This window comes from Durio zibethinus, chromosome 24, assembly GCF_047325235.1.
Source record: "Durio zibethinus cultivar Kanyao isolate XHJ-2024 chromosome 24, ASM4732523v1, whole genome shotgun sequence".
NCBI lineage: Eukaryota > Viridiplantae > Streptophyta > Magnoliopsida > Malvales > Malvaceae > Durio > Durio zibethinus.
In genome coordinates, this window is record NC_143185.1 from 10,482,886 (window position 1) to 10,554,974 (window position 72,089).

Below are 72,089 nucleotides of genomic sequence, written 5' to 3' on the forward strand. Positions count from 1 at the left end.
GTATTTAAAGGAATGGAAGAAAAAGGACGTGTCTTTGAGCACTTTCCCAAAATCCATAGATTGACAAAATCACATCCCGAGTTCTGACAATACCTGCAAATTGCACGACAAATTTTAGAAAAGAAGGTAAAAGTCTCTTGGTCATTATTAAAATCGCTTATCCGATCAGATTGCTAAATTTTTGTGTTTCAGAATTGTTGTCATCCCATTTTCATTTCTTGAACCCAACCCACGTTCTCATAACTTGAAAAGTCTGCTATTGTGGAATAAAAATTAGCCAATGACTTCTTTCTTTTATGGTAAGATCCGCTAATATACATAAATATATATATATATAGCTCAAAAGTTACTTTAAATTATTCAATTCCTTAAGATCCATTAGCTGTCACTCCAAAAGCATCTCCCAAATTGATTGTCCTTCTCATAGTTCTCCTCCCAATACCTCCATTGCCCTTCCTCATCATTGCAGCAAATTCCCCGTAATCTATTTGTCCATCCTGTAGTAAAGTCTCTGTTAGCATTAATATCATTGGGAAATAGATTCATTACTTGAGGTTTAAATTTGACAACCCTAGCTCTAGCTCTTGGCTTTGAACATCGATGGGATAGGAGGGAGCATCATGATAACGTAGGTCAATCTTTACATTTGTTGTAACAAAAATATCTATATATCTAATATCCACCAGCTTGTTCAGTCGACATTGTATAGAAATCTTCGGATTAGTTTCGAAAAGGAACGATTGTGCTTTCAAACTGTTCCATTCTACATAAAGCCAAGGGATACCAGTATCCTAAAGTAAAATTCAGAAAGAAAACCAAACTTACATTATCTTGATCAATTTCTTTGATCATCTCATCAAGATGGACGTCGCTTAATCCAAACTCTTTGCAGGCTTGTTGAAGTTCATCGATGGTTATGTATCCACTACCATCTTTGTCAAAAAAGGAGAAGGCAGACACCAGATTCTCCTCCCTTTCCAGTTTATTCAGGTGCACTGTAGCAGCAAGGAATTCACCATAATCAATAGTTCCACTGTTGTCAATATCTGCCTACCAAAAGAACAAGAACATTTGTCCAATTAGTGAAGATCAAAATAACTACCAAAGCTGTAAAAATAGAAAGCCATAATTACAGATCATTGATTGAATTTCTTACTGCATCCATAAGATCTTTGATCTCAGATTCCATAAGTTCAGAACCCACTCGCTTCAGGCCATCTTTTAATTCTTCAAATGTTATTGTTCCACTGTTGTCAGTATCAATCATTTTGAATAACTCTTTGAGACCACCAATTTCTTCTTCTGAAAGCCTTTCTGCTATAACCTAAGATTGAGTACGAATGATAGTAGAAAATATGCACAAAATTCAGAATATGAGAAAGAACAAAAACGTTGACTTGAAAGCACAAATATTTACCAAAATGTTGACTTGAAGGCACAGATGATACACACAAGTAACAAGATAACATGAATGTGAATTTGCATGTAAGGTCTCTATGAAGCTATCAAGTCAAGATCTAGACACAGGTTGCAAAGGAGGTTATGGATTATAACATGGAAAATCAAAGATTCAACTGATCTCCTATTCCAGGCAGAAACTAAGCAATCTAAGACTGTCAATATGAAGCTTGGGTAACTTGAAGATACTTCGTTACGACTCAAGATGACAATCCATATTTGGATAACTTACGCAGAGATGATAGAAGGGGAAGGAAAGGGGGGAGGAATAGTTGAAGTCTGGCTCCTCTTTATTATGTTGCCTAACTGTCATAAGAACTTATGAAAAGGCAATACAAGATGGCACACAGTTCCACAAGATTGATGGTACCATCATATCAACAATATTTCACAAAGGTGCTCAACTTTAACAAACGGACTATGCCCATAAAACTGCTTTTCTTTTAATACATCAATCAAGGATAGACATTGTTTACATTCAAGTATAAGAGTTCAATACTAAATTTGAAGTTAAGGTTAATTGAGTGCTTGAAATCAAGTAGTTCAAATAAACCCAACAGCTTAATGTTTTCATTAAAGTGGCAACACAATTTTTTGAAGGTTCATGATCAAAGATCACACTTACAATCCATCCAAGGTACAAGGTACATGGTACTGGAAAAATTACTATCATGTTTGTAATCTTAAATTCATATATACATGCACACATACATGTTTTCATTTTCAAATGCAAGATGATCTGAATACAGACTCTTCTTTAAGGCTGTAAGCGAATAATTAAGTTTAGTTTTCCTTAACCATAACCAATGAGTTTGAGTCTCACATTTCAAATCAGCCAGCAAAACAAAAGAAACTTACGTATATTGTTAAACTCTAACTTGGTTAAAAAAACAGAACTTGCAAAGAGGCTCTTTAATCGGCATGTACAAGAGCTAGTTTATATACTCATTCCAGGGCAGTTAATACTAGCACTAAATCCCGGGAATTTTCATAAGCTTGGTTGAACTTGCTCATATAAACTTGTCAAACAAGCTTAAGAGTAATATATACAAACCTGAGAAGTTCAAGTTAAGAAATGCTTGTGTAATCAAGTTCAAGTACAAGCTCACAAAACATGGTAGAACTCAGTTTGTACGGACAATTTAACCAAACTCATTATGACACCAAAAATATTGGTATTTGAATCAAGAAAATTTCTGATATTTATGTATTGTAAGATGTTGACTCCCAGTCAAGTGACTTCTATGTTTGAGGAAAAGGGATACAGTAATGCTATCAGAAATTTACAGGTCACTCTGAAAATTTCTCTTCATAACTTTTCTAAGAAACAGTAGCAGACAAAGAAAGACGACAGAAAGTGGAGACAGTGTTGAGTGCATTAAATCTGCTGCTATCAAGCTCTCCTCTTTCTAGAAATTGAATTGTGAATGACAATGAAATTTAAAATGACAATTATTTGTCCCTCATCTAGTAGCAGCCATGCTGATTGGTGATCAAAGTGTGTATCTCTATTAATAGAAATAAGAAAAATTAAATGTGATATTTATCACACATCACACGTGCCTGGTTCCAGCTGCCTTAACACTAAATTTTCGATACCTTTTTTGCAAAATTTTCACCAGTTTCATGATAAAGATACAAGATTTCACAGAATCACACAAAAACAACTCACCTATATATTGCAACCTACAGTAAAAATTTTCAACAACTCAGAGTTGAGTGTCTGATTGAGCTGAATCTAAGCTTTAATATGCAATGCTCATGCTAACATTGGTTTGATCTCAAGATAAAGTGACCTTGGCTTAGCATGTTCTCAGACAGACTTTACTACTCCCATACTCAGAAGTACATGTAGTGTACTTTATGTGTACTATCAGAAAGGAATAATTTCTATCCAGCTTGATGCAATATACTTCACAGGCCTTGTTCATGAGTATGAACACCAAGTTTAAGATGTTGACAGCAAAATATGATATACAATGTGCTTATTCATCTTTGGGAGAACCAATCCTTTGAAATTTCTGAAAATAAATAATGTCATGCTAACAGGTAAGTGATTGTTAAAGAAAAATATTTTAAGATAAATGTTTTAGGAACATGGCCCGGTTTAACAGTTCAAGAGGATTTTTCTGTAGAGTCATCCTCCGGAGTTTCATGTAACTAAGAAGCAGGGACAGTATCTCCTGTTATTCTCATCTAGTTCAATGTAAAGAGGGCTACACATCTAAAGTGGATTTTCTTTTAAGAAAATATAACTCTAATCCTAAAGGCACATGATAGTAATTGCTTAGACATATATTAGATAGATAATATTCAAATGGATTTACTTGTGCCATTATAATAATGTTGCAATAGCTCCAAACTAAAACTAGAAAGGTCATACATACTGGTAAGAAGTTTGCTCATTTGTCAATAAATAAGAAAATAACAATTGCAAAACAGATAATCTCACACTGATCTTGCTTTAAGCCAGTTCTACAACAGAAACTGAGAAAGGTATCAACCAATCAGAACAAATAAGAAAATATGTCAGAAAACCAAATATCTATACTGCATACGGTTTTCCAAGTATGTAAACAAAACAGCGAAGCTAACAAGAGCCAGAAATATTACTCCAAAACCATTAGGACTTAATAACTGTGGGCTCTAAGTGCTTCCAACACAAGAAATCTGTACATCTCATTTTGGACCCAACTAATACCGATGCAATGCAAATTTTCCAAGTGTGGTCATGTGTAGAATAAATACTAGGAAGCTTTAGTAGTCCAAGAACTTATAAGCTATCTAATTAAAGTACATATTTTCCATTGACTTACTCGCAAAGCCATCTTCTTAAGCTTGTTCATTGCTGAGAACTGCTTCAGGCGTGACAATACTGCAGAATCAAGAGGTTTATCGGGCGCAATTGTGTCGTCTACAATCCATGGGTGGCCTGGTATAAAGGTTACCACCATGGGGTTGTGAGATACATCAGCAGTAAATTTCCTCGCAATTTTATTGCTACGTTAGAGAACATAAATTTGGGAAGTGAATTTGGATTTGGTTTGTGTATAAATGCTGAGGATTAATGCAAAGTTTATGGAAAAAACCAGTTACGATAAAACACACCTATATATTTGAGATGTCATAACAAGATGAATTTAAATTCCCTATTTCATTTAGGTATTTCAAATTTGCCATTATGTAAAGATCTAGTAAATGCAATAATTTAAAATAATCATGAAAGTCATGTGCTCATGAGTTCTATTAAACAATTCATAATAAAATTGAAATCGAAATATTCTCTTCCGATTCACGTTCCCAAATGCACTCGTAGTCTTATCTGACAAATCCTAAAGTTTTTCCCTCTTATGCTGCAAAAGAAACTTACATAAGACTTGATGAGCAGTTAGCCTTCTCTTTGGGTTACGGTCAAGCATTTTTCGTACGAGATCCTTAGCACTTTCAGAAATAGCAGGCCATGGTTCTGAATCAAAATCTATTTTCCCTTGTAAAATCTGCCGGAAGATCCCCATTTCAGTTTCTGAAGGTAAGAAGGAATGCAAGAACAGCACTGGTGATCAGATTTGGAAGCAAAAGAAAGAATTTATCTCTAAAACTGCTAAACATTTTTCTACCAGCAATATTGCACTCCAAAATCACTACCTGCCCAAAATGGAGGCACCCCACTTAATAATATGTAAAGAATAACACCAGCACTCCACACATCTGCTTCAAGTCCATAATGCTTCCGTAAAACCTCTGGTGCAACATAGTATGGACTCCCAACAACATCAGAAAAAGATTCACCTAGAAAGATAGGGGAAACTATAAGTTATTGTAAAAGTGATACATAGAACAATTTAATAAGACAAACCTAAATGTTTATGACAGTCATGGCAACTTGAAACAAGGTGAAGAAAACAAAATGCAAATCTCAAAAGTTTTCCCCCGTAACAAAAACATTAGACAGCCAAAGAATAAAAAAAGACCTTGCCCTTAAATCAAACAAGATATCATAAACGAATTTTCCCAGAATATTTTCTGCTGCTTATCATTGCAGTTACTGGCACAAAAACATTACCAACAGCATGGTAGGCATTTCCGCAGGTTGTCTGGTTGTGAAAGGTCCATGCAACATGCTATGCACTGCCAACCCCTTGTGTTCATTCGTGCATATGTGCAAGCCATCCCTCTTTCCTTTCACCCTAGCAAACAAAAGTAAGCCTCAACTGCAAACTAGTTTCACTCAGCCATGAAAACTATTTTCATCCCATTTGAACCATTAAAGGCCACATTCTCAACGAGTTAAATTATCTTACTTCAAGTACCTAAGTCTGCTGCATTCCAGTTGATAGCCCTTTCCTTTCCTCCTCTTTTAATTATTTAGCTCATTTGGTCTCTGCACTGTATGTATGTCTTGACATTTATTATGCACAACAGAAGCATCTAAGGCATTCTTCCCTTGACTACTTCTGCATCGTGCAAGTCAGTTCATTTGCTAGTTGCCACAATCCCTTTTCTCCTTCTTTAGGTTATTGCCACACCTTAATGCCGCTAACCCCATCTCCTTTTTCCCTCCCCTTCCCTTCCTAACTAACAAAAAGAACGGAAATTTAAACAGCTAAGCTTATCAAATGACAATCAAGATAATACTAAGCTGTGCAAAATCACAGTGCTCATATCACTGAAAACCAAATTGATGCATTTGATTATTCAGTGCATGGAACAGAGTTACCTGTATATCATGCCAAATCAGAGGGAGCATTCCAGCTGCAAATTTTTTTACTATGATCTTGCAATTGCCCAATCACAGCAAATAATTATGTAAGGGAAAGGGTCCACCACTTATAAGTGTGGGCTTCATACAAATTTTTTGTGGACTAGACAATTTAGGCTTCATACAAATTTTTTATTGACTGCATAATTTTAAATTATGATTGGTTAACGCTAATGCAAAATAATTGTAGGTGAAATGCCAACCCTTTTTTCCCAACCAAAGAAAACATAACATGCCATCAGTGAAAACTAATCTGAGGGGAAAAGATTCAAAAGAATAAACCTGGCTTGTAGAAAACAGACAACCCAAAATCAGTGGCCTTGAGGGCAGCATCTTCCTCAATAGTATCAAACAAGAAGTTCTCAGGCTTAAGATCTCTGTGCATGACCCCAAAAGAATGGCAAGTCTCAACAACTCCAACGATGGTTTTGATCAATTTGGCAGCCTCCCTCTCGCTATAATGACCTTTCTCGACTATCCTATCAAAAAGTTCACCACCCTCACAGAGCTCCATGACCAAGTGCACAGAAAGTTGGTCCTCATAGGTGCCCCTGATCCTGACCACATGTGGGTGCTCCGAGAGGTGGTGCATTATCTGGATTTCTCTCCAAACGTCCTCGTAGTCCTCTTGGCAAATCAGCTTCCGCTTTGGGATTGACTTACAGGCGTACTGCTGCCCTGTTGACTTGTGGATGCACAGGTATGTGGTCCCAAACTGGCCTTGCCCAAGCTTCTTTCCTGTGCTGTAATGGTCCGTCAGGCTTGGGGTCTGGTAGGGAAGGACCCGTGTGGGTTTTGTCCCAGAGCTTGTTTTGCTCATTGTTTTCTTGGTTTTCTTGCTTTGTTTCACTTCGATTAAGAGAGAGAAAGATTGTTGTCACTGTCAATGTCAAATAATCTTCCATTAATCTTATTTTATATAATATGCCATGGATGGATGTGGTGGAGGTACTCAAAGAAAAAAAGTAGAGCAAAGACCTTGACGATGATACAAATACAATGGGAAGACTTTTCCCAGAAAAGGACGAAATTAAATAAAATAGAGTACATAAAAAAAATAAAAAGAAAAAGAAATGTCCTTGAAAAAGAACAAAAGTCTTTACCATCGTCGGTGTATGATCAATGTCCCACCAATCTCTACCTATGTCCCTGTCTGAATGCGAATTGCTGATTTTTTTCCCACCGTCCTACCACTTCTTTATTCTTTCCTCTCTTTTTTTTATTAAATTTTGTTTCCGGCTCTCGAAGGCAAGATCTAAATTTTTTCTGTCTAAATTTCCCCGTCATTTTTTGTCGTTCTTTTTCTTTTCCAATGTGCTGCTTCTTTCCGGTTTCAACCATAGAATTGTTGAACACGAGTTGCATTTCCTGCCATTGCCCCTTTGTTTGAGTATTTTAACGAAAGATTAAAAACAAAAGTATCTTTTATCTTTTTTTTTTATCAATTTAGAATTTAAAAAATAAAGTTATATTTAAGTATATAGATCTTAATTTTGTTAAGCATTTTAGTATTTTAAACTAATATCATTGCTTAAGTTACTTACATTCCTTTAATATTAATACTTGATACAATCATGATATATAATTATTTAATCATTACCATATCAACATTTAAATAAAAATTTTAAAACATATATTTTTAATTCAAAATTAAAAAATAAGAAATAATAAAAAGAAGTGAAAAAAAAAAGGAAGAAAGGGGATAAAAGAAGGCTTGTAGGCACTGATAGATTGGCTTAGGCCAAGATCAAGGCCAATCGGATATGGTCTTGGTGGATTAGTACCGACTTAAATCGTTTGAGCCAAATCAATGTCAATTTGCTAAGTCATAAGCGAATCAGCCTCAATCTCGTCCTAAGTTCATCAATGACACCTCACCTTCCCTCTATTTCTTTCCCTTTCCCTCTCTCTCCTTCTCCCTCCCCCTTATCCTTTCTTTCCTTTTATTTTTTTAATTATATTTTTATTTTCTATTTTTTAAAAATTTTTTATTGATACGATAATAATTGAATATTTATAACATGTTATATGATTTTATTGAATATTCATCTTACATCATTTACTTAATTACAACAATACGAAATATCAAAATAATTAAAAAAATGAAAGTTCACGTACTTAAGTACGACTTTTATTTTTTTAGATATCAAACTAATATAACAATATATAGTACATGGGTATTTTATGTATTAACCTTTAATAAAAAAAGAAAAAATACACTAACAATAGAAAACACATTTTCTCTTTTTAATTAAAAAAATAATAAGGTAATGTTTTATTTATTTTAAATGAAAAGATAAGCATATATTTTGTTAATTATTAATTATTTATAGGAGCAATCAAAGTATATTGGTATAAATTAATTTGTTTTGCATTTTTTATAGTTAATATTTTTACAAATCAATGGTAGATTTAATAATTTTAATTGTGATATACACGTAAAATTTCAAATCAATCCAATATCTTTTGATCAAAAATAGTATTTTTTTAATATATATTAACAATTGAAATTTTATTGTTATCAAACAAATATTTAGATATTTTTAATTAACTTGAAATTTAACATATGATTTATAAACATAAAATCCAACAATTGTATTAATAAAATTATAAATAAATGTGTCAACATATACATGACATAATTAATTATCACAACACTATTAATTGATCGTGTCAAAATCCTTAACACGAACATAACTTGATATGATATACACATTTAAATATTGAATTAACCTATTTAGACATGGTTAGTATGTTTAAAAGAATACCATTAACATGTTGTGATACCGAACTAAGAGAATAAAGTGAAATGGTTCTCTTAACCATACTCATAAAGAAAATAAGTAATCTCATTGTCTTAACGATACGGATATCACCACCCCAAAAATAAGAAAAGATAACTCCAAATTCTAGGAATACAAAATTTCACCATCCTAAAGGAAAGATTTAAACAAGTTCACCACTTAAGGAAATCTATCTAAGATATACAAAACTTAAAAAATGATAAACACAATGTCTTTTACTCAAAATACTAACAATCAATTTATACTACATAAGGGGTATTTATATTTGAATTTGGAATATCTTTTCAAGAATAGAAAAAAGCTAAATGAAAAGGCAAACATACTTTTGTTGTTAGTAATTATTAAATAACAAAAACATTTATTATGTTAGAACACAATTATAATGTTAGGAATTATTAAGAACATAAATTCTAAAAGTTCTTAAGATTCTCTTTTAGGGCTGGAATTATATTATTATAAGGTTTTAATTCCAATAACCATGTTATTATCATCCAAAAGGTATCCAAGAGGCATCCAATAGTCAAATTATGGACAAGAACTTTGGTTAATTACTCCTCTTAATGTGTGGTTTACTTTTTCATAATTTTGACTTGTGAAAAATTATATTTGGGCTTTGTTTTATTTGGTTGAATTAGGTTAATTGCTAGCATATTTTTGTTCATTAAATTAGGCCATTGAATGGGTAATTTTAAATGGGTTGATATTTGAAAGCTTGTTCCTACATCATTTTCCCTCAGTTGAAACCTCGAGTCTATATGTCTTCATTTTCAAAGTATGTTAAGAGCTTGAAATGTTTATCATTTTGAAACCTATCTTTTTTGAAATAAATCCAATCCAAGTCACCTTCTTTAAATGTAGTTGATTTTCCATATTTGTTGATTTACACTCCTAATAATAAGGCATGACTTGCTTATTGTGTGTGTTTGCAAGTAGGTTCTAGTCCCATGAGAGCTAAAATAATCCTTACCTTATTTTTCACAAAGGTCTAGGTGTTTTTAAAACCATCATAAACAACCCTTTTATCATATTGTCGTGGTCTCCCCAACAAAATATAATAAGCATCTATAAGCATAATAAAACTAAATTAAACACTTATTTGTCACCTTTAATTCATTTATTTTTTGCAACTATTGAATCTTGTAAGGTTGTGGAATCTCTTTTTAGTTTAATTACAACTTTTCTACCATGGTTATTGCCAACACATTTTACAACTCTCTCTATCAATGATTACATCACACACTTTGTAATGATATTTGTATCAAGTGCAAATGATTATTGCTTTTTGTATAGCTTGCGAGTGCACAGATCAAGTAATAATAATGAAAGTATTTCAGTAACGTCTCTCAATGGATTATAGATTGTAATGTTGGATAGTTTACAATTACTAAAGGTGAAAGCCTAAAATCTTATATCTAAACAATTAAAATTTTGTTTGTAAAATAAAGAAAAAAAATATTAAAAGCAATTGTAAGCTTAAATCTTGACTTCACTAACTGTTACTTGGGAGGTAGAACAATATAGTCAAAAACTAGATCTAAAAGAAATAAGAATTGAAAGCTTGAAAATAAGAAAAATGGAGATTGTTGAATGCTTGTAGTAATCTTGAAATAAAATTGCATGAAAGTAAACTTGTAGATCATCAAAAAACTATGGCCAAAACTTTTAAAAAGTAAAAGAATGCTTGAATCATACTTGTAAAAAGAGAAGATTGCTTTGCCGAAAGAGAGAATAAAAACAATAATTGAGAATAATAAAAGAAAAGATCTTGAAAAAGATATTTTTTTGAATTGAGAGAGAACTTTAAAGAACAAAGCTTTGTTATTGACAAATATGTCACTTAAGCTAATAACTAAACTAAAAAAGGAAAAAAACTAAAAACTAAAAAAGAGAAGAGAGATAAGGAATGGGGTGAATGGTTTCCTTATTTTTAGAGTGGGATTCGGCCAAGGGGGTAGGGATGACAAAATGTGTTTTCATATTCAAACACTGAGTGATAAGTTTCATCTTTATCTTTTAAGGAGGCATGATCGAATAAGATTCTTCTTACTTAAAAATGCTTAGTTAAATGTGATCTTAAAGAAGTGATCTTGGCCATTCATCTTGTCATGATGCAATCTTGATCAAATCCCCTCCTTAAAGTCGGCTAAGATGGAATTCAAGATGAGATAAATTACTTTTTATTTAAATTCTTAAAATTCAAAAGGATAAAATCTTCCTCCAAACAAAAATCTTCAAGGCTAAGCAAAAGACTCATGATGGATTTCAATCTCTTCTTGCCTAAATGGTGTAGAGTCTTTTTAAGCTTGAAAGTCTTCAATTGATGATTATCTTCTTCTTGCATTTAAATTGGCCAAATGGATATAGATGAAAGTGTCTTTGTATACTTGAAATTCTTCCTTAAGAGTGAGCTAACCAAATGCAATGTAGATTCCTTATGCAAACATAATTCCTTCATGGCTAAACAAAGGAGTCACTTTTAGATCACTTTTCTTTTAGTCGAATACGTTAGAGTCCAAATAAGCTTGAACTTGCATGCAATCCTCCTTAGGATAGAGGTGGTTGAATATGGTGTATCATGTAAGAATCCATGTACAAGTAGAACTTGGCCTTAGCTACTTTGATGGATGAATGTGGATTAATGTGGTTTAATTATGAGCTTCCAAGATTAAGTCAAAAATGCTTATTGCATTTTTGCATGCATGGCTTGTATAAAAATAAAGCTATGAGCTTAAAAACTTAAAATCATGAAAACAATATAAAAAGTATAAAAATAATCCAAAATTTAAAATTTAACAGCATTTTTAGCATATAAAAACACTATATAATTAGGTGCTATTAGTAAAAAATATTTCACGTTACCATTCATCTTCATTTACAACAACAATGTTAAGGCTTTTTCGAATGACAAATGCTTGACCTTTATCTCCATATTCCACACATTCATCATGTACCAGTTTATCTTGTTGCATTGTCTTATTGAATGTGTCATTGCACTCTTATTTCACCAAAGTGATCATTTTATGATTAAGACATTCAGATGCAACATGTCCAAACCCTTGGCATTTTAAACATTTATGTCAATTGAAACTAGAAAAACTAGGTTGGTTTGAAAACTTTGATGATGAACTACTTGTAGAAGTGTTCAAGAAAGAGGTAAAAGCACCACTATGATTAATATAATTTGAATGAAAAGTTAGTTGAAAATTACTCTTTTATGCCTTTTGTTATTATTATTTTTTTTTTTGTGATCAAAGCAAGTTTTCTCACATCATTAAAACTCTAAAAAAGTTGTAAATGTAACATATTACTGATTTTCTCCCTTAATCCACCCAAATAATGAGCTAATTTTAGTTCATCAAGTTTTATCACATCATATTTGAGCATGAAATGCTCAATTTCCATGGTATATTCTTTTATTGATAACTCTTTTTACTTTATGAAGTTTGCGGTAGTTATCTTACCTATAGTTTTCAAGTAAGAATGTTCTTTTAAATTCCTCTTCATCTTGTCCCATGTCTTGATTTTGCTTCTTCCATCATGATCTCATTGCCTTTTCAAGTTTTCCAACCTAAAAAGCATATTTTCTAAATTTAATAGCACCCAACTTCATTTTGCAACTATTGAAATATTCTTTTAATTTAAAAACTTTTTTCACCTTGTAAAGCCAATTAAAGAACTCATTTAGTTGCATCTTGCTTTCAAATTCTGGAATGTCAAGTTTGACATGATGACAATGATAGTTACAAACTTTATTTTTTTCGATGATGATGGAAAGAATCATCACTAAAATCACACATTGTATATTTTTATAAAAATGGTTACAATCATCTACTTCATCATTGGATGAATCATTATGAAAACTTATTGAAGTATTATGACATTTATAACATTTAAAGACATTATTAGAGTTCTAGAATTATTTGCCTCATGAAATTAAATCATTGATCAACAATGGCCTTCTCACGTGCTTTTTTTTCTATAAGCATTCTTCCACAAATCTACTTCATTTTTTTAAATATGATTTTATAAAGCTTTGAACACACCAGGTTAAACATTTTTTAAAGCTTTTATACCAAGTTGATGCCGAACTAAGAGAATAAAATGAAATAATTCTCTTAATCACATACAAAGAAAATAGGTAATCTCATTCCCTTAGAAATAAAGATATCATTACCCCAAAGAAATAAGAAAAGTAACTTTAAACTCTTAGAATACAGAATTTCACCACCTTAAAGGAAAGAGCTACACAAGTTCACCATTTTAAAAAAATCTATCTGAAAGATACAGAACTTAAAGAATAATAAACATAAGGCTTTTTACCCAAAATATTAGCTACCAATTTACATTACATAAGGTGTATTTATATTTGAATTTGAAATATCTTTCCAAGAATAGAAAAAGTTAAGTCAAAAAACAAATGTATTTATGTTGCTATGAATTATTAAATAACAAAAACACTTATGATGTTAGAACACAATTATAATGTTATTAATTATTAACAACAGTCAAGGCTTTTAGTGATAACTTTTTGTGACCATGAACAAATTCGTCATGTATATTAGGTTTTTTGTGTGACAATATTGTTATAAGCAATTGTGATATAGCATTATTTAGTCACTATTATAATAATAATTGTGACTGTTTAAATTTCTTTACAATTAAATCATTGTTATAAAAGTATTATTGTGGCACAAAATAGTTTGTCACTATAAATTCATCACCAATAAAATACAAAAATCAATGCCAATTATTTTTTACAAAAAATGATATACTAGTGATGACATATATAGTGGTCACTACTTTTAAATATTTTTGTGGTGATAAAATTATTTATCACTTCATAATTTTTTTAAAAATTTTTGTTACAATAAAACATTACAAGTTAATGTCGACTACATGTTCTCACAATAATGAATTTAGCATTATGATAATTGAAATCATTACTCTTGTGAAATTTACAATTACTAGAAATTAATTTCTCACTATTTATATTAAATTTAAGAAATTATTTTTTAATGCAATAACAATTTGTATATCAACAATATTTTTATTGCAATAATAATTGTAAAATATTTTTTAATAAAAATATTTCAAATTGTTAATATTAAAAATTCCTTACAAATATTGGCATATCAATATATATTATAAAATATAACCTAATTGTGAGATAATATTAAAAGAAAACATAGAAAAAAAAGTAAAGATTTATATTAAAAAATGACTTTTAACAACCACAATTTACAACAACTCAAAATAATGTTGCACAATTTATTATATTTGCAATGACTTTTTACAGTTGTTGCTTAGTTGAATTTTTATTATTTTATACAACTATAATTTATGTTGTTGTGAATCTCTTATTATTTGAAACAATAAAAAATTATTGTTAGATCTTATAATATTTGCACAACTATTTATAGTTGTTACCTAAGTAAATTATTTTAATATTTTATCCAATGAAAAAAAAAAGTGTTACAAAATTTGTCCAAGTCCCTAACACTACCCAACCTTATTAGTTTTATATTCAAGTAGTATAAGGTACCTGAACTCTAGTAGATCCAACATTGCTAATAATCTAACATACATATTCATATATAGGATTCTCATAAAATATATTTTTTCTTATAAAATGTTATAATATATTATAACATAATATATAAATTTTTAGTTGAATCAAAACCAACAATCTCAAGTTCCAAAAAAGATAAGTGTTTCAAAAAACTCTTTTGAACATAAAGATTTTTTTTATGTAATTGAATGAGATTAAATACTATAAATTATATTAATTTTTTGCATAAATTATGACCTACGAAAATGAATTTCCAAATGACTTTGCAAGTTTTCAAATTTGCATTTACAAAAACCAAAAAAACTTTTGAATATGCAAATCCGAAAATTTTTAGATGTTTCTAGATCTATAAATCCTCTTTCAAAAAATGCAAATTCAAAAATTTTTATTTTGACAAATTAAAAAATGCAAATCCTTGGACATTCGACACTCTTCATCCTAATCGATTTTCTTTCTCATATAAGTATCAAATTTCACAATGTATAAAATAATAAGAATAGTTTTAATGATTTACTGTTTATGATAAAGACAGAACAAAGAAAAAGAAAAGAAGAAGAGGAAAAATAGATATGAGTATGTGGAATGGCCTAAAGGTAATTTGTTAAAGGTTAATTAAATAAATTTATTTAGGGTTAATTTTGTAATAAAAATGGGGTGCTTTTTAATGCACCCTAATTTTTGCTCTTCACACCCAAATTTTTTTCAAAATTTTTTATAAGTAAAATTTCTTAATTTCCTTTTCCTATAAGTTTTCGAATATCCATATTCAATAAATTTTATAACTTATCAAAAATGAATTTTCGAAAAGTTGTGTAATTAATTGAAAATAGATTTTCGAAAAATTATAAAACTTTCTAGAAATTGATTTTTTGAAAGCGATGTATTGAAATTTTAAAAACATTACAAAAAGAAAATCTCACTAGAAATTTTTATTAATTAGTGTAATGAAAAAATTATTATTAAAAAAATCATAAATTTTAAAATTAATAAAAAAAGTTAATTTTATTATTTTGACCTCAAAGAAAGAATAAAAAACTTATGAGATTTTAATTAAATTAAGGATAAAATAATAAATATAATTTTTTATAAATTTAAAATTTATCATTTTTTTAATAAATTTTTTTCTTTATTTCGATTATTAAAATTTTATAATAGCTCTAAATAAAATAAATTCCTTGAAGAAGTTTCTCTATTTACTTATCACAATAAATTTCTCCAATTAGCATATTAAAGTTTAAAAAAATTGTATAATATTTAGTAGTATTAGTTTATACAGCTTTCAAGAGTTTCAGTTCTTAGATATTGATCAAACCTAATAGTTCTTTCATTATCTCTCGTAACATCAAAAAATAAAATATTTAATTAAAATCTCATAAGATTTTATTCTTTCTCTAAAGTAAAAATCATAAAATCAACTTCGATTTTTTTAATTTTAAAATTATGACTTTTTAATAATAACTTTTTTATTACACCAATTAATAAAAATTTTTAGTAAAATTTTCTTTTTTATATTTTTTCTTAAAGCTTAAATCTCTAACTCTCCAAAAATCAATTTCTAGAAAGTTATATTACTTTTCAAAAATTCATTTTCGATAAGTTATAAAATTTATCGAATATGGATATTCAAAAATAGTGAAGAATGATAATTAAATAATTTCATTTACAAATTTTTTTTTTAAAAGAAAGCAAAATGTAAAGAACAAAAATTAGGATACATTTATAAGCATTAGGGATGATAACGAATCAAGTCGAGACAAGTTTTTACTCACCCTAAACTTGACCTGATAATTTTTTTTATTTTTTTCACATTTGAACCTGATCTAATCCAATATTATACAAAACCATATCCAACTCAACTCGAATTGAAATTAATAAAATATTATTTTTAAAATATAAAATATTATTTTTAATATAAATATAAAATTAAATATATATAATTAAAAAATAATTAAAAAATAAATTTTTATATATATCGAATCAAGTCAGGTCAAGCTTGCCTAAAATCCAACATCGATTGTCTCCTACTATTACTCGACCAACCCGATATTCGATTTAAAAAAAAAAATTATCCTAAAATGTTAGGTTTGTTGAAACCCATCAGATACAGGTTAAACTATTTTCCCTAATAAGCATACTAAAAATGAAATGTATAGAGTAAATTTGAGGCTGTAAATAAAAGGTCTCATCACCAAAAAATACCCTTGAAAACTATAGGCTATCAAAGAGCACTTTTTTAATAATTTTTTAGAGATGATACAATGATTTTTTCAATTTATGATATTAATTCGTGCACTTAATTCACAAAAATTAATTGAATTGATAAGGAGAGAGATTCTTTTTTCTATCAACCAAGATTCGATATTTGTGAAAGATATTTCAAAAGCAAAATCTGATATAAAAGGGTGACCTTAAAATCGTTTCATTAAGGGATTAGATTTAAAAAAAAAAAACGCAGCTTGAATATGCCTTTATCTTCCTAACCCATAAAAAAAAAAAAAAAAAAACAACACACACACACATACACGCGGACTCAATAATTAAGCTAACCTTTGGTTGTTACTTTAAATTATTTAAAAACACTTTAAATAAAAATAAAAGACAGAATCACATTTATTCACAAACTTAATTGTTTTATTTATAAATAAAATTATGCAATTTGTTAGTAAAAATTTTTAATTGTTCATTCATAAAATGGTATTATCTACTTTTGTATGAACGATCCCTAATTGGTTTGGTGAAACTGGGAATGTTTCTTCTTTCTTTCCTTCCTAAATTTTCTATTTTATCAGAATTATTATTCCTGAATGAGGGATACATCCAGATTGATTGGAGTAAGGAAAGCTTGATGTCTAGACTATAAACGTACCAGAATCTGAGTTTTTTACTATAATTTTCAAAATCACAACCTAGCCATTTCATAAAACAACACAGAATGCTAGACCTAGTAGTCAGCAGCCTGATATTACTTGAAATAATAATGATAAAATAATAATTAAAAAAAATGGCAACTACCTCAGCATCCGAGCACATTACATGCACTTGTAACAACCCACTGGAGCCATAGCAATCCACATTCATATAATTTAATATATGTCATTAGTAAAAGACAAGTCAAATATAATAAACAGATCCACAGGTCATGAACTAAATTAAGCATATTTCTACACAAAATCTGTACCTGGAAAAAAGGTTTCTACCCTGTGAGCATGATATTGACAACTTGCAGCTCACAATGTAAGTTCTTCTTTGTAGGTTAAGGTTAGATGTGGCGCCACGGATCCATTGTATTGGAAGTGGAGGAGCTAGGCTTCAGTGTTGTCCTATACAAGATCTAAATTATACTAATATAAATCTAATCTAAGTTATCCAACGAGGACAAAAAGGAGATAAAATGGAAGAGGCAGGCCTGGTAGGGAGGGGGCGTTGGGGGATTGAAACTGAATACTCCATTCATTTCCAAGGAAAAGAATAAGTTACTTCCTCGATGTCTGCATAGCACTAACTGCACTTGAAATCTCCATCAGCTGTTGCTCAATTTTAGCTTTCCATTTCACCAAATCCTTCAACATTTCCTGTCAAAGAGGGGATTGCAAATTGGTCCTTCATTGAGATAAATGCAGTGGTGAGTACACTCACATGACATTCACACATCCACAGACAGTTATCCACATGCACAACTATAAATATTTACATGTATCTGTTAGGGTACATATGCATCTCTTAATATTAAAAAAATAAATTAAATTCTTAGTTTGACATCACCTGAAACAGAAGCAATGAATTATCAAGATCTAACTTTGAATTGGCAGTAACAGAAGAATCAGGTGTCACATTTGCCTGATCTTTCTCTTGCCTCCTTGGTGCTAGCTCCTGCACATCACTGTTTATAAAACAAAAGAAAGCAGCTCCAATGTCAAATACAATAACCTTCCGATCAAAATTTGTCAGAAAGCCTCTGTTACCTCTTTATTTTAGCCGTTTCTTCGTTAAGTATATCCAGCTCTTGCGCAAAAATGGGGCCTTGAGAAGGGCTATGACCAGGTCTTGACCATGCTAGTGGGGCCAGATCTGTATCTTGAACTACATCCTGCCCAAAATTAATCAGCTCTGGGTTCTCTAACCAGGGTGTCAAGTTACCCCCTTGAAAATTGTCAAGGTTGGTGCTCTCCAACCAATCTTCCCACCTTTCAGAAGCTGATGGACTAAAGATAGTGCATTGCTTCGATGCCTGCAGACTGCTCAATGAATTTGAAATTTCCAGCATCTGCTGCTCAACTCTAGCTTTCCATGGCATTAGTTCCTTGCACATGTTCTACTCGAAAAAAGGTAAAATATAAGAGCTCTTTGCACTTAATTGATAATTTTAGATATAGGTGTGCACAAAATTAGTCTTGTAACAAAAATAAGTTTTAAATAACTCAAAAATAATACTTTCTATCTTATATTTAGCATCTGTCAGACTCTCAGAAATTCAATGATTAAAAGCAGAATATTGTTAATTTGTTATATTACCTGCACACCATTCAACGAACTTGAAAACTCCATCAGGCATTCATCTGTCTTCGCTTTCCATTTCACCATTTCTTTCTGCATCTCCTGTAGAACAACAAAGAATTCAATTGAAACATCAGCAACTTATCTTACTGATATAATTAATTTCATTTCAAACTGTTTCCACATTCACCTCAATCGAACTAGCTTGATCTTGCTCTTGCTGCTTGGATACCAGCTCCTGCATATCCCTATTTACAAAAAATAGAAGGCACCTGAGATGATAAAAACAAGACCATCAATGGCTTCACCTTTAAATAACAGCTACTCTAGTTTCTTCACCTCTTCATTTTGGCCATTTCTTCTTTAAGTAGTTGGAGTTCTATAGCACAAACAGAATCATGAAAGCGACCCCCATCAGGTTTCTGCCAAAATGGGGAGATCCCATCCTCTTTTCGTATGTTGGCAAGGTCAGCACTCTCTAGCCAATACTCCATCACCCCACTAGTGTTGTAACAGCGGCGAAACCGATCAGTACCACCAGGTGCCACCTTTCCATCAATCTGCTTCAGCAGATGGTCCAAGAGCCCAGTATCACCAATAAGTTTACGAGCTGCCATTCTCAAAGCAGGCCGAGATATTGGATTCTCAAACACAGCCCCTTCAGCCTTCATGATCTCTAACATGCTTTCTTCAGCCAGTTTATACCTTCAAAAAATGTACCATATATAATAAATTTCGGATGAACAGAAGGGGAAAATTTAACCCGTTGGTAATTAAAGTTTTCACCTTTCAGCAGACCATCTCTCTACAGAACTGTTGTGCTTCTTTTGCTTGCCCTTGTTAGGACTACTATGTAGCCTTTGTTCCCCACATCTTATAGCTTTTTCTTTTCTCAGTTGGTTGGAGGAAAGACACTTTCTCTTCCGTACTTCTGGGCATGAAATCAACTCAGCTTTCACGTGTTTTTTATCATCTTCATCATATTCTTCCTCGATTTTGCCAGACAACTGTTTGGAAGTGCTATCTCCTCGAGGGCCCAAGAATTTAACTTGCCGGTGGACACCCCACTCTGCCATCCCAGAGCGCTTCAGTTCAAACCAACAAAGCCCTTTCTTAGATGTTTCAGCTACCCCTTCAAAACTTCTGCACAGTTCTGAAGCACCTATATATACAAACAACACTAAGAAATTTGATCTGATGCAACCAAAACTTTCATAAACATGAATGGCCACAGAGAATATAGATCTACATAAAGTCCAAAACATCAACATCCTAATTGCCAAATGAGCTGGGGGAAAATTTTACTGCTTTTCCCAGTTTTTATTTCCTCATCACTTACTCACATCTTATCAAGAGGAGTTTGAGCCGTTTTAAGTTTAATCACATTGCAAAAAGAGTTCACATGTATTTTACCCAAAATCATAAGAATCTACTATTTGCAATATCAAATAACTACCATGTTCCCATCCAAGATCAATCCAAGTGACACAAAGAGTTCTCTTTCAACTTTCTACTATCTAATTCTAAAAGCAAGCTTAATAAACACTTAATCAGGCAGCACAAAAAGTACTCATTACCAAAAAATACCCAGCTTTATAAAATTTAGTACTGTATCTTTACTTCTCCATGCTAATAGATCTCCTGCCCCATATTTCCTAACTTTATAAATCATGGCTTAAGTTTCTCGTCCCCATATTTCAACCTAAAAATTTGATACTCACACTTTGACGCTGGAGCATTCCAGAAGCTATCTAATTTAGTTATTTTGAAATGTTATTTCAGGTCTGCTGTTTTGCTTTAGTTATGGTAAGTATGGTTTTTATTTTATAAAATGGTCAGGCGAATAGCATCTTATCTTTTAATGAGCTCGAATGCCTAGAATTAGATGGGGTTTATTTGTTTATAAGGGCTGAAATTAAAACTGCTGTAACCCTAGTATAAGTAGTCTTTTAGACTGCTTTAGCAGCCATATTATAGTTGGATATTACTCGTTTGAGGTTCAAACCTAAACCCTAGTTTTTGTATTCCAACTTTCACTGTTTTCATTTTCTTTTACTATTTTTACTCTGTATTGTATAAAACTTGGATTAATGCACTCACTACCTCTGAAAGCAAATCAAAAATTAAAACAAGAGTGGCAATATTTTCCAAACAAGGGATATACAATCAAGAAAAACCTGTAGAAACACTATAGAAGAACTGAATTAGACCTGGCAACATAACATTTGAATGGATTGGATTATTGCCTCCACCAAGCAAGGTCTATAGATCAAAAAGGAAACAAAAGCAGTATTGAAGACTACAGGCCGGTGAAACCCATAAAAGATCAAAAAACCTTTCACAATTTTCAAAACCAAATGGCAGTAGTAAAAGCCCCACTCTTCACCCCTGGAATTTGGATCATGATGATGTGAAATTAGAGCACCTAGTAAGCAATCTAAAGGGACTATTTATTTTTGCCAAAATCTACAGGGACTATAATGACTATGATTTTGATAAAAAATTGAACTATAAAGGTATTCCAAAAACAACAGGTGCCCCATTCAAATCCAACCCAACCCAAACCCCACCTCCCCCCCTCCCCCCCCAAAAAAAAAAAAAGATAGAGAGAGAAAACATGATTATACCTATGCCTCAAAAACCAGCATCAAATTTTCAATGTCACATACTTAACCTGGATATAACCAATAACACGATTCCTTAAATGGACATAACCAATGTCACACTTAACCTGGACATAACCAATAACATGATTCCTTAAATTTAAGCCACCTTTCCTGAGCAAGTACGTCAACTAACTATTACCCTACACATGCAGGATACAATGCTCTAATGATAGTAGTTGAATAATTGTTCAAAATACAGGGTTTGTGTCATTCTAGAATAAAAGGTTAAGGTTGTGGAGGTACATTTCTTCGCAAGCCAGCATTTGATTTGGAATGTTACATTCAAATAAAGAGGACATCATAAAAACATGGCACCTTAGTCTAGACTTCAAAGCCAGCAGCATGCACCATCACCATTTACAGGTTCAGTATCAATTCCCTAACTTTGGTTATCCACCATCTCAGCCACATGCTTCATTTTTTACCAGTAATTAAATTCAAAGATCTGCTAAGCCAACAAAGTTTTGTCTCACATCTAACCTGATCCCATTGCCATGGACAGTTTATATGGTCAACACTATACATTGTTTGACCAACCTATTGCACGACCCAATTAATCAACAGGATTCTAAAGTCAGCCTCTTCACTTAAACTAATTCTCTTCTGATATAACAACAAAAACAAAATCAAGGGTGCGCCTAAGTATTACAAGGAAGGTGATGGAAGAGAACCAGTACTCCCAAATAACCTTTTGTGACCACTAATATCAAGTCTTAGGCACCAGAAAAGTCGATGCTAAAAATCATACATGGTTAGAGCCCCTTAACACAGATGGCGTCCCTCATTATAACACCTTACAATGGGTTATGGGGAAAAGGATCAAACGTATAAGTTCCCCACAGCATTAAACCATTAAAAAGAAAATTGGAATAAAAACAAATGCAAAACAACGTCTAACCTATGATCCATAATCTTATTTTTTCTTCATTATTTTCCCTCTTTTGTATAGCAACCAAGCAGAACAAAGGATCAAACATTCACACATTTGAGGGAAAAAAAAAAAAGAAAAACAAGGGAGAGGAACCATCAAAAACGAGAAATGACGGCGTCGGCCAAAGAAGGGGTTTACCTTAAGAAACATTAAATCCATTCTAAAACCCTAACTACACTTACGAAGAAGAATCGTTAAGACATATGAAATAACACCAAAAGGCTCAAAAAGTAAAGAGAGGAGAAAATACCGTTGGGATTTTCGGATCGGAAACAGAGAAATCTTCCAAAAATACCATTCAAAAAAGCAAAAATAAACTGAAAGCCTGGGCACGCTCAGTTTTTAGTTTTTAGGCGAAAATTTCTATTGCTGAATGTATCAATCTTACTAAAACCCTAACCGCCAAAATTCCCTAAAACCCTTTTCTAATTATTTTAGTAGCTATTTTTCGTTTTTATAAACTTCACATACGCACCTACAATTTGTGACTTTTCACTGACATCCTTGATAGAATTTTTTTTTTTTTCACTTATAATCATAGGTGAGGGTTATTTTATAATTTTACTAAATTGTGCTTGACTTTTAATGTCATTATCTTTTTTTAACAGAAGTGAATCATGAGACTGTAAGTGAAAAAATATTTCTACTAAAGATGTCAGTGAAAAAGTTATAAATTATAGAGATGTTTGTAAATGTGCAAGTTTCAAACTATAAGGGGTGCATGTAAAGTTTTACCTTTCTTGACTTTTTTTCTTGAACTTTTTAATTACTCCCCATAACTTAATTTCTCTTTCAATCTCATATAGAGATAAGGCGAGAGCCGGACTCAACGTTTAATTTTTTTTTTCTTTTTAAGTTTTTATTGCATGAGAAATTATCTTTTACATAGTTTTATAATAAAATTTAAACTATGCTAGTAACTCATATAATAATAAGGGTAAATTTTATCAAAATCCTTAAAATTTGATCATAATTCGCCTTCAATCCATTAATTTTGAAATTAAATACTCCATTTCAAAAAAATTCAATTGACATAATAGGTTGGTCCTAGCGTTAGGGATCTGTTAATAATTTTATTGGCTCAACCATGTGACCTATTTGGTACTTGTAATACCACCTCTATAAGTATGAAAAATAAAAAAAAGTTGGGAAATTTTTTAATAGTGAGAAATATTAAAAGAGATGGCCACCGTATTCTTTTACCATAATTCGACATGCTACCGCCATTTTCACCACCTTCCACCATTATCAGCCACCTGTCATTGGCTTCAACACTGTACCAAAATTAACTCAAATACTCATATTGATATCCCCTTTTTTATATGGAATTAGATTTCCCATAAACACCCTATAAAATATTAGATCTAGTCTAAAAAGTCTTAATGTCTCCAACAAAAAGCCTTTTTCGTCCACTTGAGAAGCTATAATCTGCCTCAAACACATTTTCTAACCCTTCATTTCCCTTACGATTAAAACATCAAAACTCCTCTAAATCAACCTAAACCGAAACGCTAAAATCCTTCTTTAAACCAAAACTCTTTTGCCTCCCTTTCCTTTAGTTTTCCACTTACTACCCATATGAAATTCTAAATTCTCAAAATTTGAACTTTAAACACACGTATCTTTCTCTTTTTATTTTTTTGTTTCAACAATTGATTGTGTTATGTATTTTTTGTTTTTTCTGATGGAAAATTTTTGGGTAAAAAATGGGAATTTTGTTGTAATGATGGTGTTGGGTTGCAAATTAGGTAATGTTTTATTGTGAATGTGATGGTGGCTCTTGAATTGGATTTATGTATGCAGGTGAGGTAAAAAATGGGTATTTGACTTTGAGATTTTAGGATCGAAATTTGTATATGATTTTGATGGTTTAATTTTTGAGTTAACTACAAGTTTCCAAAAGAGTTAAAAAGGAAAAAAAATTAAGGAGTTATTGAAAAAATAAACAAATTTGAATAAAAACTATCTTCACTTTATTTTCTAATCATTAGTTTTGAAAGAAAATAAAAATAACTAGAGTAGTGCTTCTGCTTTGCTGTAGGAGCATAATTAGCTATGAAAGGAACTTAATTTGTGAATGTGATGACATTCAAAGAATGGCAATATAATGTCATGAATTTAGAGATAAATGAATGAATAAGGGAAAGAAGATAGCACATTGAATTATAATATTTATAGTATTTGAACGTTTATATCATTTGATCAAAATGATCATTGGATATCAAACTAATTCATTCATTAATAGTTAATGATTTTTATTTTACATAAAAAAAAAGAACTGAATCTGCGAATAACTTTCCAATACGTATAACATATATTGATTCACCAAAATAGTTTCACCTAAATACATAAAGCTAAATCTTCGTTAAAAAAATGATAAATTAATAAGGTAGAAATAAAATAAAATTCCAAAGTTTCATCATCACATTAAGTTTGATTTTTCTTGGTTCATATGAAAATATTCAACCTTCTAATGAGCTCTTAAGTGATTTAAGTATATTAACTAATTAAAAATACCCTTAAATGAATAAAAAAAATAAATTGTCTTGACAATTCGAAAACCCCAACATGAACTAATAGTTTAGTAAATCTAAATTACTCTTTTTAATATCAGTCGAAATCTTAAATTAATCCAAAAAAAATTAGTTAAGGTCTTAAATATTTCAACAAAAATTAGTTCAAAATCTAAATAGCCCCTAAAAAACTAAATGAACCAATTAACCCCAAACCATATATCATATGTTAAAAGTCAAAATCAACTCCAAATTATATAATCAAATGCCTTAAATAACCCCCAAATCATTCTTCATGACACATCTTTGTTGGCTTAAAATTATGATTCAATTTTGCAATGAGTGATTTTGAGATAACTTTAATATATTACTAGAATGTAAACCCATACTACACCATGGAGAGTCTACATAGATTCATAAAAATATATTTTTTTAATGTCAAATTTAAAAGATAATAGAATATAAAGAAATGCTGATACTTCAAGATTTAAGACTACATAATTTTAGATCATCAATTCAAAAAATTCTATAAACTTTATATCATACCATTCACCTACCCTACTTTACAAATTCTAGATCTATCTAGATTTAAGACTATATAACTCTAGATCTTTTCATTCAAGAGATTACACAACTCTAGATTTATCAATTCAAGAATTCTACAAATTCTAGATCAAACCATTCACTTGCACTACTCTACAAATTCTAGATCTATCTAGATTTGAAATGATACAACTCTAGATCTTTTCATTCAAGAACTATACATTACTTAAATAGCTCATCTTTTAGAATCCCTCCGTAATAATGGCTCATCTGGCTATGCTTTACACTACAAACCAATAACATGAAGAAGAGTCATTGACATTGTTTGAAAAGGTAAATCAAATAACTTGATACAGCCTATTTAACAATATTTAGCACTGGATAATAGTCTCTTTCAACAAACAGTTTAACCATACCTAAAATTTAACTATGTGAATGCAATAAAATCATATAAAGGCCCACTAGAAGCAATAAAAAAAAACCATTAAATTAAGTTTTTTAAAAATCCCATTAGAATTGAATAGTCAAGAAAGGAATAAAGAACCATATGAAGTAGCCAAGAGATAGCTAAAAAGAAATAAGAAAGCCAATAAGCCACCAAAAATAAAAGAATGTTTCATGTTTATGCATTGGAGTGTGTAAAATATAAAGTAACTGGAAAGGCATAATTATTGAACAAAACGTTGAAGCTTATATTATATACTATACAAAAAAGATATTCTCTTCAAAACAGTCTATAGAATAATAAAGATTTCATAAGAAGGAGAAAGAAAAGGGAGTGTACTTAAGGCTCGTGGTAAAGATCACAAGAAAATAGTGACAGGCTTTGAAAGCCGTTCTTTCGAGTAGATATTGAAATAGGGCAATTGCATTGCTTCAAATTTGATCAATTAAGATATCTGAAAGCAGTATAATATATATTTCATTCAAACATTCATAGTATAGTTATTTTTCATGGATCTTTAAACATTACATTGATGCAAGCAAAGAAGTAGTTTGGATTATGAAAGAAAAATCACTTCAAGTAAACTTAAAAAGTGGTAAACCTTCTGTCTAATATATATAATCATATGTCCATTATTCTTTCATTCTCTTTTCTAAAATATTCCCATACCATCGAAATTTGATGTAGCTTTTAACAATTATACTCATTATCTTAATATGTTACTTTTAACACTTACCAAAATCCTTCTAGGCATGAATTACCTTTTGTAGTTTTGTATGGCATGGTAACAGTGCCAAAAAGAACTATTACTTTCATAAAAAAAAAAGTTATATTAACACACATAAATTTATTTTAAGAAAAACCTCCATATGCCCTAGCATTATGGGAATATTATTATATTTTCCATGCATATTTCCATTGTCTTTAGATATCTTATTATATGTTAAGAAAAGGTATTCATACATATATTTTCTAGGCCCTACTAAGAATCAAATAATAGACTATCATGCAAAATTTATTAACACACACTTTGTCATTTTTTAATTTACTGACTCTAAAGGTTTCCATTACCTTTGACCTCTACTTCATTCTTGTAAATAGATTAAGGTATCCCACAACTAGATATTTCTTCTATATTATTCACCAACATTTATGACCACAAACAAAATAATACATAAAGACAATTTTTAATGCCCAACATATCATAGTAGTGAAATGTCCTGGAAGCAACAATGAGGCAAATAAAATGAAAGAGCTACACTCAAGAATTTTCTTACTATGAAATTCCTTATACTTGCTAAAAGTCCAAGTCATACAATAAAAGTAGTCATGCAAAAGAAACAACATAAAAAAAATAATATTTATCAAATGAAGCTTTCAAGAACAAACATAGTTGCAGCATCAACTTTAATCTTACCACAAGAAATTCTAATGATGAAAGTTTATCACGGTATCAAATGGCCTTGCAATTTACTGCAATTTGGTTCAACTCATCTTCTACTTTAGTTGACCTTTCCTAACTCCAAACTATTTAAGAAAGTGATAATAAAGCATCAAATGCCATATAGCTGTTTAAAAACCTCTTTTTGAGCCTTCTAGAGGTAGATAATATATATGATACTCTATAAATGACAATAGGACATTTAGGCACAAGCATAATAAAAAAAGCACAATAAGAAACATAAATAAATTAGACCATAACTTATTAGAAAAAGCTTTTCGATAATTTCTAGCAATGTATCTAAGCAAAAATACATAGGAAGTTATTGAAATTAGCTAGTTATAGGTAATTAAATATGAATTATACATCTGACATTTATGATTAGCAAACTATTAGCACAAGCCATCAATTCAAGAGAATCATACTTGTCTCATATAATATTTTTTAGTTAGAAAAGTATCAACAATAAACATATGAGAAATTTTAGTACATAACAAAATGGAAAGACCATCCATATCCAAACAACCTAGTTTCCATAATTATAATATATATTCAAATGAAATATTGTTTATATATTAACTATAATATGAATGCTTGAGTGAAATATAATATTCATAATCATATTATAATGTGAATGTTAGAATGAAATATTGTTCATATATATATATATATATATTCATATTAGAGACCATTCATATACATTTGAATTATATTAAAGCTTATATTGTATACTATATTATATGTCAATGAATTGGCAACTTGAAAGATACTATAAATCCCAATTATTGTCAATTTCATACCAAGTAAATTGTTTGAACCAAATGCCGATCCACTGAAAGCAACATATTTGTAAGAAGCTCTTCAGTAGATAGATCCTTCAAATTTAACATAAACACATTAGCACATAAATTTCATAATTGATTAATATTTTTACTAAAATCAAGACCCTTACTAAAATCAAGACCCTTACCTCTGGATTTTTCTGCAGTTTCAGGATTTGTTGGTCAACATACTTGTTCTTATCAAGAACCTTAATACAAAGATCAATAGGGCAAGGCTTTTCTCCAAGCTACAAACATTCCATAACTTTTATAAGAGATTTAACTTGAAATTAGTAATATTAAAAAAATCAAACAAAACGCCATTCTAATAAATCAAAACAAATTGATCAGATAGAGTATGAGACATCAAAAACTACATATTTATTTATTTTTTAACATAGAATCATTGTTGCACCCATGTCTAGTTCATGAATAAACTAATCCCAAATCTCTTTATCAGTGTACCATAAAAACATAGATCTTTCACACATACCATTTCAGTTTTTAAGGCTTTCATGAATAACTAGTTGGCTTTTTCTTTGTCACCTCAAGAACTCCTATCATAGTCTGTTGATCATCAAGATCATCCTTTTCCCTTTGAAATGATTCACTACTTTTTTTAATCTTCATTTAACTAAGAATGCAAGGATAGCTGATACTCACTGTATTCATTTCATCAAAGTAAAGCCACTTTAAAAATGCAAGATAAAAAAAAAATCACAATCTCAAATTTGTAGCCAACCAAGAAATCATTACTTATAGATAGCAAGTAATCGCTAAGCAACCATCAAAGTAAAGGTATAAAGAAAATGATGTTCTAAATAGTAAATTTATGCTACCGATTTGGTGCAGCATAGCATTGATTTCATTGCCAACTTTCATATTCAGCTAAAGCAATAGAAAAATGAAATTTCATCATGCATCATGTGCACATTAGTATAAGTGATTATGTGTGTAAGGGCTAGAAATAAAATGATACCTTATCAGGAGTTTGCTCACCTCTGAAATGATTCACCACCTTTATTAATCATTGGTTTCAAGTCTGATGAAATCTTCAATATCAATGTGTTAGAAACAATCAATCCAAAGTTATTTTCAGGTATTATTGCTAGAATTTTTAAGTGAGTTTTTTGAGTAAAGACAAATGAAAAAAAGTTAGAGAAAGGCCAATGTTGGTAAACAGTAGCCATAATAGTGAAAGAAGCAGTGGCAACACTGCTAACAGAGGAAGGAAGAAGATGATAAAATAGGGAGAGACGCATCAAAGAGAGAATGAGAGAAAAAAAAAGTCTTACGATTTTCAAACCTTTAAAACAAACAACTGGAGACAACAGATAATAACCTTCGCTCCGAATACAAATTATAATTTTTAAATATAAAAATTAAATTTTTATTATTAATTTTATTTTTGTTAGTAATTATTCTTTTATATTTTTAAATTAAAATTCTAAAGTTTTTGATTGATTACCAAGCTTAATGTATATATTATGCAACTCATTCATCTAAATTTAGATGAAATTATTTTTCAAGCAAACTTAAATAAACAACAAATGACAAAAATTCTATGACATTCAATTCTATTAAATTGAATGAATATTTCTTGTTAGGCTTCAAATTAACAATAAAAAATGTCTCATAGTGCTATAAAGTCACTTTTACATTTAAAAAATGTAATGCCTATAATATCAGTACCTCTTCGTTGCTAATTGGTAATTACATTTTAGCTTAATGACAATAGAGCCATTTTCAACACTTTTTTACAAGAATTGATAGGGTGATAAGTAGCCATTCTATTATTCTAGCTCTAATGAAGAAGAATATACAACAATGATTCCACAATTAGTAAAAAAGAATATATTCATTTACCTAAAAAAAAGAAAAAGAAAAAGAAAAAAAATTTGTATAGCATAGACACATAGATACTGTGTTATCTTTCATAAAGAAACCAAATAACCAAAGCTATAAGATGCAAATAATGAATCTATTTTTGCAATGATAGAACTTGTGATCTTATCGAGCAAAGAACATATGGAAAAAATTGAAAAGTGAATTGCATACCTAAGATCAATACCCGTAAATTGAGGATTTAGCTTTATTCCATACGGTTATACCTATAAAATGATATAAAAGCACAAATATGGAGATGACAGCTTAGTATTAGTTCTTGTTAATTTAGAAATGATAAAAAAAAAGAACAATTATCTTGGAATAAAGCAAAGAACAACAAAACTGAATCTATCATTTTTAACAATCAAATTAAACTTGAGATTACTGTAATGAAATAAAAGAATCACAAGGTTGACACTTGATATCAGATTAGCAAAGCATGTAATCACTTATTTGAAGTAATATGCATGCACTTAATTCAAATAGTCATATTTTACGGGTAGTATATAGAAAAAAACAAAGTATTAATGGTCATTTTTAGTAAGTTTGTGCTATGTGTAAGACTTTTTTTACCCAAAAGATCAACTATTTAATAATGAGTGTCACTATTAAAATATAATATTGGCTATGTATATGGTAATTGTCTGTACTTATCTTTTTTTTTAATGATTCATCAAAAATTTTAAAGAACAAAGTATACCAAAGTATTAAAAAATAATAATAATAAAGTAAAAATTATATATTGATCAATAAAATAAAAGAGTAAAGTTACACAGCAATGAAATAATGTAAATTAATAAGTCTTGGGTTCAAGTTCGAGTTACTATTTACATATGAATGTATTGATTCAACTTTGAATCAAAGATGGAAGCTTTTTATTCATGGTAAGGGATATTAATTATCCACTGTTTGTAGTTGTTATTTGAAAAAAACTCATGAATAAAATGGGACATGTGGCATGTAAGTTAAGTATTAGCTTCAACCACATTACAAAAAAGAAAAGAAAATTAAACCCATGAATTCAGATTTCATAAGCAAAAAAAAAAAAAAAATTATCCATGAAATTAATATTTTTATGATTCGATGTTAGATTTTATTTCAACATCTCTTTCACTGTTTCTACCATTATCTTTAAACAAACAAAACAATTCAAGTTTGCTTTTTTTATTTAAAAAAAATGTTAGGAATAATTTAAATTTAAAAAAATATTGAAAATGGAACCTGAAGAGAGAAGCGAACATCGGTGGCCAAGCTTTTGAGGTTAGAGTGACTCAGAGTAGCACAGAGTCATCGCGCTTAATTTGCAACTACAACACCAAGAATCCTTTATATTTTCAAGGATTAGTTTTGAGTATTCAAATTTCAATTATTATTATTATTATTATTATTATTATTACAAGTCAAACACATGCAAACTCATAACAAAAATAAAAAAATTCCTATAAAATGACTTAACTGTCGTCTAAGGGTCTTGATCTGTGTTAGGGCCATTGTAATTCCATTTGAGGAGTTTAGTAGGGTCTTTCACTAGTCCAGGCAAAGTTTGTAGAAGCCAATATTTTGTTACATGGTAAAAGCAAGAATTTTTTGAAAAACCCAGATCATAATTTTCAACAAAAAGAAAGTTTGAACAGTAAAACACACTCTTGTTTTGTTTTTCAAGTCCATACCAAATCCACTAATCTTGAAATAAAATCAAAGAAGTGTTTGAAGAAGAAGCAATTTTTCGCCTCAAAACTACCCACATAATTTATATTTTCAATTAAAGTGCCTAAAAAAATAAAATTTGAACAAATTACCAATCAATTTCTTCAAAAATAAACACAAGTTTTGTTTATATATACAAAAAAAAAAAGAATAATAAAAAAATAACTTAAAAGAAAAATAAAGATACGAGTCCTCTGCTTCCAAAGTTATCTTTAGTTTATCATTTATTGTGCTTTTTATGAGTTATTGTACTTGTTGTTTTGAAAAGTACAAAGGAGAAGTAATGTTGTGAAGATAGACAAAAGGTAAAGAGAAACAGAAAGATAGAGAAAACAAAGCACAGAGCAAGAGAGAAAGCTTCATTGCTTTGCCTTTTAACAAATTTATCTTCCAAATACATCGTTCAAATCATTTTTTTTTTACATTGCTAAGTGGTACGATTAATTTCAAATAGGGATTACTTTTATTTATAGTATAAATATAGATACAAAATTTTAAATGAAAAAATATATTTTTTAATTATTATTTAATATGTAATCAGAATAAATTCATTAAGATATTATTTTTTTAATCCAGTATACTTAATTTTAGGATAAATTATTTTAGCAACTTAATTATTTCTGATAGCACCATTTAACAACTCGAGGTTTGTTGTCCAATTATGAAACTAGTGAACTAGAGATGAATTACAAACAAACTTCAAGGATGTAAATGAAATTTACCCAAAGATAATAGATGAGTTTTGATTTGTTTGTCTTCACCTTTGATTATTTTAAGTTTGTAAACATTTTGAGTCAAATTAACTTGAATCTAACATACATTTATTTTTATTTGTAGTCTTTCTTAATTGACATATATCCAATTAAAAAGACTTTTTTAAAAGAAATGTTTGGTGTTTTTATTTGTTTTTAATGTTTTAGTTTATATATATATATATATAATGTTATATATATAAATATATATATATATTCACTTGCTGATATGTTTATTTAAACTATTATTAATTGGAAAGTGATCAACTTAAATTAGTATAAAATTAAAAAGTTTTATATTTTTTCTGATAATTGATTTCAATAAATCCAAATGATAAAATTACACTATTTTTTTCTTTTTGGCAAAAGATGGGATTAAGTCATTTTTCTCTTTTTGACTTGTTTCTCTCTCTTTGTCTTTCACGATTCTTCTTCTTTTTTAGTTTTCGACAACTTATTCAAATATTTTCTATTACTCTTTTTTTTTTTGTGCATATTACTCATCCTTTGTTCCAAATAACATTATAATTCATCTATTGTTAAACACAAAATTAACATCTCATGCATTCATTGAAGCAAATCAACTATTTTCTTATTTTTTTATTTTCTTTTTGTTCAATCTCCTTTAAAATTCATGGTTAAATATTATTTGAGCATCCAAGTAAAATATGATTCTTATATCGAATCAAATTTAAATTGCATGAATCTAACTATTCATGAACTTAGTCATTCATGAATCTATGGTATTCATGAATGACAATTAATTATGGATAAATGTACTTAGTGTTTAATGTAATTTAAGTTTAACATATCTATTTAATATATTTATTAATTATGACCCAAGCAAAACCGATAACTGTTCTAGTTCAAACTATTTTTAGGTTCACAAATTTTCAAGTTTGAACAATTTTAAGTTCGAATGAATTCAATTAATGGACATTTTAAAACATTTCAATGCAATAACATCATTAATTATTGTTAATTGGTTTATAGCAAGAGTACCTAAGTTTTAACCTAGTGACTGTTTCAACTTTTGAAAGAGATGAGATAAATCAGTATGAACAAGATCACTTATTATGCCTTGTTGTGAGTGTTCTTTTTCTAATGTATTGATTTGATTCATAAGTACTTAAACTATTTAATAGATATGTTAAACATTAGATACATTAAACACTAATGGATATAAAGGTAGGGTACGTAGGAGACTTTTTTATCGTTAGACAAAAAACACCAAAGATTACGAGGTGAGAATTTGAGAGCTTTATAATACCATGAGCCAATCCAAAAAGAGCCACAAAATTTTCTTTCATAGGGTAGAAGGTATAATGTAATTGTTTCTACTAGACATGGATTGGCTAAGTTTCAAAGATGTAGAATGTTTCCTATTCTTACCTTAAAAGACCTCAAATGCATAATCAATAGAATCCATTTCTTCTGTTGGCATAAAAGACTTACATGGCTTTAATTAAACTAATAGAATAAGGCTTTAAGCTTGAAAATCACATAAGTTTTTTCTAGCATTATGATGTGTTTTATATTATTATATTTTAAAATATATAGCAAAAGCTTTAAGGCAATATATTCTTTTTTATCAACCATAGGTATAGGTCTTGTACCAACTTAGCTCATTTCTTAAACTCCAAAAGCTAGAAAGTATGATCCTTCTTTTAAGAAGGTAGTAAAGGAATAACTTAAAAAGCAGACCAAACTTTTATTTCTTTTTAGTATCCGACTTAGATTTAAATCATAAAATCAGCTTTTTTTTTTTATAGTATTCATTAAGCATTAAGTTCAATCATCCATAGTTAATTGGTTTCATAAATACTATGAATTTATAAATGGTTAAGTTCATGATTAGTTACATTCATGCAATTTAGGTTTAATTCATGATTATTATACTACTTAGTACATATAAATCTAGACTCAAATTTAAATGACACGATAAATGAAGTAAATTCATCCACAATTAATAGAGGTTATGAATACTATAGATTCAAGAATGTCTAAGTTCATGTATAGTCTAAATACACTTATTGATTAATAAAATTCATGGATATCATAGATTCATGAATGATTAAGTCTTAAATAGTTAAATTCATACAATTTAGATTTGATTCATGTTATCTATACTATTTAAATATATATATATAAATCTGAACTTAAAATTTAAACGACAAGAAATAAAAAGTACATTCATCTATAATGAATTAAGTTAATGAATACCATATATTCATTTAAAAGATAAGAATATTAATTAATAATTATCTAAACATGTGTGCAAACGCATTTATGCATCTATATAAAAAAATGAAACATTTAAAATAAATAAGAAATATCAAATATTGTCATTTAGACAATCTTTCCAAAAGGACATATGTAAACAAAATAGAAGTCTATAGATAAAAATAATAATATGTCAAATTATTTTAGCACGCAACATTGTATTACCTCCAACATTTTTGGATTTAGATCATTTAAAGTTGGTCATTTTCAAGTTCAATTAGTCTTGAGTAAATTACAATTAGAGTTTTTTGGGTTTATATAGATGTCAAATTAAATTGATTTCAAGTTTGAATTATTATGAGTTTGAATTATTTCGAATCTAGATTACTTCAAGTTCAAGCTATTTTAAATTCGAGTAGCTTTGGATTCAAATTGTTTTGAGTTTAATTTTTTTTTAGATTTATAATTTTTTGGAATTTGAGATTTAATTTTTTTAATCAAATCAAATTTGGTCCTTTCTCTGATCAATATGAATGGGTTTTTGAGTTTGGTCAAGTTTTACAACCTTTAATCATAAACCTTTAATGGAGCGCTTCAAATGCGTTTATGAAACAGAATAATACATATTATTTCAAATTATTAAATTTTGGTCATTATGAGCTCGTTAAGGAGGTTTTAGGCGAACATAGAGATCTTGGTTTTCAACCAAGACTTTCTCTCTTTTTCAATAAGTTATGACCATCTTATGTACCAAAAAATATTTTTAAAATTTGGATAAAATAAAAGGATTCTCTTGATGTTTGATAAAATATATATTATTCAATTTAAAAAATGACTTATCCCTCTAAGATTTGGTAAAAAAATATATTATCTTTCTTAAAAAAGCAATAGTCTTAATTTTTAAGCTAAATTAAAATAAAAAATACCTTTTATTAATTATTAATAAATTATTTATCTACTTATTTTCTCTTTTCATTCTTTCGTTTTACCTACAAAATTATGAGAATTTAATTTGTTTTAATTTATGTTTAATTATGATCAAATTAAATTTTGATTAAGCTATATTCTAATCGAAATACATGTTAAATATTTTAAACTTATCTTTTATTCAGAGGTAAATTACATAAAAGCACCTTATAATATGAGGTAGAACAAATCTACCCTTAATGTTTAAAATTGATACTTAACCAACCCACTTTTCTTTTTTTTTCTCCTTTGGTATTAAGCTTTAAACAACTATTTCAGTCTCAAAGTTGCATGATAGATTAAGAGGTTTTTAAGGCTATTGAAATGCAGGTATCCAACGAAATGAATGAGACTTTTCTATAAGAATTCATTTCTGAGAAAGATCACCATAGCATTTAAATAGATGCATCCAACCAAAGCCTTAAGACCTGATGGTATAGCTCATTTGTTTTATAAAAAATTTTGGCATAATGTTGGAAATGATGCAATTAAAATTTCCTTGAATAGGAAAAGGAACCTTAGTGCAATAAATAACACTAATATTATCTTGATACTCAATACTAAGAAACTGAAAACCATAACCCAATTTATGCTTATTAGTCTGTGCAATGTGATTCACAAGATTATTACAAAAGTACTAGCTAATAACCTAAACTAATTCCTCCCATTTGTATTAGTAAAACACAAAGTGTCTTTGTTCTTGGAAGACTAATCACAAACAATGTTTTGGTAGCCTATGAACTTTTACATTCCTGAAAAAATAAAAAGAAAGGTCAAAAATGGTTCTTTGTGCTAAAACTAGATATCAATAAGGTATGATAGGGTGGAATGATCTTTCTTGAGAGATATGATGATTAAACTAGGGTTTCACTCTAGATGGATTTCCCTTATTATGAATTGTATTTTTTCTATTTCATATTCGATTGTGGTAAATGGATGTGTTACTAACAACTTTTATCTAAAGAAAAAGCTTAAACAAGGTGACCTTTTATTTCTTTCCCTTATTATGAATTACATTAGTTCTATTTCATAAAGATGGACTAATCTAAGGTGTCCAAGCTAATTGAGATAGATCTATAGTTACTTACCTATTTTTTGGTTAAAAAATATGAAGAAAGCTTAGGTCACATAATGAATTATGACAAATCAGCTTTATTTTTTAATAACAATTCAAAAGATGAGTAAAAATAAGAGCTAAAGTCTATGTTTACCATTTAAGACACCATAAGCTAAAAAAGTATCTCAATTTACTAGTTATGAGAGGGAGAAATAGAGCACTAGCTTTCAAGGAAATAAAAGAGAAAATGATAGCAAAATTAAAAAGCTAGAGTAATAGATGTCTATTACAAAAAAGTAAAGAAATTTTCATTTAGGAGGTCCTTCAAGCAATTCGTTTTTATGCCATGAATTATTTTTTGTTCCCAAAAACTACATCTAAAAATCTTAATGGGATTATAGGAGACTATTGCTGGAGGTATAATGAAGGGATGAAAATAATCCATTGGTTGAAATGGAAGACAATGTGCTAGCTAAAGGCCAAAAGTGGGTTAAAGTTTCAAGATATGCATGCTTTTAACAAAGCATAGCTTAAAAAGCAAGGATTGAAGTTCTTAATAAATCAAGACACTTTCGCTTATAAAGTTCTAAAGGCCAAATATTTTCCATGATGCTCTTTCATGGAAGCAAGATTAAGGATTAACCCATCTCTAACCAAAATAAGCATATGGAATGCAAGGGATATACTAGAAAATGGTGCAAGGTGGAGAGTTGGAAATGGACAAAAAATTTGAATTTATAAGGATAATGGGTGTTTTCACTAAGCTCTCTCATGATACAAACACCATGCACGAGATTGAATAAGAATAGTTTAGTAAAGGAGCTGATAGATGACCAGACAAAGGAATGAAAATGAAAGATGCTTTTCAACTTTTTTTCTAAAAAGAAAGCAAAAGCTATAGGTCAATTGCCAATAAGCAGGGTGGCTTAGCAAGATATGTTGGTGTGACACTTCGAATGAAAAAAAAAAGTATCATTATAAGAAATCTAACATATACTGATGCTAAAAAAATTATCGATAAAACAAAAAAATCCATTAGTGTAGCACAATAAATCTTATACCAATGGTCAAAATATGTATTCTGATAAATTTTTAACTGTCAATATATCCCTTGTCAATATAGACCTATACTGATGGTTTTTAAGGTGTCAGAATAGCTCACAAAGATATACCTATGGTTCAAAACCATCAGTAAATGTATATATGTTGAGATAGTATCTGTTATGTGTTTCACTATTATACTTTTTACTGACGGTTAACACCTGTCAATATAGACTTATATCTTTTAATTTTGCTTGCCTATACTAAAGGTTAACGCCCGTTAATATAGACTTATAATTTTTTTTTTACCTATACTGACGCTTAAAGTCAGTCAGTATAGATTTGTATGTTTTAATTTTCTTACCTATACCAATGACTAGTGCTCGTCAGTATAGACTTATATGTTTTAATTTTTTTTACTTACATCGACGGTTAATGCTTGTCAGTATAGACTTGTAATTTTTCTTACCTATACCGACACTTAGCATCCGTCAGTATAGATTTACATTTTTTAATTTTCTTACTTATACTGATAGTTAGAGACTGTCAATATAGAATTGTATGCTTTAATTTTTTTACTTCTACCGACGATTAAAGATTGTCAGTATAGACTTATATGTTTTAATTTTTTTATTATATTTATTAAAAATCGGTGATTGTTAGTATCGCCTGAAATATTTCAATGATCAAGTGCGTCAGTATAAATGTTAAGATGTTGGTAAATTTTCTTAAAAATTATATTTTTAATTATTAATATTAATTTATTTATAATCATAATGTGATATGTTTTCATATAAAAAAACACAATAAAATAAAAGATATTTAATAACATTAAAACTACAAGTAAATTATTTATAATCCACAAACTTAGTATGAGTGAAAAACTAAAGTTATTTTACCAAGTTTGATAAAACAAATATCGATAAAACAAACATAAATAAAGAATTATACCATCTCACCCTAAAAATACAATCATAAGTTTGCACCACCAGACACCTAAAAACCTTTTGATCACCTTAAAACTTCAATAGAACTCTGAACAAGATAATTTTAAAAAACCTGTAAATGAACAAACAATTGCAAAACCACCTCAATAAGAAAATAGATTTTGTTGTTTAAACAAAATAAAATTTTACTATATCATAATTTTTTTAAAAAAATAAAATTATTTTAAACATAAACTAATTTTACAAAAAAATAAAAAACTAAAATTATTTTTTCTTTTTATTATTGTTAAAAAATAAATTTAGTTTTTTATTATTTTTATTTTGAAAATATTTTTAAGTTTTAAAATATCACATTAGTAGAAGTATAATAGTTTATGGGTTAATTAGGAGATTAACCCTTAAAAGATCTTCTTTTTCCAAAATTTTTCAATATATAAAAAATGTAGAAAAACCCAAAAAAAAAAAAAAAAAAAAGAAATCGAAGAAAAAGATCAAGTGAGAGTTACGTGCTTATTAGGTAACAGTGTTAAAGGGCATATAATAGAATGAATACACATGGTGATTAAGTATGACCTTTTAAGCATTAGGAGGTAGATTTGTTTCAGCTCAAATCACAGGGTATATTTTCCATACAAGTTTCCTTTAACTATTGTTTGAATAGCTAAAATGAGTAAAGAAAAAAAAAAAAGATTGATTAGCAATTTTTGTTTGGTTAAGTTGTAAAAAAAAAAAAGGAAATGGGATATTATATTATATTGTTCCAATCATATCCTTTTAAAATAAAATATTTTTTCTACCAAGTGAATAATTTTTATATTAATTATTTTAAATAATTCTGAAAATTAATACAAATAATTTCAATTAAAGAGAATATTATTAATAATTAATTCATAAAAATGTATGTTTTGAATTATTTTTATATTACAATTTTTTTCAAAATTAATTCATAAATGAGAAAATTAAAAACTTAAATATTTATTATTAAGATAAAATTAATCATAAATTTATTCGAATATTAGTGTTTTCCTACTGTTGTACATGTTTTCTCATGTTCTTTTATTTTTATTATTTAGAATTTATAAAGTGATAACAAAATGAAAAAAAATTAAGACTTAATCATAAATTAAAAATATATAAAATTCGAAGTTATTGACAAAAAAAATTAAAAAATGAGTTATAAAAAATTTAAAATAGCATCAATGGTTAATATTAATGGTTAAACTTAAATATTATAATAATATATTTTGAAAAATAATAAAATATAATAAGAACATAAAAGTTTTTTTTTTATTTAAAAATTATTTCTTTTCCTTTCTGTTTATCCCGATTTGGGGTAATTAAAAATTTGAGCTTTTGAGCAAAGGAAAGGATGTTCAATTTTCATTTTTTTTTCTTTTATTAAAATATAAATGATAAACCAAACAAAAGAAAAATTTTTTCCTTATTTCCTGTGCTTTACTTTCTTTTTCCTTAATTCTCTAACCTTCCCTCGATCAAACATAACCTTAGTTCAATTATATATTTGCTTTAAAATGAATGTATTAAATTATATTTATTTAAAATAAATTAATTATCATTAGTTTAAAAAATTAAGTGATTATGATATTGACTAAAAAAAGGTAAAAATAGGAAAAAGAAATGAGGATATTTTTAGTATTTAAGGTAAAATTGAATAAACATTAGTTTTACTAGTTGAATCTTAACGTCAGGTACTTTTTCAGGAGAGACAACACATGTTTTTCAAACTAATAAGGTTGAGTATACTTTCAAATAGAATACTTTGTCAGATGGGGCAATGACTGCTCTAGCTGAGCATTTGATTGTTCAAGTTCATTTTCTTAATAGAGGCTTTTTCTATTTCCTAGAAGTCATGAGTAGTCGAATCGGTAATCGATTGCTTTTTGTTAAAACTTGATTCTTAGCTTTGTTTTATTTAGTTTCTCTACCATTGATTAGGTAATCGTACTTAATCAATTAATATTTTACTATTATAAAAATATTTTCATAAATTTCCCTGTTTGTCTTCCCCTTTTGCTCTATTTTCTTTTGGAGTTTGTCTGATACTCTACAAATTAAAAAAAAGAAAAAAAAGAAAAAGTGGAAACTACCATAGTACAAAATAGTAATTCATCTTGTATCTTATATAAATATATAAAAATAAAATTTTTGACAAAAAAATATTGATACCGTATTCTTTTGACACGTGCATAGTCTTGAACACATGTCACATGTTTTATATTTAATTATTTTCACTTGATTTGGCTTAAATTTAAAATATGTTATATTAAATTTATTTCTTTTTACATTTTCAATTAACTTACCTCACATGTCTATAAAAATTTAATTTATTACAAAAAATAAATATAAAAATATAATTTTGTATAAAAAGATTAAATTAATTGTACATAATATATTGTCAACATTACATTAATTTCGAAATCCTCCTTCCATTTTCATAAGTAAATTGTGTTCCATTATGATTTCCTTAAAATTTTCACACTTTTAATTTATATTATACTTTCCAAACTTTAAAATTGAATATAGTGGAATAACCAATCAATTCAAAATTTTTACTGAAATATGTCTTCATTATAATAATCTTCCATAAATCACTCTAAACTTGATTATTAGTCAACTTTTTATATTCTAATTCAATTTATCTATATATTGTCTTATAAAAAATTATACTTGTATATAAAATAAGAGAAGATGATGCAAAATATTCAAGTTAATATGCCAATATGCCATTTCATTTAGGGATTTCAAGTGAATAAAACTATTTAATATTTTTAGTAAATGTGTGAACTTATTGTACTTAAGATATATGTATAATTTTCACATGTGTCATAAACATAAAATATTACCTGACCTTTAATAAAAAATTGAAACTTTTAAATTGAACCTTCATAAAAGAGAAATCTTTAAGTTGAAGGTTCTCTTTCAAATTATGAATATAGGAAAAGTATTTACTCTTTTTTTTTTTTTAAATATATATTGTTCTTGCCTATGTATAAGTTACAATTGATTATTAATTTCATGTGCCAACATTAATAAAGGAAACAAGAGGTCCAATATTGATTTGTTTGATAGCCTCATTTTAGGCCATAAGTTTTGGTTCTTGCTAAGAAATTTATCAAAATATCCAGATTTTTCTGCATTAAATTCAATTAAATATTAATTACTTCCTAAGTTGTAAGCATTATGTTCCTACTTCAATGTGTATCTTTAGCTTAACAAATTTTTTTCATACAAAGTTAAACAAGTGAGTTTATAACATTGATATTATAGCTTTACCATTTTCTATAAACAAGTATAATATTGTTTTGTTAATCATGATCATATGGTACTTAAGCAAATTTATTTTTTTGGTTATTTTACAATTCATCACGAAAAACGGCGAAAAAGAGACAAAAGTTTTTTTTTTTTTTTTTAAACTGTAAGGGACAAGTAATTGAAGAAAGAGATATTTAAAAAAAATATTTCTCAAGAATACAATGCGAATAGAATGTGGAGAAGTAAAATATAATATATAATATATAATAATAATATATTGTACCCTCTTTTTGCTTTTTTTTTTTTTTTTTTTGTTTATTTGTGTTTGATATTCTTTTCATTGAGCCACTTTTATTTTCTGTATATTTTTCATCTGTCTCGTGTTAATGTATGTAATAACCAATAGACAAGAATTTATTTTATTTTCAGTAAAAAATAATTATATACTAAAATAATAATAAAAAAATTTATTAGCTATTTTAGTAATCAATTTTAGTTTTTAGTACATTCAACTATTTAAAGATAAACGATTTTATTATTAAAGCACTTAATTAATTTTTGTGTCGTATTATAAAAGAAAAATAACTTAGGTGACAAACCTAAAATTATAGTCATAAGATATTAACTAGATTAAACAACTTTTTTCTAAGATATTAAAAGAAAGGCTATTAACAATTCTAAAATAAAATATATAAATATTATTCTATTTATCACTCAATGTATAAAAAGCATATATCTTTTTATTGAGCAGATAAAAAACTTTTAAAGTTAAAATGTTACATTTTTTTAAAATACATGATTTTATATTTTTCAATTATATAAAAAATTAATAATATAAACATAAAATATCACCTGTGCAAGGCAGTGGAATTAAAACTAGTTTTGTAATTAATAGAAAGACCATAATAATGTTGTCTACACGATGCCTATTTTGCTTCCCTTTTGGCCCATGCCTTGAGATTGCGAAGGCCGAAATATTGGATTCTTATTTGTTTGCTTTGTCTTGCTACTGAGATTGCTTTCATGGTCTTGAGATGCATAGAAACTGCAAAGACACTATCTTTATCTTAGAGATTTTTAATGTAAAATATGTCAAATAATTTGTACATTGAAAAAAAAAAAAATCATTTAAATCAAGAAGAGTAAAAGTTTACCTTACTCCATTAGATTGGTTTTTCAAACTTGATTGATCTTGCATTAATTAAATATATTAGTATATATTAATATTTAATTAATGGCACTTTGACATGTGGACACACACTTGGCACATAGTGCAGTTAATAAAATATTATTTTATTTAAAGTTTTTAATTTTAATTTTAATATTTGATAAATTAAATCTATCTAAAATAAATAGATAAATAAGGACAGATAATTAAATTTTTATAAAATAAGATAGATTAGTCTATTTAGACAAACAATTTTTAATTGTTCAAATACTAGACAATTTTTATCTACTCAAAATGGACAATTATGTATGTAAAATAAAAATGCACTTAAATTATATAAACTTATTTGATTTTCTGAAAAAGTTACAAAAACAATTTTCATAACCCTTCCTCTTTCTTCAATAAACTCTCAGACTTTTTTTTTATAAAGTTTTGCTGCAAAAAGTTTTATAAAAGTTTGGTAATTTTGTAATACGTTGATAAATACTCAGTGGATTGATTTCGTTATTATAAAATTTAATCAGTTATTGGACTTCATTATAATTTTAAGATTTATCGTTTGCAATCTTTTTACATATCTATTAAATAAATAATACGATGGAAGTATATAAAAATTTAAAAAAAATTACTTTTACACTTCTTGAAACCTCTCTTCAAAATTTCATAAGCAAAAATTTTAGATTTTTAATTTTTGCGCTAACAATTTAAAGTTTAAAAACTACAATGACAGTTTAGATTTATCATTAATTCCTTTTGGAAATAAATTATGAGTTTTGTAGGATCTTAACAAAATCAATCTAGCTATAAGAACCCATTCTTTTCTATGCAAAGTCTGTCAAGGCTTTAATTATAAAAGTTAATGTTTGTTGAATGTTGGAATTCTCATGCTATAGTTCTGGCTTATGGATATATATATCGAGTTGCTGGAATTGTCGGGAAATAAAGCAAAACAAGAAGACAAATAATGAATTGAGTGAAAGGATGAGGAAGACGTTAGTGAAAAGTTGTGTTTTAGTAAAACTTAAATGTTTTTGACAAAAATAAGAAAAAGGTGATATAGGCTAATTTTAACCATAGATTAATCCTTTTAAAATCAGTAGTGATCTCTACTAATTTTTATCTTTCATGTATATAGTTCTTTTTTTTTTTTTTTTTTTTTTTTCTCTCTTCTTATTTTTATTTTTAAATGTAATTATTTTGTTTAGAATCAAATTAAGCATATCAAGGTAACTTGTGGTGAATAAATTATCCTCGTAGGATTTTTTTTTTTTTAAGTTTTGGCTTTTCTTATTTTTATTAGTATCCATGTAAGATGTTGTAGTTATTAAAAATAACAAAAATTATTATTATTATTGTTAAACTTAAATTCATTTTTTAATTTTAATTAAATTAAAAATTTATAAATATTAAAAAAAAATGTCTGCATGCGAGAAGCATGGGGCAATATTTTAGTACAATATAAAAGTGATTGATCATATACACAGAAGAAAAAGATAATAATAAATTTAACCGATATTTTTATTTTCTTTTGTTGCTTGGTTATTTGAGCAAATTTTTTTTCAGCCAAAAAAATAATTTTTTAATTATCATTTTATGTATCATTGGTAAAAGTTTTTACACGTTACAATTAAAGTTAAAAATTATCAAGTGTTTTTTTTTATATTATATTTTTCAATATTTTAAAAATCTTAACAAAGATATTTATTAATTTTTAATTTTATTTGTAAAATTTTTAAATTTTACAAACAGTGTAAGAGATTTTTTTATTGATTTATCTTGTAGCTTGAATTGCTGTGGCTAATAACATCATCGAACTTAGTAATTTTATTATTTTTAAAAATTTTAATTTTAAAAAATTTCATAAATTTGATTTTTGATTTTATAAAAATAAAAATTTTTATTAAATTAAAAATATTGAAGTAGATTAATAAAAAATAATTAAAATTAAAAAAATGGATTTTTTTTCCTAAACATGTTGGCCTCTTAAAAATCCTATTCAAGATTTGACTCATCGAACCTGAAAAATCTAAAAATAATTTTTATTAATTAAATAATATTTTAAATAGAATTTAATTCAAATTTTAAAAAAATTTATTCTAATTTAAATCGTGAATAGATCTAAATTTTTTATATGCTAAACCTTAAATATGATTTTTTAAAGTAAAAGATTTTAATGGCTCTGGCGTGGCCCAATCTGTCCATTTACATGATATTTATTAGTAAAGTGTTAAAATATTTTTATATTAATATAAATATTTGAGTATATTGAAAATAATTTCAAATTAAAATAAATAAATTCAATTATTTATTAATAAAATAATATTTTAAGGGGTGGGCTAGAAAGGGTGATGGCTGAAAGGACGCCCCCAACCCTGACCAAAGTTGGGCCAGCCCACCGCTACAATGCTGTCTGCTGCGTCAAGTCTCTTGCCCTTCGCGCAAGTTTTCACGAAATAAACACTCACCGGGCTCTCAATTTTGAAGAGATTTCTCTCTCTCTCTCTCTCTCTTGCTCTACAGGTGGGAAAGCCAAAAGCCTGAGGTGAGTACCTTTGTTTATTCTTCAGTTTGTTTGATTTCTTTATCCATATTCTTGGTTTGTCTGTATTTATGATGGAAGCTTGAATCTCTTTTAAATTTAAGGAATCGTCCACTGGATGAGTTTTTACACTATCTTTATATCCATGGCGGCTTCCGACGTAAAAATTGGTTTTCATTTATCTAAATTTGTGATCCAATACATGCTTGGAAACTTCCTGGTTCCTGCATCAGATTTATTCTAACGTTTAATTTTGAGATAATTAATGAGTATAATTAAGGAATGGGGGAAAAATTGAAGGAGACTAGGAAGATTAGGGTTTTCTAGTATGCTTTTGGACTAATAATATTTTGGGTTTTTTTGCACCCTTTCGGGTTCCTTAGGAGTAGGTTTGTACTGAAACGAACCTGTACCTTTTACATCTTTGTTTCTTTTTTTTTTTTTTTTAGATTTTACTACCTTTGATTGCTTTGCTCTTTTTCAGTAATTTCAGAATTTGATTTTTCTGAAAAAAAGCATGGTCACTCTTGATTTGATTGTCTATAGAGTTGGGTTGGTTACACACTTTGAGCAAAGCCCTAGTTGTGGTTTGGTACTAATTGATCTGCGTTCATGTGTATAATGTGTATGATAATATGAAACTGAATGGGGAGGGCCATCTATTTGTTTGTAGAGCATATAGGCTCTAAAAAATTTATTATGATAATTAAGGGATTGCAAAAATTTGTTCTGCAAACATGTATCGAAGTTCAATTCGTTTTGAGGGCAATTTTATATATTAACTACTCTTTTACCTCATATTTTTATTAGAACAATGTTCGCTATATTTTAGGGTTGACTTTGAGTATTTGTGATGGTCTTGAGACTAGATGTTATCATATTGTAACCAAATACATTAGACATTTTGTGTAGGGGGAGGGGAGTCAGATCCTCCAAGAGTGGAAATTAACATTCAAAAGATTATGTTATGTTTTCTCCTTGGTCACATTGCCTTCTATCCACCTCTCTCTCCATTTTTTTTGGTCAAAAAAATACATATGTTTTGGCCTGTAAGAAAAAACCTAGACTAAAGGCTTAATGATATTATTTATTCTCTTCAATTTCTCGCTTTTTCTGTGAAGTCAGTTAGCAACTCGTCCCTTTTCTAATATTTTATTTTGTCAGAAAAAATTCTCTTGCTTATTGAAAGTCGAAGCTGAGAATCCAACTAGAACATTAGGTTTGGTTGGGTTCAGTTTTTCAAGGGTTTCTGTTGGTGTTCAGTTTGAATTTTCTGAAACTCACTAATATTTGTTTAATTTATTCCCCCTGATAACCAAACCAGACAAGCTTCCATGCTCTCCTTGTCACAGATTTCATTGATTATTATGCAATATCATCTACTTACGTGTGTGTGCTGCCAAACTAGATCATTAGGTTTGGTTGGGTTCAGTTTTTAAAGAGTTAAAGTTGGTGTTCAGTTTGAACTTTCAGAACCTTACTAATGACTCTTTAATTTTATTTCCCTTGGTAACCACGGCAAACCAAACCAAACAAGTTTCCATGCTATCCTTGTCGTAGATTTCATTCATTGTTGTGCAACATCATCCCCTTAAGATTTGTTTGGTGTGCAAGATGATGGGTAGGATAGGATAATAATCATTCCCCATCTGGTTTTGGTCCATGCTGTTAGTAGAAGGAAACAAAAGAAAGGAAAAAGGAAAAAGATTAGAAGAATAGAAAGAAAAAGAATAAGGGGAAAATGGAGAGAAAATATATTTTTGATAAAATAGTATAATATTCTTGAAAAAATAATCCAGCTCTTAACCATAAAAATTATTACAAATTTAAATAATATTTATAACAATAAATTATAAATTTAAGGGTAAACTCCACTTACACCCCTTGTGGTTTGGACCATTCTCACATTGCACTCCTATACTTTTAATTTTCGTAGATAACCCCTTATGGTAAAGTTCTGCTCTTACACTGTTAATTTCATCTGGTAAAATTACCAAATTACCCGTAATTAAAAATTACTTTATTTGTTTACATTTAAGGGTTTTTTTTTTTGGTAATTTTACCAGAATTCAATAATGTAACCTTTCTGGAAATGGAACTTTACCACAACGGATTGTCTAAGAAAAAAAGTACGAAGGCCGCTATGAATGGTATAAACCACAAGCATATAGGTGGGTTTATCCTAAATTTAATCATTTCTACTCTAAGGAAGGGTAATATTGACCAATGAAATAATTCATCCTATCCTACCCTTTCATCTTGCACACACCAAACATGATGTAGGATAAAATTCATGCTATATTATCTTAATCTTTGCATACGCTAATATAAGATAGGATGATATTATTTAATGCAATTGACTTTCTTGTTTTATTTTATCCTATACTTTTCATAGTCCTACTTGCCATATGCCTTTATAACTGAGTCATAAATTTTCAACCAAAAATTTTAGGAGAAAATATTAGAAAGAAAAAAATAGTCACATCATTTATGATTTTAAGCTTATCCCCCTAGACACTTCCACTTGGGAAAAGTTGTTCCAAGATTGGTTGCAATGTGCTGTAGGAATGATACCTTTCCCAAGTGAAGGGAAAATAAAAAACAAAAACAAAAAAAGGCAAAATTATTATAAATTCCAATAACATTTATAACCTTAAATTGTAAATTTAAGGAAACAGAAAAATGCTAGTTGGAAGCTATGTTTTAAATAATGACTTCAGGGTGCACCTTGTAATGCGCCTTGAAGCAAAGGCAAACACAAAATTGCCTTGAAGCTTAGGAAAAATGTTATATATGACAAATATTTGTATTATTTTGCTGCTAAAACCCAAACATAAAAGATGTTAAATTAGATGTCATTTCCAATATCTGGATCAACATCTTTTCTAAGAGAAGGCACAACCTATGATTTACCTCAGTTCCAATTTGGATCAAAACTACATTTTTTTTATTCTTGTATCTTTATAACTTTATTATTTATAAATTATTTTTAGTATTTCTAATTTTTATAGAAGTTGTTTATTTTATAAAATTTTTTCATGGTACTTTGTGTGACAGGAATGATTTGCAATTACTTAAATTTTAATTAAAAATTAAAAGTTTGGCCTTGTGAGGGATAAAACGCCTTGCTTTACACTTTCATTTTTAAAACATAGGTAGAAACTAAATGTGCTTGATGATGATGAGTGAAATTTCAGGTTTCAAACTATTGAGTTTATTTAATGTTTATTTGATTTGGAATGAGGAGGTGCTACTCAGAACTGCTGGTGTTCAAAGCCTCTGGTTTAGTGCATTGGGCCTTAACTCCTTAAGGAGTGGGGTTGGATTAGCTATCAGATCCCAACTAACAAAAATGGTAGAGAAAGAATTTATAATAAATATAAGATTGCTTTTAGTTGCACACACATGCACATTGAGTTTGGAAAGTCATTGAATTTCTCTCCTCTCTCTTTGATGCTATTCTGGCATGTCCTTTGCATGATTTACACATTTCACTTCTTTTCATCACATGCATCTTGAATTCTTGATGCACAAAATAGAAATGTGGATGCTGCATTAGTGATGTTTGCTGCATTAGTGGTGTTTGCTGCATAAAGTGTATTATCTTCTCTGTTCACTCTCTGCGAAAAAGAAATTACCATGATAAAAATGTATTTGATTGGATAAAAAGGAAAAACTATTTTCACTATTACTTGAAAACCTTGGCTTATTGTCCTTTGCTCCAATGTATTATTAATCTCTTATTCATTTTTTTAAATTTATTTTTCTCACCTTTCTTTTTTAATTACGCTCCTAGTGTTCTGTCTTTTTGTCTATTTTCTGTTAACATTGATATCTGATGGGGTCTTTTGTCCTTTTCTGTTTTTAGTTAATTTTAATCGTGGATCAGCTGTGACAAAAATGTCTCGGAGATATGATAGCCGCACAACAATCTTCTCCCCTGAAGGTCGTCTTTACCAAGTTGAGTATGCAATGGAGGCGATTGGAAATGCTGGCTCTGCAATTGGAATATTGGCAAAGGATGGTGTTGTCTTGGTTGGTGAAAAGAAAGTCACTTCCAAGCTTCTTCAAACCTCTACATCTACGGAGAAGATGTACAAGATTGATGATCATCTTGCTTGTGCCGTGGCAGGAATAATGTCCGATGCAAACATCCTCATCAACAATGCTAGGGTGCAAGCACAAAGATACACATATGCTTACCAAGAGCCAATGCCTGTTGAACAGTTAGTACAATCTCTTTGTGACACAAAGCAGGGTTATACACAGTTTGGTGGTCTCCGCCCCTTTGGTGTTTCATTTCTTTTTGCAGGGTGGGACAAAAATTATGGTTTTCAACTTTACATGAGTGATCCTAGTGGAAACTACAGTGGATGGAAAGCTGCAGCCATTGGTGCCAATAATCAGGCAGCACAGTCAATGTTAAAACAAGATTACAAGGATGATATCATGCGGGAAGAAGCAGTCCAACTTGCATTGAAGGTGCTGAGTAAAACCATGGACAGCACTAGCCTTACTTCAGAGAAGCTTGAACTGGCTGAGGTTTTCCTTACACCTTCTGGGAATGTAAAGTACCAGGTTTGCTCACCTGATTCTCTGAGTAAGTTGTTGCTGAAGTTTGGAGTGGCCCAACTTTTCACTGAGGCTTCCTGAGTTAAGTTCCTTTATTTTTGTATACCATTGTCCTGATGCAAGTTTATAATACTCTTGTTTTATTCTCTCGCTAATGGAATTGGAAAACTTGTCTTATCACAATGTTGCATGTGGATTAAACTTTGAATTGGTTTGTGATGTTTCCTTGGACTGACGGAATTGACTCTTTTATTCTGGTGTCTTTATTTGATTTGAATAACGGTTCTTTCTTTGGGTGCAAGTTTGAGTGGTAAGTGACTACGTCTGAAGAATATAGGTTGAGGTTGTTGCTGCAATCAGTTTTCTATTGCAACATCAAGAATGCTTCTGTGGGATATGATTTTATTTAATCTAGAGCATGGTTTTCAAGGTTCTATTGGTCAATGATGCATACTTGCTTTAGAATATTGCTTGTGAAGAAGCAAACTTTTGTGCTTTAATGTTTAACGTGAACCCATCTTCAGGGCCTATCTTAATGTCTCGCTAATAGCAGGTGATCAGCAATATAGAAAAATTTTTTGCTGTATATATTGGCCTAATGCAAATTTTCTGCGTTGGGTCAGGAGAGGTCAATCATCTCTCGATCCACATGATCCTTGGATCATTTTCTCACGGGAAAAATTATGTTAAAAAGAAACACTACTATAAGCATCTTTTCATTATGATGTTGGACTTGGAAGTGTAGAATCAATAATTTATTATTTAACTTGTATGAATCAAAATGGTACGCTCTTCAAATTTTAAGGATCACTAGTGTAATTCACTGGCTAACTATATAGAAAATTTTAAATCAGATTCAACAAAATTTTCGCTAAAGCTGTGTTTGATAATGCGTTGAAATTTTAAGTGTATTAAAAATTAAAATTGTCAACGGTTTATTTGTCTTAATTTTTTTAATTATAACACTAAAAAATATATATAGAAGTTCTACAAAATTACTTCATTATATGCTCAATCAATTTCAGTTGACATAAAATTCTATAATAATCGTATACCTCTCTTTCAAAGTTCTAGTCCAATAATTTCGACAAGAACTGTTGGAAGGGTTCCACCCTATTAGGATTCACACATAATAGGGTGGAACCCGACCAATAAAATTGCCACAAGACAGTTAACATTTATCTTCGTTTAAACCAAGACAAAGAAACTGCCTTCACAAAGTTTGATTTTTGAATTCAAACTATGCTTAACTACCGTGCCTTTCCTTATAAAATGACATTCGACCATTATTTGATGATGACAAGAAAATCATACAAATGAGAAAGAAGGGGAGAAAGAAATCGGCACAGAAAAAGGAATAAGGTATTCCTTTCGAACTTTTCATGTACTCCTTGCTTCGTTGTTTAAGGATTTATCTTATGATGATGAATAATTTTTAAATATATGATTGTATTTTCAATTAGTGAATTAAGTCGGTAATCTTTTGCTAAGTTTTTGCAAATCTTGTAAGTTTTAACTCATAATTAATATTTGATTATATCGATAATCGTACACATATCTCATTATCTCATCATTGGTATCAAAGTCATTAGGCTTGATTACTGGTTTGTTTCAATGTTCATATCGAAACACTATGAATTTGACATGTTCATAAGTTCTTACTAGAAAACATTCGAAAATCTATGGAGAATTACACAAATGTGTGTAATTTTGTTGATAGAAAGTTATTGTGAATATTTTGGGATGTTTCATGCAAGTTGTCATTATTATTTGAAACATTTAGATTTAGTTTTCGGTTTTTAAAACTTGGGGATTTGAATGTTCAACTGCATTTGACTATCCTAGATGAATTTTTGAAATTAATGATAAAATTTTGATAGGCTGTCAACTGTCCTCTGGTAGCAGTTGATTGCCCTTTGAAAAATTTAAAACACAATGCATTTTTTACTAGTAATTCAATTGCCTTATATAAAAGCATTTGACTACTCTACATAATTTTTTCGAACAAATTGTAAAACAAAAAAAGCAATCGATTGCCCATCGTGATAGTTAGCTACTCTGTAACATTTTTCTTTAAAAATGAATAATTTTCAAAATTTAAGTGTTCTTGATTAATTTTAAGAGTATAAATAGCATAAGAATGATTAAAATATGATTTAATCATTATAAGACTTGTGTTAATTATGTTTTCATGAGATTTTCGTATCGGTTACAAAAATTCATGATAGTAATCGTTAGGATTCTTATTGTTATAAGGATTCAGGTGCAATTGCAGAGAGCCATAAAGCTGCTAACTAAATTAGCATAATACTTAATGGATCCAAATGATGATGATATCGCGAGATATATCATTAATGTTAATAATAAAATTCAAGAGTTAATTTTATATGGCTACATGCATATAAGGAGGATCTAAATATATACATGATGTTGAATAAATGCACTTATTATCACTAGATAAAAGAATTTTCTCGAAGATCTTTGGATGTTTAACAAGAGGAAACATACTACTTATGCAACTTCGGTAAAGAATTTTGTGAAAGAATATATGGGAAATGGACAAAGAGGACTATGACTCTCTTTATTGGTCTAAGTCTTCATAGTGAAAGACAATTTTTGGATCTCCATAAATGGCTAGTAAGAATGTGAAACTATCAAAGAAATTTATGAATTCCATCTCAGTCACTAGATAAGTTATACGTATTGATTAGAAATATAGTTCAATAAATATTTCATATAGTTAATTATGAAACTAGTTTATTCAATTATGTTATATGACACTTATCTATGAGACATCTATTAATTTATGTTATTGATTGAAAGTAACCTTAAGGTTAGTGAGAGTTCTAAGATATTAATAAATGAGTTACCTTAGAAATTTTGTTTTGTACAATGAAATGAATTAATGATAATTAAGCATAGAAATTGAATTTTTTTGTGAAGTTAGTGAGCTTTTGGTTTCATTTTTGAGAATGATTATCATTGATTTAATTTTTGAATTGTAACAAACTAGATACATGTTATCCTAGACATTAATTAATGCATGTCTCTCAATATAGAATTATCCTTTGAAAATAGCTTATGCATCTAAGTAAAAATTAAATTAGGATAACTATAAAATCTTGAGTATAAAAATCCAATATGTTTTAGAAGAACAAGTGTTTTTGAAGGTTTTAACATTATCTTAATGAAGCTTAAGGAGAAGAATACATCCCCATCATAGAAGAGACCAATAGTTTATGAAATTTGGAAAGAGAAAAACTCAATTGCTCAGATTACATTATTAAGTAGTATGGAGAATGATATCATGCATGAATTCATAAAGCATGATATTGCTAAAAGAGATGTTTGGTGTAACCTCGATTACCAAACTTAGGCGATTCACTATTAAGTTTAACATTTATAAGCTATGCCCCAATAATAATATAAGGTAACATGTAAGACAAACGTTAAACATGATTAGTGAACTTAAGGAGGCTAGTCACACTCTGACAAATGAACAACATGTCTAGGTTGCCATTTGATCCTTGCCATATAACTGGGAACACATAAAAATGTACCTAACCCACAATGAAAGCATTAAGACACTTGATGATGCTTCAAGTCATTTGTAATTGAAAGAACACATTGAGGCGTCTAAGCTAAATATTGATATATATATATATATATATATGGCTAGTATAAGGACTAATGGACTTTGAGTTTCAAACATAACTCATATAGTGAGAATAAAAAGAAAGCTCTTAAAAAATCAAAAAGTGGTCAAAATGGTAAGGTAAAAGTTCTTAAAGCTCACTATAAGAAGAAAAAAGCTAAAGTTAAGGCTTTAACTATGACAATGAGAGTTACTTTACTGGTATATGTAACAAGCCAGAAAAGATTCAGGGGCCACAGACCATGTAATATGAGGCAAGATCAAAATAGATTTATGTAAGAAATAATTTAAGGATTGAAGTAAAAGGCATTGACATTTGCAAGTTGATTTTAAGTGGTGGAAAAACCCTTATCTTATATGATGTTTTGTTTGCTCTTAACATATATTTGATGGAATTTAATTTTTGTCATTGATCTTCTTAATATAAGATTTGTTATGAATTTTAATAATACTATTTTGAATTTATTTTTGGAAACAATTCATTGTGGATCTGGATACTTATCGAATGGTTTTATTGTTTTAGATATTGTTCCATACAATGACCTAAATAATTATAGTTTTTCCTTTATAACTTTTTTCTGATGCCAATATTAATTGAAATGTTTGGCATAATAAACTTGGCCATATAGGTTAATAACGAATAAATAGATTAGCACAATAACGATTACTAGACCTTATCGATAAGGTTAATCTATCATTATGTAAAAATTATCTCGTAGGGAAAAAGGAAAAATAATCATTTGATAAATGAACTAGGGTTGAACTTATATTATAATGGATACATTTCGACATTTATAATGAATGTAATGTAATGGCATGGAGTAAAGGTTAATATTTTATCATATTTATCAATTATTACACATGTTTTGATTATGTCTATTTGATTTTTGCAAGTTTAAAGCATTAGATTGTTTCAAAAAGTAAATGAATGATTACTACTGCAAGTGCATGGATTGTAACAAGTAATAAAGTAGTGAGCAAAGTTCATTCCCATGGAGATTATAAATAGAGTTAATACTAAGTACCAAAAGTATAACACTGTAATTATGTCCAGACAAATCGAAACTAATATGCAAGAACTAAATTAAACTACTTAACTAATTAGAATAGAAAATTAGCTTATGCAATAAACTAAATTAAACAAGCTTAAATTAAAGTTAACATGCAATAACTAAAACAACAACTTAATTGAACAAATAAATATACAAAGATATAGATTAACCTTAAAACATAATGTAACTAACTTAAATTAACCAAAACCGAAAGCAAATTAAACTTTAAGAACATGTAAAAACTTAACTAACATGCAATAGCATAATCAACTTAACTTAAACTTAAATATGCAAAAAATAGAGTTGAGTTAAACCAATCAACCTTAAGAACATGCAATTACTAATAATTTTTAATTAAACAAATTTAAACATGTAAGAACTAAGCTTGAATAAACAATAAAAAATCAGATAACATAAATGACATGCAATCTAATCAAATTAAGAGGGATTAAACTTAAAAAGAGCAAGTTAACTTAGAACCAAATTAACTTAAACTTAATAGCATGCAAACTGAATTAATTTAGGCAATTTAAACATGCAAATATAAAATTAAAGCATTAACAAAACTTAAAAAGCATGAAGCACCTAAATCAAATGTAACTTAAACAAAAAGCACAATTTTAGGTGAAGAAGAAAGCAATAACAAGAATTAAAGTAAGTTTGAATTGAAATTGAACAAAACAAAAACTTAAACTAACTTAAAAAGTAAAATCAAACTTGAATAAACTGAAATGAAAGTAACAAAAACTTAAGAACTTGAAAATGTAAAAGAAAACTCCAAAGAATTATGGTTGGTCTATCATCCCAACCAAAATTGATTTAAGGAAAATTATAAAGAATTTGAAAAGCTAGAATGTAAAAAAAGAAAACCTAAAAAAAAGGATTAGTCTATCACCCCAAGCCCATTCTTTTTTTTAATGCCTAAAGCTATCTATTTATAGAATAAAAATACAATAAGAATACATAGAAATCGTAAAGAGGTTCGATTGACTTAATCTTGGTCTGTTGAAGTAGTGTAATTCTATCATGCTTGGTATCTTGAATGAAAAAGCCTTCTTGGATTAGATATTAATGGATAAGCTAACTCATCTTCACACGAATGCTTGTAGACTAAATCTTGAAATAATTAGATGATGACTTGTCTCAAATCTTGCTAACTTATCTCTCTTGAGTTGAAAAAAAAGAGGTTTGATTAGTTATTTAAGAGAGAAGAAGTTGGTTCTCTTTTAAACTTTCTTAAACATCTTTTAAAGTCTCAACTTTAAGTGTGCAACCTTCTTTTTAGCAATGAGTCTGATATAGATTTAATCTTTCAGTAACTTAAAGTCTTAAAAATTTCAACTACTTAACTCTTTTTGAACTTTTATTGGATAAATTCTATCCTAATAATGCAAAAGAAGGTAACGGCCACGCTTCTCAAAAGAGAATAATATGTTATAATTACTTTTGAATTCATGATAGCCTTCTAAAAACAAATATTCAACTTGGAGTTGGTTTTGTGCTTTTTGAAAACTTTTTAGAGTTAGAGTAAAACTCGTCATTCTTAAAAGCTTCTTGGAGTTGTAGTAGAACTTGAAGAATTAAATAGTCAAATTTAATTTTGAATTCTTTTTAGTAACCTTATGTTTAGATCTTTTATAATTCATACAACTCTTACCCTAGATAAGAGTTCTAATACAAAGTAAGAAAACCAAAACAAGGTAGGAGAATTAACTCAAAGTAGGACATTCAAGTTAAGATATCTACTCAAGGTAGGAAAACCAAAGCAAATTAGAATTTCCTTATCAAGGTAGGATTTCCATTTTTAATTTGAAATACCAAAAGTTTTTAAACTTTTCAAAATTGGGCAAATTTGCCAAGTTATTATGCCATATCAACGTCCAAGCCATCTCTCTTGGCCAATAAAAAAAGACTTACTATCATGTTATCCATAATAATCTTATGCATATGCATACCTATATAGAACACTATGAACTTACATTTAACTTGATATTACACATCTTACCTTTATAATGGTCGAACCTCCCTTGCACCATTTTTGCATGAATTTTCTAAATTTCTAATTAAGATTCAACTATTCTCGATCCCATAGGTGTGACTTAGCAAATTTTGTATGATTTCACACTTTCAATTTAAGATTTTCAAGAATTTTAAGAACCATTAAGAATATATCAAAAACAATTCAGGACTCCTTCAAATGTATCAAGAACATATTAAAATTGATTAAAAATTTTTAAAATTCTTCAATATTTATCAAGATTTAATCTTCTCTTCAAGATTTCCTGCAAAACAACAAACTAAGAACATTATAAGTATAAAGATCATTATTTAGCCAAGAACTAAGCAAAATTCACTTATTTAAGCACTATAAATAACTCTGAATAGTTATATTCATAGAGTTATCAATGAATTTAGTGAAAAATCAATTAGATAAAAACATTAATGCATTAAGAACAAACCATGGATGTTAGTATTTGTTTAATAGTTCAAACAATTATGTCATTAAAAAGGTATTGATAGGTAGTTAACATTTCCAAGGACTTTACAACTAAATGGTGTTATAGAGAGAAAAATAGAATTTTTCTAAAAATATTTAAGTCTATGATGGCCTAAGTAAATTTATTAATCACCTTTTGGGATGATACATTCTAATCAGCTACCTATATACTTAATCGATGACCTTTTAAGTTAGTTATATCCATTTTCTATGAATTGTAGATTGGGAGAAAACTTGATCTTCCTCATATGAAACCTTAAAGTTGTGCTGCCTATGCTCGTAAGTCTCCTTATCAATAAGGCAAGTTAAGTACCTGAGGTAAAAAGAATATATTTATATGACACTCTAAACATTTAAAGGGATATGTGTTCAAATCGAGTGGAAGTATAATTGAATTTTAATCTTAGAATACCATATTTTTTTAAAAATGAGTTTTTAAATAAGAGTGTAATAAATTAGGGAAGGTCTCTTTGTATGATTAAAGATACAAATGATTTGATTATTGCAAATCAATGAATACATATTATTGATCATGAACCAATGGTATCTCATCCAAGTGGGAGCATGATTAAAGATTATGAATTTGTTGAAATTGTTTTATAAGAATTAAAAGTCGGGAATAATAATCAATTAAAAGGGAAGCTTTCATTCATGATTACCACACAAGATGAAGAAGAGTGAAGAAGTGTTAAAAAAAGTTTTTCTTCTCATGTAAAAGAAAAATATATAGAGATAAAATAATGTATGAGAATTAGTTAATTTTTCATAGGATGCAAGCAATTGAGAACAAATAGGTTATCAAAATTAAATGTAAACTAGATGAGACAATTAAAATATATAAGGCCTGTTTGGTAGCTAGAAGTTTTACCTCGTTATGTTTAATTATAGTTGTAGTAGCATATTTGTATTTGGAGTTACATTAAATGGATGTGAAAAATACCTTTCTAAATGAAAAATTAGTAGAGAAAATCTATATAAACAATCTACAGATTTTTATGATGAAGGTCAAAAGCACAAAGTGTTTAGATTATTAAGATCAATATATGGTCTTAAACAATATTCTATGAAGTGGTACACTAGATTTCATTAAACAATAGTTTCATATGATTTTATCATGATCGATGAAGATCATTGCATGTATGTAAAAAAATTTAAAAATAGGTTTGTGATCTTATCACTTTATATGGATAACATACCATTGATTAAAAATGAAATGGACTATATTATTGTGGTGAAAAATTTGTTGTCTTTAAATTTTGAAATGAAGGATTTGAGTGAAGCAACTTACATGACGTAAAAAAAAAATAAAAACAAATCGTTCCAAGAAATTATTAGATTTTTCACAAAAGTAATATATTAAAAAAATTCTTGAACGATGCAACATGCAAGATTGCAAGTCAATTGATACTCCTCTAACAAAAGGTAAAAGCTTAAGTTAAAGAATGTATCTTAAGACTTCATAAAAAAAGAAACAGATGATGAGTTCTTTAGCCTAGTGTTGTTAAAAGCCTTGTGTATATTATGCAAAGCTAACTATATGTTATATAGTTGAAATGATTAGTAGATATAAATTCAATACAGGTAAACGCCATTAGAAAGCCATGAAAAGTACATTAATATATCTATAAGGTACTTTGAATTATTTGTTGTGTCATCAAGTAAATGATTTGTATTTAATTAGCTAAATTAGTGCCAATTGAGGAGGAGATTTATATGAAAGAAAATCTACCTCTAGCTATGTTTTTTTTTTTTTTAATAGTAAGACTATATCGTGGATTAAAAAAAAAATACTTGTATAGCATTATTCACAATAGAAGTTGAATTTGTACCATTTTTAATGATAGTATAAAACATTGCTTGGTATAAAAGTTTTTTGAATCATTTGAAATTTGAGAAAGATAAGTCTCAATGCTCATGAGTTGCAATAGTCAAGCAGCAATCGCATTCTCAAAACATCCCAAATATTATTCAAAGATCAAACATATAGGTGCCAAGTACAATTTTATGAGAGACATGATTGTATAAAAGGAAAGTCAACATGTAGTACATTTTTATGCTTAAAATGATTGCAAATCCATTTACATAGCTTATACCTAGAGATATGTTTAATAGCCATATGAAATTTCTATAATTGTGTAGATTAGAATGTACTGAATAAAATGTTCTATGTGAACAATTTATGTTAATATTTCTCGTTTGAGTTGACTTATATGGATTTCAATTAATTCCATTAAGTATAATACTTTGTTGTATGATATATACATATATGTATATGTTATGTAATTATACAAAATAATATGAAAGGCATGCTAGACAAGATTAGTCTTCTTACACAAATAATCGCTTCAATAGCTTAGTATTATATAAAGATGAGATTAGTTTTAAGCTTTGAAATTCGAGAGCTTAAACTTAAAATAAAATCACCTTGATAATGAATCAATATAAGGTCACATGGTAATCAAATTTGTGATCGAAAGTAAAGAATCTTACTATTCACTATGTCACATGAAATTCCTATTCTTATGTTAAATCAAGTAGAATTATGAACTTGGATTAGATACTATGTATTTGAACTATCACTTATACATGTTAAAATAACGATGAAAGACATGCTCAATGGGCTAAAGAGAATAATACCATAGCATGTGTTTCATACCGTATGTGTATTGTTTGACTAATAAAGGTAAGAAAATAATAGATTCTACTTTTTAGTTGTGTGAAGACCTTTGAGATCAAAAGGATATTAATTCAATACCATTAAGGACTTTCAATTGTTTCTTAAAATTTTAGTTTGATGTTAGCCTTTTCAGAATATTGCCAATGATTATGAGTGATTTGATCTAATGAGGAATATCTGGAAAGTAGTTAACTTGAAATTGAGAGATTCTAGAAGAGGCAAAGATTATTTTAGTGTCACATTTAGTTTTATTTACCAATTAACCAATTATGTTTTATGCATTGAACATAATTGTGAAAACACAAGTATATTATACAATATGATAAAAGAAAGATTATGAAAAACTTGAAATATGACTAGATGAATCTAAGATACTGTATACTTACTCTACTTGCATTTATGAGTTATTATATATACTTAACAATTGTATGAATAAAAAAATAGTTGTATAGCAACCAGTTGTACTCATGAATTTAATAGTTGTATATTAAGTAGCTCTCAAGTTATGTTGGTCCCTTGACTTATTTTTTTATATGAAAACCATTACAAAGAGTGAAGAAAATGGTCTCTCAATTACAATAATTTATCACCCATTATTTGTGACTAGGAGAGGTGAAAAGGTTTGCCCATAAATTGGTGAAACTCGACCAATAAAACTACCACAAGGTAGTTAAGAAAACTTAGTTTAAACTAAAAGAAAGAAATTGCCTTAAGGCAATAAATAAAGTTTGATTTTTGAACTCAAATTACCTTCTAAAATGTCATTTTTCCATTATATGAATGATGACAAAAGAATCATACAAATGAGAAAGAAAGGGACAAAGGTATCATTAAAAAAGAAGGGATAAGAAATTCCTTGTGAACTTTTCAAGAACTCCTTGCTTTGGTGTTTAAAGATTTACATTGTGGAAATGAATAATTTTTCAATATATGATCTTATTCTCGACCATTGAATCAAACCAACATCCTTTTGCAAATGTTTCATAAATCTTTACATAAGTTTTAATTCTGCAATTGATATTCATTATATTGTTAATTGATATTGATTATATTGTTAATCATACACATCCTATAAAAAATAACCTTTAAATCAATTAAATTTTAGTTCTTGACTGATTCCTTTTATTGAAACTTGAGAAACTTGTTTGTTTGTTAAAAGATTAAGATCCTAACCTACCTTGTGGAAATGGGAGATATTTGGAAATCATAAAGAATTAAGTAACAAAGAGAATGGCACTTTTTATTGAGTAATGTGTAAGTGTAGTTTTGGATCCTTGTCTTGCATCTTTTTATTTGTTTTAATCTAAACTAGCATATGTGATTTCTTATCAATGGAATTTAGTATTTACTAACTACTTTCTATACCTCTTTTTGTTTTGTTTTCTTTTTTTTAATCTTAATCTAAATTTACATAAGTTCTTATTTAGGTTTAACCTATCTTTTAGTAGCTATTGTTTAATTTTAATTTCAATTTCAATTGCTGAACAATATTTTTTTCAATTATGTAGATAAAATATTATTAATGTTAAATAGTAATAGTTTGGCTATAATCATTAAAAATATATTATAAATTCTATTTGCAATCACATTTTTCTCATGACAACCAACAAATTAATTGCACCAATGTTTAAAAGTGCCTTTAATGTTTCAAAATATTACTTTGCCACTTTAATCATCCATAAATCTATGCTATTATATATACAAAGGATCCCAAAGGATCCATATACTTATACGTGTCCCTTTTTTTTATCTTTCCTTCCCACAGCTTTTTTTTTTCTTTGTTTTGATTCTTCTAGAATTTTTTTCATCTCTCAAACTATGCTATTCGTCTTTTCTCTTTCTTTTATGTTTTCTTCTCCCATTTTTTCAAACCATTTTTTTATCACACTTCAAAAATTTATAAAACATTTCCCCTTTCAAAAAAGCTCATCTATTCCAACTAACCCACTTCAAGAATTCTACAATCAAATTAAGACAAAAAAAGAAAACCCACAAAGAAATTTTGAGATTTCAGACACACTTAAGTTTCTTTTAATTTTTATAGTTTTTATGATTTAATTGTTAAATGATTTAAAAATTTTTTGCTTTTTTACCAAGTTTCGTTATGGTTTACAAGGATTTCATTTATGACTTTATGATATTATTATGTTAATTAATTTATTTTTTTTAAGTGTAATAATCAATTGCTACCCATAATAAAATTTTACTTTATCCATATTGTATACAATTTGATTATGTTTTATAATTTTAAGATTTTCCTTTGCATACATTAATGAGTTTTAAACTTGGTTTACCAAATTGGATGAAAACTAATTGCTTTTTTTTAATATTATTAATGTCTCATTAGAAATGCTATTTTTTAAAAAGTTTGTCAAACATTGATTGTTTGAAATATTTTTTTCAAGTACCAATTCAATTTTATAAATTATATCTTGCATCCAAAATAAAGTATGTTGCTATATTATTTAAATTATTTTGTTAATGATTCTTGATTCAATCATGTCTTTAATAACAATAGTTTATGGCGTACTGTAATCTAATATAGAGCTGTCAAGTACTAACAACATAATATTTGATTGTTATTATTGTTTTTTACTTTTATAACTCTTAATAGCCCGTTCTTGGCATGCCATTTGATCTAATAAAAAAAATGAACAATGGTAAGTGGTTTAACAAAAGAATCTGACATGTCATGAAAAAGATATTTGAGAGTTATAAAAATTTTTTTTTTTCAATCTATTAAACCATCTACCATTGTCTATTATGCCAATTACTTTTTGTAATAAATATAACTCAATACAACACTTATGGTTTCATGATATGCAAGAGTATAACTGTTTTTAATTGATAGTCTAATAATCATTGTCTACTCATAGTTGGCTTCACTTCTCTGTGTAGTTAGAAATAAATTTATATGTCTTAGATTGTATAAATTATGCTTTGCATACACAACTATATAGTGAACTTTGTTTATAAACTGTATTTCATCCAATTAGTTTTAGTTAAATTGTTTAATGATTTTGGCTTGAAATAGAGTTGTTTACAATTTTTGATATGTTGCTATTATTAAATACTATAACAAGTTGCAAATCACCTTTAGAAATTTTGTGTTGCATGAAACTGAAATATAAAACAATGGTCTTATTCGATCAAGCACTACTTAGTAATTTGAAAGTTGGAGAAAAGATATTTAAGACAAAGTACACCCAATGTGACAACATTGATAAAGGCGTTGGTCACAAATAAGGTTGGTCTCTATCTTTTTCTCTTAAATCTGATTTGATTATTCCTTGATTTTATTTGCTTGGTTAATTTTTTATGTTGAGTCTAGGCAAATCTTATTTAATTACTCTTTGATTTTAATTAACCAATAAAATTTTGAGTAAAATCTAATTTAATTATTCTTTGATTTTGTAACCAAACTGTATGATTATTATTTTTTTGCTAATTTTGTAACCAAACTAAAGATTTTGATTTATAGAAGATTTATATGGTGGAGGAAAATGACAAGAACATGGTTGATGAACTCAAACTTGAACTCAAACTTGATCCTCAGTGAATGTATGCTTGGTTATCAACTATTTTATTTTAGTGTTTTCTATTTTCCTGTTGTAAACCCAATAATTATAAAGAAAATAATTCAAATTTGTGGATCTTTTAATTAACAACAAGAAAAGTAAATATGGAATATATATCACAAAGATTTATAATAAGGCAAATTGTATTGTTTTTGTCAAATTAGAATTATTAGCCAAGCCTTTTTTTTTTTTTATAGGAAATCATCAATGGATTCTTTTAGATTCTCATGGTAAAAGTTTGGATGATTTTACTAGAAATCAAAATATATTTCAAGTACCTTTTTCCTCTATGTTTTTTCATTTTTTTTCATTTCTTAGTTTGTCGTTATGGGTTACTTTATAACTATTAATACATCAAATCTTGATAATATGCTCGATATATTTTTTTTATACTATCAATTTTGTTCTAATTGCCTTATCTATCTTTTATCTTTGGGAAATAGGCTTAGTCAAAAGGGCATTGCATTGTTTTGGTTTATAATTTAATTTTTTTTCTTTTACATGATTAATCTGAGTTACAAAAATAATTTTCTTATAGGATCAATGTATTTTTTAATTTGACAAAATATTTAACCAAATTATTTCAGTATCATTTTCTTATGTTTGTATAATTTACGTTTATTTATAATCAAATATGATTTGTAGACAATTGCAATAATCTCTGTAGAGAGATGATGAGTGGTTCAGTTTGGTTCCATATAAAAGGTTATTACATATTAATATGAATGATGTAATATTTTCTCTTAACCATTCCATATCCCAATTTAGTTATGGTAAACCATTCCATAACTTAAAAAAATTGTCTTAACCATTTATATTTTTATATAGTAAGATACAGATCATCACACAACTTTAATTTCTTTATTTGTTAAAGAGGTATAAGATAAAAACAAACAAAACTCTTTTAAATTCTTTGGAATCCTTGGTTTTATAGAAAGAAAAAATGATGATAAGAACTACTTCCCAATGAGAAACAAAATTCTTTTATTTTGTTTCTTTTCATCATATTACAAAAAAAATAAATATAATCAACAATAAAAAATAGTTTTCATTAACAAAACTGACAGATAATGTTGGAAATTGGCTTAGCTAGCTTTTAGGGTTTGATTTCAACATATAATTCTTACTTATTATGTTAATTAGGTGTTGCTTGAAAAACTAGGTGGTAGATTAAACTTTGGTGAGTGAAAAGTTTTACCATGAGAATTTACTTAAAAAGTTTAAGGTAAGTGAAAAGTTTGGTATTCTGTTTTGGTTGGGTTTTTGAGATTATATTGTGATATTTGTTTTAAAAGTATAGTTGAGAGTTTTGCATGTTGATTTTTTTTTTAGTTTAGAAGTTATGTTGTTTAAGATTTGGTTGTATAAATAATGGTTGGAGTTGTTTTCTATAGAAGTTGTTCAAGGTTGTTTCTGCTAAGGTTTGAGGTAAGTGAAAAGTTTAGTGATGTTTTGGTTGGATTTTTATGATATTTGTTTTGAAGATATAGTTGGATATAATTAGATATAATAAGTTTTTTAAGTTAAAGGTTATGTGATTCTGTTTTTGTATTTCTTTTTTATTGTGTTTGATTTTGTATATATTAATTTTATTGTTATGTATTCGACTAAGGTTGTCTTTTATTATTAGATTTATCTTTTTTTTTACAAGTATTGTTTGAGATTGTTTGATTTTGAGGTAAATTATAGTTAAAAAATCATCAGCTACAAGTCTTCATCAATTATATCAACCAACAATTGATATCTCAAGTGGTAAAAAAAGATAGACATTTTCACCATCAATCATTTTCAAACTAATAGTAAGATCACTTTTTCTTGACCAATGAAAAATTTTAAAATTGCTTCTATCTAAGCTAAAATCAGATTTCAAACTATTCAGACAACTGTTAATACCTTGTTCATTTCATTGTTGTGTTTTATATTTTTAAAAATTTTGTTATCATTACTTTCTTTTTGGTAGCCTTACTTTAGTTTGTTATGTTTTCTATTTTCATTTAATTAATGTATAAACATTTGACACATTAAATGTCATTTCTAATCAAATAGTTCACCAAAAACTACAACAGCTGATATAGTTGCAAAAGCTAAAACTCTCATCTTTATTGTGAAAGATATTTCAATTGATTAGGCATGTGTGCAAACTGGTGACAAAACAATAGAAACTACTTCATAACAAGAATATGAAAATTTTCATGCCCTTTTTTTCAAGTAAGTTGGACAACATTATTTATATTTGTATAGGTAAACTTTAGTCTATATTAATAAGTTTATTATAGTTTTGAATAACATAAAAATATCAAAGTAATGTTTCATAGCATTGACATTTTAATCATATTAACGTAATGAATCTTATAACTTTTTTAAAGTCTCACTACTGTTAGAGCTAAAATAAATAGCTTCATTAACTTAATGAAGCATTTGAAGACAAATAGCCACCTTGATACTAACTAGATTATGCAAAACATGTTTAGTTAAGAATCTTATAAAAGACATCAAACATTACAATCTGAGTATTGTTTGCTAATACTATTATGCTCATACTTTGTTTCTCGTATCTTTGGCACATTTTTTGTATCTTTTGTTCTTTATTTTGTTGTTATTCTTTTGAGTTCTTTGTATATGGTTAGAAGCATGTAAAACAATTTTGATACTTTTAATGTATTAAAGGTGGTAGCTCTTTTCAACTAACAACTTTCATTTCATTTTTCTAGGATTTCATATTGGTAAATTGTGTTGTTTATCACTCTCACTTATTTTTTATAATTATTTATCTCCATATGTTTTGTTGGGTTTATGATATTTAAGCCTATTTTATGAACTATGGATGTTAAGGATCAACTGACTTCCAATGTGTTGATTGTAATTACTTTTTGATTTATTGTTATTATACTCATATTTTGCAAAAAATGGTTTCATTGCCACTATACTCATGCTCTGCAAAAAATGAGGAAGATGATAATAATGTTTTTGTCTCTTTTTGAGTCATAAAAAGTACATAGACAACAAACAATGATAAATGAATGTAATAAATTAATTTTGTAATACATCAATAGTTTAACGTTTTTGTATGTACAATATAATCTTTAATATGTTTTGTTGCTCATTAAGTTTTTTTACTCATAGTTTTCTACAAAATTTAGAATTTAAAATTTAACAACATTACACACTACAAATATTCATTACTTACTAAAATTGAAAGAATTTAAAATGTAAAAAATAATAAACTCTCAATAAAATTCAAATTTCAATTGGAAACATAGCAAAAAAATAAACATTCTGTTTGCTACATCTCTTATTGAAAGTTTCAGTTGGAAAATAAACATAGCTTTTTAATAAAATAATAAGAATAATAAAACTTGGTCTAGACTTTTATATGTTAAAGTTTCTAAGATATAAAAACTAATAGCCTTCAAATATCTCTTATTTTTAATCCTTCAAAGCTCATCAGCACAAATCCAAGCTCTCCATATATTTTTATGAAATTAAAACTGTTTATTCTTACAAACCATAAAACAACACAACTTGTTCTCTTCTCTCATTTAAGAAAGTCTAAATACTATTTATTTTCTCCAACATATATCACTCTAAGTTCAAATTCAATTACTTTAACAAACTAGGCAAAGCCAAGTGGCAAACACTAGCATATTATTATTCAAAAGTTAAGTTTGTGTAAAGTATAAAACACCATATTTGAATCAATGAAAAGGCTAAAACTTTTCAGAAATATAGATTTGCATACCTAATATGCAATATTACAACACTACTTAGGAAAGTGCATTTTTGAAAATTATCTAGATACACATAAGTTCATTTTCAAAAATTGTATGATTATATGAAAGTTAATTTTCAAAAATTATCTAAATATACGAAAATAGTATACATATCTATTTGTGTATATTTTTCAAAAATTTCACCAAAAATAACGAATGGAGGAATGCTTACTTGGTCTTTTTTTTTTGTAGTATTATTTCACACAATGATAATTTTTTTCACATTCTACCTCAATTTCCCAAGTCTTTTTCTTTTTTTTTTCTAAGCGAATCTTTATTAGCTAATTAAGATGTTGCAAAACTAGCAAAAAGTTAGTAAAGCAAAGAACATAGATATATATAAGTTTAACACAAATTGATAAGACAATTAAAAGAAAACAAAAAAATCAAACACCAAAAGAGTTACAACACCTTTGCATAGAAAATAAAACATGTGTATATGACAATAACACCATTAGACCTAAAAAGCTTTTGATCATACACAAAAACTCTAATCAATTTTGGGCAAGATAAGCTTATAATAAACTACAACATAAAAAGCATTAACAAAATCATTTCAATGGAAAAAACTTGTATAAGAGAAAATCAACTTCAAAAGCCATTCTTTGTTCCTTGCTTTTCAACTAATATTTCAACTCAAATAAAATATATCTACTCTCTTTATAATCTTCAAATCTTACATTATTAGAGTTTCAACAAGTTTATTTTTTGTTTAAGTCACCTTTAAGTTTTCTAGAACTAACTCAGATCAATAGATTTTCAAGACCAATGAAACAATTTTGTATATATCCCAATTCTCTACTATCTTTTTTTAAATATACTTGCTCTTATGATCAAATTCAATTAGACCAATCATTGTTGCCTTAAGAACTTTGTTAATACACTTTTAAGGACAAGATTTATAGTCACATACTTATGAAATTAACTCTTAAGAATCTAATTAAAACAAAACACTATTTTCTTAAACCAAGATAACTTCAAGAAAACTACAACAATATCAAATTGAGTAGCTCCCAATATTATCCAAATTAACTTGCCAAATAAAGTAATCATAGAGAAAAAGAGTTCAACTCTAAATACCCATTTTGCATTGAGAGCCAAAAATAAAATATTTCTATAAAAACAAATAAATATTGATGGGATCAATCTGTTACGCGTCAAATATTAGTGGATCAAATGTTACTAGATTCAATTATGATTCGACCTATTTTATATTAATCTTAGGTTGTTTTTTTGTGTAAGTTTTATGCCTTAGTAAAGACGTATAAACTCTATTACTTTAGTTAATTATGGTAAGAAAAAAGGGGTGAATGTGCATGCTATGAATCCGAGAATCTAGGATGGTAGCATGGATATTGTATTTGGCATTGAATTATGGAATGAAAACAAAATTTCTTTCTATAAGTTTTTTTTTTTTTTGCTCCTCTGTTCCTTTTATTCCAATTTTGGAAATTCTTTCTACCTATTTTTTATTTCTTTATTTCTTTCTTCATGACCTTCATTTTTGTTAAGAACATTTTGGGTTGTAACCTAAACGAAGGTATGAAAATCATATTTCAGATTTATGACACCTTGTTGCATAAGCTAATGGAGCATTTGAATTTCAAGTTGGACAATATGTTTGAGTGGTTGGATAGTGCCTTTGAATGATTGAAAGAAAGGATTGCATTTGACTTGAAAAGTTTTAGTTATAAACTTACCGAGTCCATCGATTAAATATTTGCAAGGTTGGACAATATTAGTGAAACGGCAAGTGATTATGAGATGGGCAAGGAAAAGAACCAGCAAATGGAGTAGAAATCATCCATAGAGTTAATTGACGATCTTTCTTTCTCTTTATTGTCCTTTTATATTAATTTACTAATGATCAATAAGTTCTTACCTTTAATTATAAGAGTTAGTTCAATATTTAAGCATGATGAATTATCTAGTTGTATGGTTGCTTGTGTTTTCATGTTTTAAAGAATGTATAGGTTTTTTGTGGTAGAAATAGGTTCATTAGGTAGTATATAACAGAAAAAATGCTAAGTCTTTGTCTATGAAAGTGTTGATGTTTGTGGAACAATTAAAAAAGCTTTTTTAATAGTGTTTGTAGTTAAAAAGCTTGTTGTTCTATGTAATCTCTATAAGTTTAGGCTATTGGTGATGAGAAAGGAGAGTAATAGTGATGATGTTTCCACTTTAAGTAGATGTAACCTTAATTGCAAATGAAAGTGCTCTCCTCACTAATTATCATGGTTGGAGAATGTTAATGTAGTAACATAAAAGAGTTTTATCTTGTTGATGAGAGAATGCAAGTAATTGATGTAAATGGTAATCTAGTTACTCATAGGTATTGCATTGGTTATGTAAATGGTGAAATAATGCTTACTCATGCATCAAGTGCATAAAGAATTTAATTGGTTAAATAAGTCATTAAAAAAGATCATATGTTTAACCACTTTAGTATCCCTATAACCTGGTTCACTCATCTTGAAATAAATATTGTTGGTTTAGATCAATTTATCATAAAAAAATATTACTTTTTTTTTTATCTACAAAAAGGGTATAGTTCTTAGGGATAAAGGGGAAGCTCTTAGCTCGAAGTTAGGACATCAAGTCCTTTTTAAAGCCTTTCAACTTTCATAATTGAAGATAGGGATATTTTTCATAGTGGGATTGTGGGAGTATTGTTAATTGCCAAATATGAGTGGATCTAATGTTATTGGGTTCAATTATGATTGATCTTATTTTACGTTAATATTAGGTTATCTACTTTGTGTAGGGTTTATGCCTTGGCAAGGCTATATAAATTTTATTACTTAAGTATAGAGAGGAAGAAAGGAGTAAGTGTATGTGTGCTATGAATTCAAGAATATAGGAAGGTAGCTAGTATGGTCATGAGGCCTAACCAACATAAAAAGAGCAGCATGAGTATTGCTTTTGGCATTTGAATTATGGAATGAAAACAAAATTTCTCTTTGAATTATATATTTGTTCCTTTTATTCCAATTTTGGAACTCTCTTTTTTGTTTCTTTTTTTACCTTCTTCACGACCTCTTTTTTTGTTAATAGCATTTTGGGTTGTGACACAATCCAAAACACACTAAAGATAAAGATAAATATTGATAGCATTTGTCTCTTTTAAAAAGATTAAGCTTTTAAAACTAAAAACTCATCACTTATTAACAAAATAAAAACAATTCAAACCACTCATCCATAAGATGAATTTTTATAAAAACCTTTATATAAATCAAATCCAATCTAAGAATAAATTACTTCAACAAAATACATTAAATAACTCTTTGAAGACCAAAACAAAAGTTATCCTCATAGTTCCCACTAAACTAAATTGTAATTCTACAAGGCATAATAAAAAACTCATAGCATCCATCAAATTTAAAAGAAAATAATCATAACCTCTCTTAAAAATAGCTAAACCTGTCCTTTAATCCTAAAAGAAGATAGTCTAGTTTAAGTGGTCATAGCTCTGAGGAAAGTAAGGTAGCTATGAGTGGCTAGGTGTAATTGAGGTTCAAAGTAATCTTACTAGGAATAATAAAGTTATTCATTAAATGGGTAATTTTGTTATAAATATAATTATAAAGAGAAATTTTAAATGCATCCCAAAGTTTACTCTTTGCACCTAAATTTTAAATACACCCAAAGTTCAAAACCATAATTAAATTTTTTTACTCATTACTCCATATTTCAATATTCCTCTTTTCCTATTATTCCTTTTACACCAATTATACTTTTCCTCTTTTCTTTTTCTTTCCTAGCTTTTTCAATTTCCAAAACAAAAAACTAAACCAAAGCTTAAGCAAAAAATCATAAATCAAATCCTAAAATTACAACTTTTTGACTAATTAATGTAGCCAATTCCTCTGTTAAGGTAAGTGTTTGTTTATTGTGTATTAAATATAGTTTGAAATCATCTATGTATTTCATAAAATTGTGTATTACAAAAATGACTTTCAAATATAAAAGATTTACAGATTTGGATTTCTGTAAGACTAAGGCCTATAAAATCTAAGTCTATAAGCTTTTAAAGGCTTACAAAAATATAAATCCATATATTACTAAATCCATTATATTTTACATAAATGAATATCCTTAGTTTTCATGCCTCACTCATAATATACTATTTAATTATTGATTAGCAAAATAAGGCTAACATAAAATAGGCACCTTGACATGTTGTAGCTTGACAAAAACTTGGAAGATCTTAGCACCTAAGAAAATTTTCCATGCCTGGCATGATTGTTATAGGCCAATCCATGTTTTCACTTTCTTTAATGTTTA

The 72,089-nt window shown here is 28.1% G+C and overlaps 3 protein-coding genes across 6 annotated transcripts in view; 1 reads left to right on the forward strand and 2 right to left on the reverse strand.

The window, feature by feature from the left end:
* Positions 1–7,445, reverse strand: part of LOC111316864 (calcium-dependent protein kinase SK5-like) — an 8,228-nt gene extending 783 nt beyond the window's left edge. Inside the window, exons 1-8 of one of the 2 annotated variants that reach the window (XM_022919063.2) lie at positions 7,321–7,445; positions 6,500–7,097; positions 5,104–5,247; positions 4,829–4,981; positions 4,275–4,390; positions 1,157–1,324; positions 826–1,050; positions 235–497 (exon numbers count right to left, since the gene is read on the reverse strand). In XM_022919063.2, the coding sequence (XP_022774798.2) occupies positions 369–497; positions 826–1,050; positions 1,157–1,324; positions 4,275–4,390; positions 4,829–4,981; positions 5,104–5,247; positions 6,500–7,037 (1,473 nt within the window). In that variant the 5' untranslated portion in view covers positions 7,038–7,097; positions 7,321–7,445 and the 3' untranslated portion in view covers positions 235–368. Of the gene's footprint in view, positions 94–234; positions 498–825; positions 1,051–1,156; positions 1,325–4,274; positions 4,391–4,828; positions 4,982–5,103; positions 5,248–6,499; positions 7,250–7,320 lie in introns of those variants that run through there. The other variant, XM_022919064.2, reaches the window with a different exon arrangement.
* A 10,198-nt stretch (positions 7,446–17,643) lies between these two features.
* On the reverse strand, positions 17,644–23,187 carry LOC111316867 (protein AMEIOTIC 1-like). 3 transcript variants are annotated; one of them, XM_022919067.2, is made up of 8 exons: positions 22,932–23,187; positions 19,871–20,246; positions 19,424–19,789; positions 19,275–19,332; positions 19,103–19,186; positions 18,553–18,902; positions 18,353–18,470; positions 17,644–18,162 (listed from the first exon to the last, which is right to left on the reverse strand). In XM_022919067.2, exons 2-8 carry the CDS (start codon positions 20,158–20,160, stop codon positions 18,064–18,066), a joined length of 1,365 nt encoding a protein of 454 aa, XP_022774802.1. In that variant the 5' UTR covers positions 20,161–20,246; positions 22,932–23,187; the 3' UTR covers positions 17,644–18,063. The 3 variants fall into 3 exon arrangements, with proteins under 3 accessions (XP_022774802.1, XP_089609869.1, XP_089609870.1); XM_089753743.1 differs by having other exon boundaries at positions 17,982–18,190; positions 22,932–23,108; XM_089753744.1 differs by having other exon boundaries at positions 18,089–18,267; positions 22,932–23,108.
* A 22,689-nt stretch (positions 23,188–45,876) lies between these two features.
* Positions 45,877–50,753, forward strand: LOC111316869 (proteasome subunit alpha type-4-like). Its single transcript, XM_022919070.2, has 2 exons — positions 45,877–46,007; positions 49,873–50,753. The coding sequence occupies exon 2, from the start codon at positions 49,905–49,907 to the stop codon at positions 50,655–50,657; it is 753 nt and encodes a 250-aa protein (XP_022774805.1). The 5' UTR covers positions 45,877–46,007; positions 49,873–49,904; the 3' UTR covers positions 50,658–50,753.
* The last annotated feature ends 21,336 nt before the right edge of the window (positions 50,754–72,089 follow it).

Coding starts and splice junctions, on each gene's coding strand:
- LOC111316867 (XM_022919067.2), bottom strand. CDS start 20,160: ATGGCAGAGTGGGGTGTCCACCGGCAAGTTAAATTCTTGGGCCCTCGA. Junction 19,187..19,274: donor ATCAAGCTAGTTCGATTGAG/GTGAATGTGGAA, acceptor GTTGTTCTACAG/GAGATGCAGAAAGAAATGGT. Junction 18,163..18,352: donor ATTCATTGCTTCTGTTTCAG/GTGATGTCAAAC, acceptor CCTCTTTGACAG/GAAATGTTGAAGGATTTGGT.
- LOC111316869 (XM_022919070.2), top strand. CDS start 49,905: ATGTCTCGGAGATATGATAGCCGCACAACAATCTTCTCCCCTGAAGGT.